This window comes from Artemia franciscana, chromosome 13, assembly GCF_032884065.1.
Source record: "Artemia franciscana chromosome 13, ASM3288406v1, whole genome shotgun sequence".
NCBI classification, from domain to species: Eukaryota; Metazoa; Arthropoda; class Branchiopoda; order Anostraca; family Artemiidae; genus Artemia; species Artemia franciscana.
Genome location: NC_088875.1, coordinates 40,657,099 through 40,729,187, shown reverse-complemented (window position 1 = coordinate 40,729,187; position 72,089 = coordinate 40,657,099). Strand labels below are relative to the sequence as shown.

The 72,089-nt window shown below is 36.3% G+C and overlaps 1 protein-coding gene across 1 annotated transcript; it reads right to left on the bottom strand.

Annotated features, from left to right (window-relative positions):
* Positions 1 to 23,422: 23,422 nt before the first annotated feature.
* LOC136034933 (uncharacterized) lies at positions 23,423 to 48,675 on the bottom strand. Its single transcript, XM_065716461.1, has 2 exons — positions 46,806 to 48,675; positions 23,423 to 23,704 (listed from the first exon to the last, which is right to left on the bottom strand). The coding sequence occupies exon 1, from the start codon at positions 48,562 to 48,564 to the stop codon at positions 47,155 to 47,157; it is 1,410 nt and encodes a 469-aa protein (XP_065572533.1). The 5' UTR covers positions 48,565 to 48,675; the 3' UTR covers positions 23,423 to 23,704; positions 46,806 to 47,154.
* Positions 48,676 to 72,089: the final 23,414 nt, after the last annotated feature.

The following is a 72,089-nucleotide window of genomic DNA, read 5'->3' as shown; positions in this document are numbered from 1 at the left end:
ACAAAGCTCAAGGTCAATCATTAGAAAAATGTTGCTTAGATCTTAATACTGATTGTATTTCCCATGGACAATTGTACGTTGCATGTTCGAGGGTCGGTAAACCTGACAATCAATTTTTATGTAGTGACAATTGGACAGCGAAGAATGTTGTATATTCGCAAGTTTTACGCAGTTAATTTGTATTGTATCTATCTATCTATCTATCTATATAAAAACGAGTTGTGTGTATGCATGTTTGTTTGTCTTTAAAAAGAGCGTTTGCATATGACGTCATTATAAGTACATAAGGCTTTGTATATGCACAGACAATGGGAAAGCCAAGAATGTTGTATATTTGCAAGTTTTATGTAGTTCAAAACACATATATAAATCTATTTATATTCATAGAAGGTACACAGGGACACAACTACAATGGCGCGTAACTAACATGGCGCGTAACGACTTACGCGCGCGGGGAGCTTGGGGGGGCTCGAAGTGCCCCCACCAACTAGGTGTTGGGGTGGCCGGAGAACAAAGTTACAGTACGAGTGATCTATTGTTGTATGTACAAAATAACATTTCCAAGTTAACATCGGAACAAAAGGACATTTATGATATGATAATGCATTGTGACGATAACAACGTTTGGAGAAATTTTCTTTTTGGATACGCCAGGAGGTACTGGTAAAACGTTTGTGATAAAACTGATTCTGGCGTTGCGGGAGATTTCAGGCAAACATTACCTATAATACCTAGATCAACCCCTGCAGACGAAATGAATGCTTGCCTTCCCAATTCGATTAGCATTTGCAATCACCATCAACAAAGCTCAAGGTCAATCATTAGAAAAATGTGGTATAGGTCTTAATACTGATTGTTTTTCCCATGGACAATTGTACGTTGCATGTTCGAGGGTCGGTAAACTTGACAATCTATTTATATGCAGCGACAATTGGACAGCGAAGAATGTTGTATATTCGCAAGTTTTACGCAGTTAATTTGTATTGTATCTATCTATCTGTCTATCTATATAAAAAACGAGTTGTGTGTATGCATGTTTGTTTGTTTTTAAAAAAAGCTTTTGCATATGACGTCATTATAAGTATATAAGGCTTTGTATATGCACAGACAATGGGAAAGCCAAGAATGTTGTATATTCGCAAGTTTTACGTAGTTCAAAACACATATATAAATCTATCTATATTCATAGGTGGTACACAGGGACACAACTACAATGGCGCGTAACTAATATGGCACGTAACGACCTAAGCGCGCGGGGGGGGGGGGCTTGGGGGGGGGGCGCGAAGCGCCCCCATCAACTAGGTGTTGGGGTGGCGTGAAGAGCCACCCCAACAGCTAGTTCGATCAAAAAATGACTTAGCGTTGGCAATGGCTTCGTCCAGAATAGCCGCAACGTTGCTGCCTGGTGGAAGAACTGCTCATTCCGATTTGAAATTGCCTCTGAATTTGCATTCTACAGAAACTCTCACGTTTAATATTTCCAAATCATCTGGGATGGGTAAAGTATTGCAGCAACGCAAACTTATTATTTGGGACGAGTGCAAAATGTCACACAAAAAATCGCTCGAGGCTCTGGAGCGATCATTGCGAGATTTGCGATGAAATTTGAAACCCTTTGGCAGCACATTAATATTGCTTGCGGGAGATTCCAGGCAAACATTACCTATAATACCTAGATCAACCCCTGTGGACGAAATGAATGCTTGCCTGAAAAATTCTAATTTATGGGCACACGTAAAGACATTAAAATTAACTATAAATATGCGTTTCCGATTGCAAAACGATGACTCTGGTGAAATATTTTCAGATCAATTGCTGGCAATTGGAAACGGGAAGCTACAAGTAGACTCAATTTCAGGACGTATACAACTGCCTGCTGAACTCTGTAATTTAGTGTCGTCCAAAAATGAATTGGTTGAAAAGGTATTTCCGAATATTCTGACCAATTATAAAAATCATAAATGGCTAAGTGAACGAGCGATTCTGGCAGCCAAGAATAAAGACGTCCACGAAATTAACAATATTATTTTGACCAAGATTCGAGACCAAGCAGCCATTCACAAGTCAGTCGACACAGCTCTAGAACCTTATGAAGCAGTTAATTATCCATCTGGATTTTTAAATTCCCTGGATCTCCCTGGGTTTCCATCACACGTGCTGCAACTAAAAATAGGCGTACCAATAATACTGTTACGAAATATTAACCCACCAAAGCTTTGCAATGGTACGCGACTTGCCGTAAAAAAACAATGGAAAACGTAATAGAGGCAACAATCTTGACAGGGCCTTTCGAGGATGAGGCTGTCCTTATTCCTCGCATTCCCATGATTCCAACGGATCTGCTTTTTCAATTTAAAACATTGCAATTCCCAATTCGATTAGCATTTGCAATCACCATCAACAAAGCTCAAGGGCAATCATTTGAAAAATACAGTATAGATCTTAATACAGATGTTTTTTCCCATGGACAAATGTATGTTGCATGTCCGAGGGTCGGTAAACATGACAATCTATTTATATGCGAAGACAATGGGACAACGAAGAATGTTGTATATTCGAAAGTTTTACATAGTTAAATTATAGTGCATATGTATATCTATCTATCTGTCTATCTATATAAAAATAAGTTGTATGTATGCATGTTTGTTTGTTTGTAAAAAGAGGGTTTGCATATGACGTCATTATAAGTATATAAGGCTTTGTATATGCACAGACAATGGGACAGCGAAAAAATGTTGTATATTCGCAAGTTTTACGTAGTTAAAAATATATATATATATATATATATATATATATATATATATATATATATATATATAATATAATATATATATATATATATATATATATACTAGCTGTTGGGGTGGCGCTTCGCGCCACCCCAACACCCAGTTGGAGGGGGCGCTTCGCGCCCCCCCCCAAGCTCCCCCGCGCGCGTAAATCGTACGCGCCATATTAGTTACGCGCCATTGTAGTTGTGTCCCTATGTCCCACCTGTGAATATAGATATATATATATATATGTTTTTAACTACGTAAAACTTGCGAATATACAACATTCTTTGCTGTCCCATCGTCTGTGCATATAAATAGATTGTCAGGTTTACCGACTCTTGAACATGCAACGCATAATGGTCCATGGGAAAACAATCCGTATTCAGATCTATACCTCATGATTCTATTGATTGCCCTTGAGCTTTGTTGATGGTGATTGCTAATCGACCATTTCCTTTGTTGCCGTCGTCATTTATATATCCCCCTGTGCCCCCCGGCGTCCCCGTTGTAGTTGTGTCCCTGTGTCCGGGTCGTCATTTATATTCCCTGTGTCCCCGTCGTCATTTGTGTCCCGGTGTCCCAGTCTTTGATTTCTATTTGAGTGTCCCGGGCGTCATTTATATTCGTCAGGATATTGTAGGGCATCGTAGCATCGATGAGTTTAAGCAATTCTTGTCAACTGATTGTTTCGCCTATAAAGAATATTATCTCGAGGTAAGAACTGATCACCGATCACAACGATTGCCACTTTGTTGATAGTTGCGTATCAGGAGGCATCAATTCGATTGCTGTTTTTAAGCAGAAGCACTAAATTATTATTTTTGTGGAAAAGATGATATATATAAATATATATATATATATATTTTCTTTTTAGTTTTTTTGTAGTTTTTACCAATTTTTAGTTTTTTTCTTCTTTTGTATTAATGCTAAAGCCAAGGTTCAAACCTGGAGCCTCTCGGACCTAGAACCTGAAACATAACGCTTTACCAACTCAGCTACTTCGGCGTGAATACATTCGTTTTGAGCAGCTTCCTCGGGTGTTGCCATTGTAGGTTCTTCAGTCATTTTACAATTAGAAATTTCTCTTTCAACGTGTCTTCTTACAATTAAAAATTTGTCTTTGAACGATATTCTTAAATACCTGTGTCCTGGTCGTCATTTATATTGCCTGTGTCCCGGTCGTCATTTGTGTCCCGGTATCCCAGTCTGTAATTTCTCCTTGAGTGTCCCGGTCGTTATTTATATTCCCTCTGTCCCGGTCGTCATTTGTGTCCCGGTCTGTAATTTCTCTTTGAGTGTTTTTTCTTTTTAGTATTTTTTAGTTTTTTACATTTTTTCTTTTTTCAGTTTTCTTTTTCTTCTTTATTTTTCAGCTTCACTATGAAATACATATCGCCGAACCTTTGTTTTTTTAACTAAAATCTGGTAGGCATTGATGACCTTATCCAAGTCAAGATCCCAAACCCAATCATCATCGCTATCATTTTCATTTTTGATATGTTTTGACTCTCGCTGTCCAGGTGGATCTTCATCTAACTGCGCGGTTTTGCGTTCTTTAGCCTCAAGCCTGTTTCCTTGCTGTTCTTTTGATTCCTCGGCACGCTTTCTTTTCTGACTTTCTCTATCAGCAGCAAGTTTTTTGGCATAGACTCTTTGAGCATCTTCATCGGCTTTTGCCATTGTAAGTTCATAAGTCATTTTAAACATAAACATTAATAGATTTCTACGTGAACATATATGTCTTAAATATCTTTAATGACGTCACCTGATCCACAGACAGACAACTTATTTTTATATATATAGATAGATATAATTCAAAAATTTTCAGGTAATTTTCTACTTTGAAATAAAAACTAAAAATTATTGCTCAGACAACATAAATATTTTTGATATTTACATAATAGCTTTAGTGGTTCTGGACTGAAAACTAAATATGCTAATCAAATTGGGAATTGCAATCTTTTAGGTTGAAAAGCAGATCCATTGGAATCATGAGAATGCGTGGAATAAGAAAAGCCTCACCCTCAAAAGGCCCTGTCAAGATTGTTGCCTCTATTACGTTATAACAGACATAACACGTCATTTGTGTCCCGGTGTCCCGGTCTGTAGTTTCGTTAGTCGACAAACATGACGTCAGACGACAAACAACTTCATGACGACATACAGCTCAATCCTTATAATGACGTCAGTCGACAAACATGACGTCAGTCGACACACAAACATGACGTCAGTCGACAGACAGACAAACAACTTATTTATATATAGATATATATATATTATATATATATATATATATATATATATATATATATATATATATATATATATATATAACTATCTATATTCACAGGTGGGACACAGGGACACAACTACAATGACGCGTAACTAATATGGCGCGTAACGACTTAAGCGCGCTGGGAGCTATGGGGGGGCGCGAACCGCCCCCACCAACAGCTAGTCTATCTATCTATCTAAAAATAAGCTGTTTGTCTGTTGACTGACGTCATGTTTGTCTGTTGACTGACGTCATGTTTGTGTGTCGACTGACGTCATGTTTGTTGACTGACGTCATTATAAGGATTGAGCTGTACGTCGTCATGAAGTTGTTTGTCGACTGACATCATGTTTGTCGACTGACGAAATTAGAGACCGGGACACCCTGACACAAATGACGACCGGGACACTCAAAGAGAAATTACAGACTGGGACACCGGGACACAAATAACGACCGGAACACAGGGAATATAAATGACGACCGGGACACAGGGACACAATTACAACGAGGACGCCAGGGGGCACCGGGGGGATATATAAATGACGACCGAGACACAGGGAATGTTCGATTAGCAATCACCATCAACAAAGCTCAAGGGCAATCATTATAATAATTAGGTATAGATCTGAATACGGATTGTTTTTCCCATGGACAATTATATGTTGCACGTTCAAGAGTCGGTAAACCTGACAATCTATTTAAATGCACAGACAATTCGACAGCGAAGAATGTTGTATATTCGGAAGTTTTACAAACATATATATATATATATATATCTATCTATATTCACAGGTGGGACACAGGGACACAACTACAATGGCGCGTAGCTAATATGGCGCGAAAAAAGCTAAAGAAAGAAAAAACCTAAAAAGAAAAAAACTTTAAAAAAAGGAAAGAAAAGGTAAAAAACTAAAAAGAAAAAACACCGGGACAGAAATGACGACCGGGACACAGGGAATATAAATGAAGACCGGGACACAGAGACGCAACTACAATGGGGACGCCGGGGGGCCAGGGAGATATATAAATGACGACGGGGACACAGGGAATGTTCGATTAGTAATCACCATCAACAAAGCTCAAGGGCAATCATTAGAATTATGAGGTATAGATGTGAGTACGGATTGTTTTTCCCATGGACAATAATATATTGCATGTTCAAGTGTCGGTAAACCCGACAATCTATTTATATGCACAGACAATGGGACAGCGAAGAATGTTGTATTTTCGCAAGTTTTACTTAGTTAAAAACATATATATATATATCTATCTATATTCACAGTTGGGATACAGGGACACAACTACAATGGCGCGTAACTAATATGGCGCGTAACGACTTAAGCGCGCGGGGGGGCTTGGTTGGGGCGCGATGCGCCCCCACCAACTAGGTGTTGGGGTGGCGCGAACCGCCACCCCAACAGCTAGTATAATATAAGATCTACAACGTTCAGTCAATATTTTTTTAAACTTATAATATTTTCACAGACCTCCTGTAGGATTTTGGTAACTTAAGTAAAACAATCGGTTTTCTTAAAAGCTCAGTCGAGAAAGGTGTTAAACTGCTTTGTATCATTGAGTAACATATTTGAGCTGGGAGTAAATTTCAACTATTTAAGAACTGTAAAGCGAAGTACAGCTGGATAAGTGCAGTTTAAGTATAATTGGATAAGTGTAACTGAAAATGATTTTTTGGCGCAATTTTTATGCAGATTTCGGAAAACAATGGCTATCTATTCTTTTGCTTTAGGTAGAAGGATGTAGTTTCCTAAAAATAAATGGTATTTTGCCCTTTTTAAAATTTCAATTATGGCTAAATAAAGCATGGAACCAGATCTTTTAAGGTTTTTTACTATTTCTCATTGCAATTTCTCCTCCCTGCACTTTTTCCAGCGTTGCGATTCTTTCTTCTAGCGTTACTATATGTGTTTCAAGTTCCTCGATTTTAATCTTCTTTATCCTTGCATTCCTTCTGCTGGCTATTCCAGTATCTTCCTTCGGTATAGCATCTTTTTTTCTTTTATTAAGGCAATTATTTATATCTTCATGTCTTTCAAAACACCCATCATTTTTTCTTTCATCGTTTTTCGCTCTCATAATCCCAAAATTCTTCGTTGATTGTTTTAAAGCACTTATAGAGTTTTGTTCGGCAATATTTGTCTTTACTTTTTCAAAAGGTAGAGTGTTGGATAAAGATGAGCCACCAGCTTGTGACTTGGTTGACAAATTTAAAGGCTCTTGAATCTCACCTCCTGAATTCTTTTCTGACTGAAAAGACTCCCTTTTCCTTAACATGTCAATTGTGTTACCTCTAGCTAATTTTGTTCTAAGATATTTGGCTGGAAGACCGACGTTTGATGTGACTAGGCGCTCAAGTCCAAGAATGTAATCTTTTATTCTCTTTCTGTAAGCTCTAGCAGCTTCTTTATTACGCTCTCTTTTCCCTTTTGTTTCTGATAAAAGAGCTTGAATATTTTTTGATTGATTTCGCTTTTCAACTTTTAGAGCATTTTTTGTTCGCCAAGTCCTTTGTTGTCCAAGTCCTTTATTTTTTTTAGGTGTATGTGATTCGATGCTTGCTGTAGAATCTGTACTGAACGAATGACAAGCCTCTGGACTTTGGAAATTATTGACGTTTGAAAATGTTTCTGAACCTCCATTATCTTCAGCGTTTTCTTGGCTGGTACATAAACCATAACCAACAACATTATTTTTTACTTTTTTCCCTTCATTATCTTCCATTGGTTGATGCCTTTGATGTTTTTGATGGGTTTTTTCCAGTAAAAGCGTTTCACTACTAATCTCATCAGTATCCCCCTCCACCTTAGAAGCAAAGTTTTGTATCCCACTGCTTAACATATTATCAGCCATTGTCCTTGCAGGTTCCTTATCTTCATCTCTTTGTTTTACTTTGAGCTTAGTATCTGGTTCATAGTCTTCGTTTTTCATTGTTCGCTTCTCTTTGTCTTCAAACATTTCTCCTGTGACTTGTGAAATTTTAGCTTTTCGAGATTGTTTTCTTAAGGATGATCTAGAAGCATCGTTGTTATCCAAACTTTCTAAACTAATCATATTTTTGTCTCGAGATCTAGAGTTTACTTTTCCTCTTAATGATTCTTTTTCACTTTCCTGGACATCTACTTGAGAATAGCTTGTTTCTGTCTGAACTTCAGTCGCGGACTGGCTATCAAATGGTTCTCTTCTGATCAACGGTTTACATCCCTTGCTATTGACTATTTTAAGATCCTTGCATGTGATGGTCTTAGAAGTTGAATCTGCACCTGCCTGAAAATCAGTGTCATAATGAACGGTTGAATATAACTCTGCCTTGGCCTCCAAATCCATGGCGGCTTGTGAACTGTAACGTTTTTGACTTTTTGCTCTGTTCATGTCGTACTCGTTTCCCCTCTTTATAGACGAACGAAGCTTGCAATCCACCAGCAAATCATCAAAGCCTGTTTTTGCTTTCTGACTTGATACTTTAAAATCTGATGTTATGTCCATTTTGTTTTAAAGTGTTTCGCATCATTAATAACAAAACATTTGTTTTACTATTTGACAACCTCAACTATTCTAACAAAAATATTTGTTGTAAGAGCTAAATTTTGCCACCTATAAATAAACTAAACTATCAGTGAGATATTTTCCCTATTTGCTTTTCAAAGTTAAAATAGAGTTACAAAATAAACCGCAACTCAATTGTTTAGTAGTTGAGTATTGCGTCATCTTCTCTTTTTTTTCTTATAGAAATACGTCATGCTCAAAGTGACAGTAGGCTATATTTTCGTTTACGTCAATAGAATCAGTCTAAATCGAAAAAAAAAACATCCATTTAAACAATAAGATCCACTTCCTTCAAGATCTCTTGAAGCAGGGGCCAGTTTTCAATGGCATTGATATAAAGAGTGTACCATGAATCCTGAATTGACACTAGTATAACAGAGTGATCTGATTACAGCTGGGGAACCCTTATAATTCGGGCTTTCTCATAATCAGATGATTTGTCAAGTAGCAAGTCAATACCACTACTACTAACAACTCATTGTAGCACCAGACCGACACAGCTATGCAAGCTCCTTCTCCGTCCACATCTATTCGAAACCTCCCTCTTTAAACCTTCCCGAAGAGTTCTAATTTTGCTTAAATCCTTTCTTGCGACCTCTTTCTATCTAGTTCTGGAAAACCACGCTTATCATTTGGTCCTAAATAGTTGGTCTGAAAGTACAATCTCGACAATCCAATTTCGGCTGTCATGATCGCAATGGTCACATAAAAATGCATTATTTCTCTCCCAAAGAACTATATCTATTAACCTTCATTTAATACTGTGCAATATCTTATTCCACACGACGTAAAAACTGAACAGCTGCAAACGGGATAACCAGCAGCTTTGCAGCTTTTTAGTTTTTACATCGTATGGAACAAGATATTGCACAGTATTAAATAAACATTAATAGATATCGTTTTTTCCAGAGAGAAATAATACGTTTTATATTATCGTTTAACTGATTTGTTATTTATCTTTCCGCAAAAGACTTTAGATTGGTTAGAACTACAGGTTAAAAGACCAAAAATATGTCTAAATTGCAGAAATTTCTGCCTAGTAGTAGTAGTAGTAGTAGAACAATTTTATTAGAAATAAACACTTCTTAATCAATAGCACAACATAAGCGAAGCTTGCGAGGCTGTGCTAAATTCAAAGAAAATAAAGAGACAATATGGAGAATAAGAAAATATGGAGAATGAGACCATATACCGAAATCAACAAAAAAAAAACAAAAAAACATAAACAATACACTCCCTTGCGTGACCCCAAGACAATAACAAAAAAATATATAAATATTACAAATGAATAAGCTATGTAAAATTTATTTTATTTAATCTGTTTCAAAAGCATACCTACCGAGCAACTCCACACGTAAATCAGACTTAAACTGGTCAAGGCTACCTATTTCCTTAATATCTATACTCAGTTTATTCCAAAGTTTTGAAGCTCTGTAAATAAGTGAAAAAGAAGACCTACTTGAAACTAATCGAGGAACCTCAGTACTACCTCGTATCCGAGTAATGTGGTGGTAAACATCAGACCTCTCACAAAATATTCCTGTAAAACAATCAGGAAGGCTACCTCTGTAATACCTATATATAAAAATCAACGTATAAAAATCACGTAATCCAGCTGCAGGCATTATATTTAAATCTCTATACATAGACCTCAAAGACTCCTGATTCCCAACACCACAAAAAACTCGGATAGCATTATTCTGGATCACACGGATTTGACGAAATATCGAAGGGAAAGTACCAAGCCAAATCGACGAGCAATATAAAATGTAAGGGTGAGTCAGGGAAAAATATAACAATCGTAGAACATTTGGGGGGGAAATATGTTTTAATTTGCGCAGGATACCTAAGTTACGTGACAATATTTTCGGAACTGACTTCACATGATCTTTAAATGATAGGGTTTCATCAACATTGATTCCGAGGTATTTGGTGAATCTTGTTCGTTGAATAATTCCCCGCTCCGAAATTATTTCCGTAAACCAAGGGTAAAAATTCGGAGATCGAGAGAAAATAACAAAATTTGACTTATCTATATTCAGGTCAAGGTGGTTTATTTTAAGCCATGTACATATCCTGCTCATTGCTGCATTTATCGTTGACACGAGCAGTTCTTCTGTAGGGGCAACACACACCAAGGTTGTATCATCAGCAAATAAGGGCATAGTAAGCTGGGTCTTACTCGGACCATTGTCAACAAAGTCGTCAATTCTGGGCAGAGCTTTCACAACATGCGGTAGATCATTAATAAAAATTAAAAACAGATTCGGACCCAGTACGGATCCTTGGGGAACCCCCCAATTAAATCCTTGTAAATTGACATACTGCTGTCTATTTTGAAGATAACTGCAAAGCAAACCCAATGTAGCACCCCTTAATCCATAAAATTTACATTTTTTTAATAATATTCGATGGTCAACAGTGTCAAACGCCTTAATTAAGTCCAAAAAAACACCAACTACCCTAAGCTTTTTATCAAGAGCATCATTAATTATAGTAGTAATAAATGAAATCGTCATTTCTGTTGTTCTGCCCTTCCTGAAACCAAACTGATTTGTATGTAGAAGTTTATGACGCTCCAAATGCTCATAAATTCTAATATTAATACATTTTTCTAAAACTCGTGAAACAACAGGTAATAATGAAATTGGTCTATAATTCCCCAGATCATTCTTATTACCACCCTTAAACACAGGAGTTATTCTTGCAATTTTAAAACAATTGGGGAATTTCCCTTGCTTAAAGCAAAAGCATTAATAAGGGACGTTGATATATGTGAAATGCTTGGAAACACGGCTTTTAAAACAAGAAGGTTAATGGAATCACTCCCAGCCGAAGAACTTTTCATCTCAAAGATAATCTTACGAACTTCATCATGAGTGACAGGTCTTAAATACATTGATACATCGACAGAAGTACCCATAAAAGTCTCAAGCGGAGGATCATTATCAGAAGCTACTGTAGTACGAAAAAATCGAGCCCTAACAGTTGCAAAATGTTCCGAAAGGGCATTACAAATTACAGCAGGCTCATTCGATTTTAACCCATCACTTGTAGTAACTTATCAGGCAGAACCGGATCTGTTGAAGATATAACACTTTTAATAATTTTCCAAGTTTTAGCTGGGTTACCACAAGCATCTTTAAATTTAAACTCAAAATATTTTTTCTTCGCGTTTTTCAAAAGTTTATTAAGAGCATTTCTATAATTTTTATAAACTCTTGTGCAAACTGGATCATTTTCATTCCTTATTGAATCCCTATATAACTGGTCTTTCTTATTTATGCACCGCAGAAGACTAGGTGACACCCACGGCTTTATGGGCATCTTTTTCCTTGACCTTGTTCGATTCACTACACAAGTTTTACTCAAAATAGAGATCAATGTATCATAAAATCTTTGAAAACTTATATTTATATCATCTAGATTTTCAACTTTATTATTCCAATCAACATTAGAAATCTCTTGTTTAAACTTTTCTAAGTTACCCTGGTTGAGCACAGGTAACATACTCATTTTCAGTCAAGGACCTTGCTGCCTCGGGAAACAAACTTTAAAACTTGCCGAAATCCCAAAATGGTCAAAAACATCAGTAACAATAACCCCTGGATCTGAAAATTTAGAATTAGAAAGAATATTATCAAGTAGCTTTGCCGTTAAAGTGGTAATACGCGTACAAATATTGATAGTGGGAAATAAACTATATGACATGCAAAGCTGTAGGAAATCCATAGGAGTATTCGAATTCATATCATTAAGGTCAATATTAAAGTCCCCAAGCATGAAGAAAGGGTGCGAACAGTAGGTAGTTTATCCAGCTGTTCCTCCAAAATATCCAAAAAGGCCGGTATAGACCAAGATGGTGATCTATATAGTACAACAACATAAACATCTTTTGGCTTAAGCCTGAGCTGAAGGATAAGTTGCTCAAATAACATCTCGTGAAACAGCACTAGATCACTTCTTACCAAAACCTCGATATCGCTCCGTATATAAGCTCCAATACCTCCATGTTGACGAAATTGACGATTCTTATGATAAAATGTATACCCTGGAATATCCAAGAGAACAGAGTTATGATCATTTAGCAATGTTTCTGTGAGACCAATAACCTGAAAAATGGAAAGTTCACATATCTCGCTTATAAAATTAAAAGATGAATTCAAACCCTGGCAGTTAAGATGGAAAACTCTGAGATCTTCAGAATCACCACCACCATTCCCGGACCTTGAACCATCTTTAAATAGGTACTTTGAATTACAAGAAACATATTGACCAGCAATCCCAATATCATAATTCCGGTGGAGCCGTTCCGTAAACATACTACCAAAATCCACAAATGAAGCTTCCAAAATTTTAAGACGGCTGTTGCCTGGGGTGCCACGATCACCATCAACCATATTCATACAGTTTTACAACAAAGTAATATGGCCTCATCTCCACAACAAAACAAAAAAGAAAAGAAAAAGAACTAAACAAGAACAAAATAGAATATAACAAACAACAAAAGAATGACACTTTCCATCTGAGAAAAAAACAAACACAAAGAGAAACAGGCCGTATTTCGTTAACCCGTAACGAATCCATGTACAAGTTACCAAATACAACGGCTACTAATTCCCACAATCACACAACCATAATTATTGCGACAAAATAGCAAGTTTTATTTTTTATTAAATTTTGTTATTATTTTTTTTTAATTGATCTTTTCAATAACAAATAAACACTCACTAATTCTAACAACTGCAACAAAAAAAAATAAGAATCCAACAAACACTTAGCATTGTACCAAGGCACTTTAATAACACGGTTGTCCTTTTTAACAGAGATGCTGGGTGGTAGGGTAGGAGGTACCCAGCATTCCACATCTTTATCTGCCAAACGCTTACGTAACCCAAGTAATTCTTTACGCAAAACCCGCACACGCGGTGAGACATCATCACTAATAAAAACAGACTTGTAAACGCCGAACTCTTTCCCTCTTAATTTTTTCGCATTACTTAGAATCAAAAAACTTGCCTGGACACTGTCCACCCTAATTTTAACAAAATTCTTGGAACAGTGAACCACAGTGAATGGTGGCAACTTGTCAGGTGGGAGTGACAAACCAGCTACAATCACCTCAGAAACCCGAGATGCAGCCTCATTCAAGGGTACATCATTAAGGCCCCAGAACAGCAAATTATGCAACTTGTCCCGATTTTCATCAACAAGAGACTGGGACACAACCATATTCATTTCCTCATTGCATTTCTTAATCAGCTGTGACTGGGCTTTTACAATACTTTGCAGAGTTAGAAATTCCGATTTCACTGTTGCAATTTCATTGTCCGTTGCATTACTTCTATTTTCAAGCACCATAACACGACTTTTAACTGTACCCAAATCATTCTGAATTTCAAGTACACTCTGCTTTAGGGTTTCCATGTTCACATTAATAGATTGGACCATTTCCAAAATTTTAATGATATTCTCTGCATTCGTTTTCTGGCAGTCCGCATTAACACTCGTATCCGAATTACTAGTAGAATTCATAACCGGATCCGATAACTCAGCTTCTGTCCGGTTGCGTTTGGGTCTGGCTTTCTTTCCCATCCTGACTTTATCAAAATAATATGTCACCTACCTTTGCAAAAACTTATTTTTTACCCACGCTAGTTTACAGCGTGCAATTTGCATAAACCGTTAAAAGGGCACGGCTAACACCACATCAGGATTCCTCAGGATCTAGCTCGAACGCAGAAATCATTCCTTTATATCCAAGATTATATTGTAACAATTAATTTAAGCAATTATCCCGCTATTATTCACATAAGTCTACAACATGCCATAGCATCCGTTGTATCCGGGCAAAAGCAGTCAGACAAGTTTATCCATTGACTGCTGAATGCGAATTACTGAGATACGAAAGGATACGTAAAGGATACGAAACAATTTTAGCAAACTCTCTTTCTGGAAAGTAATTTTTGTATCATTATTACCCCTTAACTTTTGGCAAAGCCGAAGATCTTACAAACTTTTAATGAGGTCTCGTTTCAGGAGGTGTGTATATGTTAAAAGTATTCTTTCTATTATTGAGGAACCACTATTTTATTGTAAATACAAGGAAGTAGAAGAGATACCATTTCCAAAAAATTGATTTAAAGCTACTCAATGTTAAGAAGCACTGGAACATACAATAAACAGTGTAAAAAAATTCTTTAGAGGATTGTTTACGAATAAGAACTACTAGATTTTGCAAAGAAGATCTGTTAAAAAATTCCCGCTTTAAATGTTATTAACCTTCACATACACTTACAAAAATAGAGGAGGAGATGGGGACTCTTCAAGAAACTCAAAACCAGTATGCCTTATCGTTCTTTTGGCGTAATACCTTAAACTAGTTTTTTTTTTCCAAGACCACACTGCCTTCCTATGACGAACAAATAAACGTTCAAATGGGGATAAGTCTATTTATTAGACAGTGATAACAAATACAAAAGTATGATATCTCGATCACAAAATCACCATGCATGGCAAAAGGAAGGTGCACAAAGCAATATCCTCGACTTTTAGTACCCAACACAATTACTGGCAATGATGGTTACCCACAATATAGAAGAAGATCTACTGAAGATGGCGGTAAAACAGCAATAATAAAGAAGCATAACGGTACCACCATCGAAGTAGATAACCATTGGGTTGTTCCATATTCACGTTTATTATCAAAAACATTTAATGCACACATAAACGTTGAATACTGTAACTCCGTAAAGGCAATCAAATACATATGTAAATACGTCAACAAAGGCAGCGACATGGTATTATTTTGCTTGCAGTCCGAAATCAGGGATATCGATGAAATCGTACAATATCAGGCTGGATGATACATAAGCAGTAATGAAGGTGTTTGGTGAATTCTTTCATTTCTGATGCATGAACGAAGTCCAGCTGTTGTTCACTTAGCGGTACATATATAGAATGGTCAACGTGTTTATTTTTTCGGAATCCAACGTGCATCAAAGAGCCCTGAATCCACCGGATACAACGTTAACTGCTTTCTTTTCGTTATGTCAAAATGATTCTTTTGCAAAAAAACTGCTGTATACTGAACTGCCTTCGTATTACACGTGGAATGGTAAAAAAATCATTTGAACGTCGAAAACAGGGTAAGTCAGTTTGACGGCCAGCCTACCATCTTCAAATATACCACGAAAGGAAGACTCTACACCATTCACCCAATCAACATGAATGCTTCTTTCTCCGCCTGCTTTTGGTGAATGTACCCGATCCGAGTATTTGAGAACTGTAAACGGTACTGTACATGACACTTACCATAGTGCATGCAAAGCTCTGAATTTATTGGAGAATGACCAACATTGGGATAACTGCAGCAATGACGCGTGCAAAACGTCAACTCCAAGTCAAATTCGTGCATTGTTTGGAATCATACTAACAACTGGCTCTCCTTCAACTCATACAGAGTTATGGGAAAAATATAAATCGAAAATAGCCGAGGATATACTCCATCGAAAACGGTTAGAGACGTCAGATATGACATGTGATTTTACATCAGAAATTTATAACTACACTTTAGTTATTATTGAAGATTTGTGCTTATGTGTGGCAAACAAACCTCTTCAGGAATTGGGAATGCCTTCACCTAATCGTAAAATTGCTTTTTCGACATGTGTAGAATTGGATCGTGAACAAAGTTACAACACGAGTGATCTATTGTCGTATGTACAAAATAATATTTCTAAGTTAACGTCTGAGCAAAAAGACATTTATGATAAGATAATGCATTGTGTCGGTAACAACGGTGGAGAAATCTTCTTTTTGGATGTGCCAGGAGGTACTGGTAGAACGTGTGTGATAAAATTGATTCTGGCATCAATCGATATATATAAAAATAAGTTGTTTCTGTGTTATGTCTGTTACACTATGTCTGTTACACCAGAATATATCTTCTATATCTATATATATATAAAAATAAGTTGTCTGTTTGTCTTTCGAGTGACGTCATGTTTGTCGACTGACGAAATTACTGACCGGGACATCGGGACACAAATCACGACCGGGACACTGGGACATCTATATATATAAAAATAAGTTGTTTGTCTGTATGGCTGTCTACTGACGTCATTTTTGTGTGTCGACTGACGTCATGTTTGTCAACTGACGTATCTATATATATAAAAATAAGTTGTCTGTGTTTCTGTCGAGTGAAATGTCATGTCATCATGTCATGTCGTCATGAAGTTAGTTATTGTCATGTTTGTTATGACGATGACGTCATTAAAGGTATTTAAGACATTCGTTCAAGGAAAAATGTTTAATTGTAAAATGTCTGACGAACCTGCAATGGCAACAGCCAAGGAAGCTGCTCAAAGAGTCTATGCCAAAATACTTGCTGCTGATAGAGAAAGTAAGAAAAGAAAGCGTGCCGAGGAATCACAAGAAGAGCAAGAAAACAGGCTTGCGGCTGATAGAGAAAGTAAGAACAAAAGCGTGCCAAGGAACTACCAGAGCAACGCGAAACCAGACTTGCTGCTAAAAGAGATAGTGAAAAAAGAAGGCTTGCCGAGGAATCACAAGAATAGCAAGAAAACAGGCTTGCGGCTGATAGAGAAAGTAAAAAAAAAGCGTGCCGAGGAATCACAACAACAGCGTGAAATTAGGCTTGCGTCTCAAAGAGAAATCATAACCAGTGGGTTGTTCCACATTCCTCATTATTATCAAAAACATTTAATGCACACATAAACGTTGAATACTATAACTCCGTAAAGGCAATCAAATACATATGTAAATACGTCAACAAATGCAGTGACATGGCAGTTTTTGGCTTGCAGTCCGAAATCAAAGATATTGACGAAATTGTAAAATATCAGGCTGGAAGATACATAAGCAGTAATGAAGTTGTTTGGCGGATTCTTTCATTTCCGATACATGAACGTCGTTCAGCTGTTGTTCATTTAGCGGTACATTTACAGAATGGTCAACGTATTTATTTTTCGGAATCCAACGTGCAGCAAAGAGCCCTGAATCCACCGGATACAAAGTTAACTGCTTTCTTTTCGCTATGCAAAAATGATTCTTTTGCAAAAAGACTGCTGTATACTGAAGTGCCTTCGTATTACACGTGGAACACTAAAAATAAAGTATTTGAACGTCGAAAATAGGGTAAGTTAGTCGACGGCCAACCTACCCTCTTCAAAGATACCACGATAGGAAGACTCAACACCGTTCTCCCCAATCAACATGAATGCTTCTTTCTGGGCCTGCTTTTGGTGAATGTACCCGGTCCGACGTCCTTTGAGTATTTGAGAACTGTAAACGGTACTATACATGGCACTTACCGTAGTGCATGCCAAGCTCTGAATTTATTGGAGAACTAGCTGTTGGGGTGGCGCTTCGCGCCACTCCAACACCTAGTTGGTGGGGGCACTTCGCGCCCTCCCAAGCCCCCCGTGCGCGTAAGTCGTTACGCGCCATATTAGTTACGCGTCACTGTAGTTGTGTCCCTGTGTTCCACCTGTGAATATAGATAGATTTATATATGTGTTTCAAACTACGTAAAAATTGCGAATAAACAACTCGTTTTATATGAGCTTTGTTAATGGTGATTGCAAATGCTAATCGAATTGGGACAACAATCTAAGATAGATAGATTTATATATGTGTTTCAAACTACGTAAAAATTGCGAATAAACAACATTCTTGGCTTTCCCATTGTCTGTGCATATACAAAGCCGTATGTACTAATAATGAAGTCATATGCAAACGCTCTTTTTACAAACAAACAAACATGCATCCACACAACTCGTTTTTATATAGATAGATAGATAGATAGATACAATACAAATTAACTGCGTAAAACTTGCGAATATACAACATTCTTCGCTGTCCAATTGTCGCTGCATATAAATACATTGTCAGGTTTACCGACCCTCGAACATGCAACGTACAATTGTCCATGGGAAAAACAATCAGTACTAAGATCTATACCACATTTTTCTAATGATTGACCTTGAGCTTTGTTAATGGTGATTGCAAATGCTAATCAAATTGGGAATTGCAATCTTTTAAATTGAAAAGGCAGATCCGTTGGAATCATGGGAATGCGAGGAATAAGAACAGCCTCACCCTCAAAAGGCCCTGTCAAGATTGTGGCCTCTATTAGGTTTTCCATTGTTTTTTTTTACGGCAAGTCGAGTGCCATTGCAAAGCTTTGGTGGGTTTATATTTCTTAAAAGTATTATTGGTACGCCTATTTTTAGTTTTAGCACGTGTGGTGGAAACCCTGAAAGATCTATGGAATTTAAAAATTCAGATGGATAATTAACCGCTTCATTTGGTTCCAAAACTGTGTCGACTGACTTGTAAAGGACTGCCTGGTCTCGAATCTTGGTCAAAACAATATTGTTGATTTCGTGGACGTCTATATTTTTGGGTGCGAGAATCGCTCTTTCACTTAGCCATTTATTATTTTTATAATTTTTTAGAATATTCGGAAATACTTTTTCAATCAATTCATTTTTGGACGTCACTAAATTATAGAAATCAGCAGGTAGTTGTATACGTCCTGAAATTGAGTCTACTGAGAGCTTTCCGTTTCCAATTGTCAGCAATTGATCTGAAAATGTTTGACCAGAGTCATCGTTTTGCAATCGGACACGCATATTTGTAGTTAATTTTAATATTTTTACGTGTGCCCATAAATTAGAATTTTTCAGGCAAGTATTCATTTCGTCTGCAGGAGTTGATCTAGGTATTATAGGTAATGTTTGCCTGAAATCTCCCACAAGCAATATTAATGTGCTGCCAAAGGGTTTCGACTTCCCTCTCAAATCTTTCAAGCATTGATCCAGAGCCTCGAGCGATTTTTTGTGTGCCATTGTGCACTCATCCCAAATAATAAGTTTGCATTGCTGCAATACTTTACCCATCCCAGATGATTTGGAAATATTGCACGTGGGATTTTCTGTAGAATGCAAATTCAGAGGCCATTTCAAAGCGGAATGAGCAGTTCTTCCACCAGGCAGCAATGTTGCAAAGGATGTCGGACCGGGTACATTCACCAAAAGCAGGCGTAGAAAGAAGCATTCATGTTGATTGGGTTGAACGGTGTAGAGTCTTCCTATCGTGGTATCTTTGAAGATGGTAGGTTGGCCGTCGACTGACTTACCCTGTTTTCGACGTTCAAATACTTTATTTTTAGTATTCCACATGTAATACGAAGGCACTTCAGTAGACAGCAGTTTTTTTGCAAAAGAATCATTTTTGCAAAGCGAAACAAAAGCTGTTAATGTTGTATCACCGTCAAAGCAAAAATGACAATAATATATATATATATATATATATATATATATATATATATATATATATATATATATATATATATATATATACTAGCTGTTGGGGTGGCGCCTCGCGCCACCCCAACACCTAGTTGGTGGGGGCGCTTCGTGCCTACCCCAAGCCCCCCGCGCGCGTAAGTCGTTACACGCCATATTAGTTACGCGCCATTGTAGTTGTGTCCCTATGTCCCACCTACTTAAAACTTGCGAATATACAACATTCTTTGCTGTCCCATCGTCTGTGCATATAAATAGATTGTCAGGTTTACCGACTCTTGAACATGCAACGCATAATGGTCCATGGGAAAACAATCCGTATTCAGATCTATACCTCATGATTCTATTGATTGCCCTTGAGCTTTGTTGATGGTGAATGCTAATCGACCATTTCCTTTGTTGCCGTCGTCATTTATATATCCCCCTTTGCCCCCCGGCGTCCCCGTTGTAGTTGTGTCCCTGTGTCCGGGTCGTCATTTATATTCCCTGTGTCCCCGTCGTCATTTGTGTCCCTGTGTCCCAGTCTGTGATTTCTATTTGAGTGTCCCGGGCGTCATTTATATTCGTCAGGATATTGTAGGGCATCGTAGCATCGATGAGTTTAAGCAATTCTTGTCAACTGATTATTTCGCCTATAAAGAATATTATCTCGAGGTAAGAACTGATCACCGACCACAACGATTGCCACTTTGTTGATAGTTGCGTATCAGGAGGCATCAATTCGATTGCTGTTTTTAAGCAGAAGCACTAAATTATTATTTTTGTGGAAAAGATGATATATATAAATATATATATATATTTTCTTTTTAGTTTTTTTGTAGTTTTTACCTTTTTTAGTTTTTTTCTTCTTTTGTATTAATGCTAAGGCCAAGGTTCAAACCTGGAGCCTCTCGGACCTAGAACCTGAAACATAACGCTTTACCAACTCAGCTACTTCGGCGTGAATACATTCGTTTTGAGCAGCTTCCTCGGGTGTTGCCATTGTAGATTCTTCAGTCATTTTACAATTAGAAATTTCTCTTTCAACGGTCTTCTTACAATTAAAAATTTGTCTTTGAACGATATTCTTAAATACCTGTGTCCTGGTCGTCATTTATATTGCCTGTGTCCCGGTCGTCATTTGTGTCCCGGTATCCCAGTCTGTAATTTCTCCTTGAGTGTCCCGGTCGTTATTTATATTCCCTCTGTCCCGGTCGTCATTTGTGTCCCGGTCTGTAATGTCTCTTTGAGTGTTTTTTCTTTTTAGAATTTTTTAGTTTTTCACATTTTTTCTTTTTTCAGTTTTCTTTTTCTTCTTTATTTTTCAGCTTCACTATGAAATACATATCGCCGAACCTTTGTTTTTTTTTTAACTAAAATCTGGTAGGCATTGATGACCTTATCCGAGTCAAGATCCCAAACCCAATCATCATCGCTATCATTTTCAGTTTTGATATGTTTTGACTCTCGCTGTCCAGGTGGATCTTCATCTAACTGCGCGGTTTTGCGTTCTTTAGCCTCAAGCCTGTTTCCTTGCTGTTCTTTTGATTCCTCGGCACGCTTTCTTTTCTGACTTTCTCTATCAGCAGCAATTTTTTTGGCATAGACTCTTTGAGCATCTTCATCGGCTTTTGCCATTGTAAGTTCATCAGTCATTTTAAACTTAAACATTAATAGATTTCTACGTGAACATATATGTCTTAAATATCTTTAATGACGTCACCGTCATAGCAAAAATGACGACAACTAACTTCATGACGCCAGTCGACACAGAAACATGACGTCACCTGATCCACAGACAGACAACTTATTTTTATATATATAGATAGATATAATTCTAAAATTGTCAGGTAATTTTCTATTTTGAAATAAAAACTAAAAATTATTGCTCAGACAACATAAATATTTTTGATATTTACATAATAGCTTTAGTGGTTCTGGACTGAAAACTAAATATGCTAATCAAATTGGGAATTGCAATCTTTTAGGTTGAAAAGGCAGATCCATTGGAATCAAGAGAATGCGTGGAATAAGAAAATCCTCACCCTCAAAAGGCCCTGTCAAGATTGTAGCCTCTATTACGTTATAACAGACATAACACGTCATTTGTGTCCCGGTGTCCCGGTCTGTAGTTTCGTTAGTCGACAAAAATGACGTCAGACGACAAAAAACTTCATGACGACATACAGCTCAATCCTTATAATGACGTCAGTCGACAAACATGACGTCAGTCGACACACAAACATGACGTCAGTCGACAGACAGACAAACAACTTATTTACATATATATATATATATATATATATATATATATATATATATATATATATATATATATATATATATATATATATATATATATATATATATATATAACTATCTATATTCACAGGTGGGACACAGGGACACAACTACAATGACGCGTAACTAATATGGCGCGTAACGACTTAAGCGCGCTGGGAGCTTTGGGGGGCGCGAACCGCCCCCACCAACAGCTAGTCTATCTATCTATCTATATAAAAATAAGCTGTTTGTCTGTTGACTGACGTCATGTTTGTGTGTCGACTGACGTCATGTTTGTTGACTGACGTCATTATAAGGATTGAGCTGTATGTCGTCATGAAGTTGTTTGTCGACTGACATCATGTTTGTCGACTGACGAAATTAGAGACTGGGACACCCTGACACAAATGACGACCGGGACACTCAAAGAGAAATTATAGACTGGGACACCGGGACACAAATAACGACCGGAACACAGGGAATATAAATAACGACCGGGACACAGGGACACAATTACAACGAGGACGCCAGGGGGCACCGGGGGGATATATAAATGACGACCGAGACACAGGGAATGTTCGATTAGCAATCACCATCAACAAAGCTCAAGGGCAATCATTATAATAATTATATATAGATCTGAATACGGATTGTTTTTCCCATGGACAATTATATGTTGCACGTTCAAGAGTCGGTAAACCTGACAATCTATTTAAATGCACAGACAATTCGACAGCGAAGAATGTTGTATATTCGGAAGTTTTACAAACATATATATATATATATCTATCTATATTCACAGGTGGGACACAGGGACACAACTACAATGGCGCGTAGCTAATATGGCACGAAAAAAGCTAAAGAAAGAAAAAACCTAAAAAGAAAAAAACTTTTAAAAAAGGAAAGGAAAAACTACTAAAAAGAAAAAAACACCGGGACAGAAATGACGACCGGGACACAGGGAATATAAATGAAGACCTGGACACAGAGACGCAACTACAATGGGGACGCCGGGGGGCCAGGGAGATATATAAATGATGACGGGGACACAGGGAATGTTCGATTAGTAATCACCTTCAACAAAGCTCAAGGGCAATCATTAGAATTATGAAGTATAGATGTGAGTACGGATTGTTTTTCCCATGGACAATAATATATTGCATGTTCAAGTGTCGGTAAACCCGACAATCTATTTATATGCACAGACAATGGGACAGCGAAGAATGTTGTATATTCGCAAGTTTTACTTAGTTAAAAACATATATATATATATATCTATCTATATTCACAGTTGGGATACAGGGACACAACTACAATGGCGCGTAACTAATATGGCGCGTAACGACTTAAGCGCGCGGGGGGGCTTGGTTGGGGCGCGACGCGCCCCCACCAACTAGGTGTTGGGGTGGCGCGAACCGCCACCCCAACAGCTAGTATAATATAAGATCTACAACGTTCAGTCAATATTTTTGTAAACTTATAATATTTTCACAGACCTCCTGCAGGATTTTGGTAACTTAAGTAAAACAATCGGTTTTCTTAAAAGCTCTCTTCGAGAAAGGTGTTAAACTGCTTTGTATCATTGAGTAACATATTTGAGCTGGGAGTAAATTTCAACTATTTAAGAACTGTAAAGCGAAGTACAGCTGGATAAGTGCAGTTTAAGTATAATTGGATAAGTGTAACTGAAAATGATTTTTTGGCGCAATTTTTATGCAGATTTCGGAAAACAATGGCTATCTATTCTTTTGCTTTAGGTAGAAGGGTGTAGTTTCCTAAAAATAAATGGTATTTTGCCCTTTTTAAAATTTCAATTATGGCTAAATAAAGCATGGAACCAGATCTTTTAAGGTTTTTTACTATTTCTCATTGCAATTTCTCCTCCCTGCACTTTTTCCAGCGTTGCGATTCTTTCTTCTAGCGTTACTATATGTGTTTCAAGTTCCTCGATTTTAATCTTCTTTATCCTTGCATTCCTTCTGCTGGCTATTCCAGTATCTTCCTTCGGTATAACATCTTTTTTTCTTTTATTAAGGCAATTATTTATATCTTCATATCTTTCAAAACACCCATCATTTTTTCTTTCATCGTTTTTCGCTCTCATAATTCCAAAATTCTTCGTTGATTGTTTTAAAGCACTTATAGAGTTTTGTTCGGCAATATTTGTCTTTACTTTTTCAAAAGGTAGAGTGTTGGATAAAGATGAGCCACCAGCTTGTGACTTGGTTGACAAATTTAAAGGCTCTTGAATCTCACCTCCTGAATTCTTTTCTGACTGAAAAGACTCCCTTTTCCTTAATATGTCAATTGTGTTACCTCTAGCTAATTTTGTTCTAAGATATTTGGCTGGAAGACCGACGTTTGATGTGACTAGGCGCTCAAGTCCAAGAATGTAATCTTTTATTTTCTTTCTGTAAGCTCTAGCAGCTTCTTTATTACGCTCTCTTTTCCCTTTTGTTTCTGATAAAAGAGCTTGAATATTTTTTGGTTGATTTCGCTTTTCAACTTTTAGAGCATTTTTTGTTCGCCAAGTCCTTTGTTGTCCAAGTCCTTTATTTTTTTTAGGTGTATGTGATTCGATGCTTGCTGTAGAATCTGTACTGAACGAATGACAAGCCTCTGGACTTCGGAAATTATTGACGTTTGAAAATGTTTCTGAACCTCCATTATCTTCAGCGTTTTCTTGGCTGGTACATAAACCATAACCAACAACATTATTTTTTACTTTTTTCCCTTCATTATCTTCCATTGGTTGATGCCTTTGATGTTTTTGATGGGTTTTTTCCAGTAAAAGCGTTTCACTACTAATCTCATCAGTATCCTCTACCACCTTAGAAGCAAAGTTTTGTATCCCACTGCTTAACATATTATCAGCCATTGTCCTTGCAGGTTCCTTATCTTCATCTCTTTGTTTTACTTCGAGCTTAGTATCTGGTTCATAGTCTTCGTTTTTCATTGTTCGCTTCTTTTTGTCTTCAAACATTTCTCCTGTGACTTGTGAAATTTTAGCTTTTCGAGATTGTTTTCTTAAGGATGATCTAGAAGCATCGCTGTTATCCAAAATTTCTAAACTAAAAATGTTTTTATCTCGAGATCTAGAGTTTACTTTTCCTCTTAATGATTCTTTTTTACTTTCCTGGACATCTACTTGAGAATAGCTTGTTTCTGTCTGAATTTCAGTCGCGCACTGGCTATTGGCCTCCAAATCCATGGCGGCTTGTGTACTGTAACGTTTTTGACTTTCTGTTCTGTTCATTTCGTACTCGTTTCCCCTCTTTATAGACGAACGAAGCTTGCAATCAACCAGCAAATTATCAAAGCCCGTTTTTGTTTTCTGACTTGATACTTTCAAATCTGATGTTATTTCCATTCTGTTCTAAAGTGTTTCGCATCATTAATAACAAAACATTTGTTTTACTATTTGACAACCTCAACTATTCTAACAAAATTATTTTTTGTAAGAGCTAAATTTTGACACCTATAAATAAACTAAACTATCAGTGAGATATTTTCGCTATTTGCTTTTCAAAGTTAAAATAGAGACAAAAGAAACCGCAATTCAATTGTTTAGTAGCTTAGTATTGCGTCATCTTCTGTTTTTTTTCTTATAGAAATACGTCACACTCAAAGTGACAGTAGGCTATATTATCGTTTACACCAATAGAATTAGTGTGAATCGAAAAAAAAACATCCATTTAAACGATAAGATCAACTTCCTTCAAGATCTTTTGAAGCAGGGGTAAGTTTTCAATGGCATTGATATAGAATTTGTACAGGGTTTAAGAGTGTACCATGAATCCTGAATGGACACTAGTATAACAGAGTGATCTGATTATAGCTGGGGAACCCTTATAATTTGGGCTTTCTCATAATCAGATGATGCGTCAAGTTGCAAGTCAATACCACTACTACTAACAACTCATTGTAGCACCAGACCGACACAGCAATGCAAGCTCCTTCTCCGTCCACATCTATTCGAAACCTCCCTCTTTACACCTTCCCAAAGAGTTCTAATTTTGCTTAAATCCTTTCTTGCGACCTCTTTTCATCTAGTTCTGGGAAAACACGCTTATCATTTGGCCCTAAATAGTTGGTCTGAAAGTACAATCTTGACAATCTACCATCTTTCATCTGCAGAACATTTCCCAGCTATCAAAACCTTTCCCTCATTAGAGCTCAAGAAAGGAAGATAGAACCACATTTTCTTATACAACTTACTTTTTGAAATTTAGTCAGTCAGATGCATACCCAAAAGAATCCATAGGCAAGTCGTCTTTAAAATATCTCCTCCATCAATTCCTCCAACAAATCATCCTCCATCTTTTAAAGCGCCCATGTTTCAAAACCCCACTTGACGACTACCATCACTTTAACCTCCAATATTCTTATCTTATTTTGCTGATTTATCTTCCTATTCTTCCAAACTTTCTCAGCTGAAATAAAAATACCCTGGCCTTGGCTATTCTACTTTTAACATCTCCACTGTTTCCACCGTCTTTACTAATAATTAAATAAAAAAAAACAAGTTTTTTTTAATGAAAGTAAGGAGCGACATTAAAACTTAAAACGAACAGAAATTACTCCGTATATGAAAGGGGCTTTTCCTCCTCGACACCCCGCTCCTTACGCTAAAGTTTTTTATTGTTTTAAAAAGTAGAGTTGCGAGAAAGAATCAAACTTTAGCGCAAGGAGCGGGGTGTCGAGGAGGAAAAGCCCCTTTCATATACGGAGTAATTTCTGTTCGTTTTAAGTTTTAATGTCGCTCCTTACTTTCATTAAAAAAAACTTGTTTTTTTTATTTAATTTCTGAAAGTTTTTGAATTAATGCATGTCTGGTTTTGGCTCTCCGTACATAAATTACTAAAATGAAATTTGCATATTAATTCTTTTTTTGGCTAAATGGCTTTCTCTTAGTTTTGATCAGACGATTTTGAGAAACAAGGGGTGGGGAAGGAGGTCTAGTTGGCCTCCAATTTTTCGGTTACTCAAAAGGGCAACTAGATCTTTTAATTTTTAACGAACGTTTTTATTAGTAAAAAAAAACGTAACTTAAGAATTAACTTGCGTAACAAACGTACATAACTTACGTAACTTACGTTACGTTTTATCCCAATTCTTTAAGAATGACCCCTGAATCAGAAAGGCCGTAGAATAAATAGTTGAAATTATTTAAAAAATTTTTAGCATAAAGAGCGAAGTAGTTATCTTCTCCTAAATACCTCGCTCTTTATGCTAAAGTATTTTTAGAACCCTTCATATGCGTAATAATCTCTGTTCGTTTTAAGTTTTAATGCTGCTCCTTACTTTCAATTGAAAAACCTTTTTCATGTTTATATTTTCCTTGTTTTTTTTTATAGTAATGCTAGAAACTCCTGCGCCCTTTTCATTGAATGTAACATTGTATGTAAACATTGGTCAAAGTTTGTAACTTGCAGCACCTCCCCCAGGGACTGTGGGGGATAAGTCATCCCCAAAGACATAGTTATTATGGTTTTCAACTATTCGGAACAAAATGGCTATCTCAAAATTTTGATCCGTTGACTTTGGGAAAAAAATGAGCGTGGGATGGGGCCTAGGTGCCCTCCAATTTTTTTGGTCACTTAAAAAGGGCACTAGAACTTTTCATTTCCGTTAGAATGAGCCCTCTTGCAACACTCTAGGACCACTTGGTCGATACGATGACCCCTGGGAAAAAAAAAAAAACAAACAAAAAAAAACAAATAAACACGCACCCGTGATTTGTCTTCTGGCAAAAAATACGAAATTCCACATTTTTGTAGATTGGACCTTGGAATTTTTTCTATAGGGTTCTCTGATACGCTGAATGCGATGGTGTAATTTTCGTTAAGATCCTATGACTTTTAGGGGGTGTTACCCCCTATTTTCCAAAATAAGGCAAATTTTCTCGGGCTCGTAACTTTTGATGACAAAGACTAAATTTGATGAAACTTATATATTTAAAATCAGCATAAAAATCCGATTCTTTTGATATATCTTTTAGTATCGAAATTCCGTTTTTTAGAGTTTCGTTTAGTATTGAGCTGGGTCGCTCCTTACTACAGTTCGTTACCACGAACTGTTTGATACTACCTAGGTAAGTGAAGGTGTAAATATTTTTGATAATATCATCTTTCCATCATATCACAGCATTAACTCGTAAATACGTTACAAAACTCGTAACGTTTTGATAAGCAGTTTCGATATTAATGTTGATTCATGTTTAGAATTAAAAAAAAAATAATAGATTTTGTACTTTGCGCATATTATCATCAAAAGTTTCGTTTATTATGTTTTATTTTCTATTAGCAGGAGTTGCTGTAAACTTACAGCTTAATACTAGAAACTGTTTGATGTAAGGTTCCATTTAATATGAAAGACTCCCTCCTTCAACCTGGTTCTTTCACACTGCGCCAAGTATAGCCCTATACAAAGAGCTTCAATGTTTGTATAATAGTGTGTCGAAAATGACAAATATCCCTGGAGAGGTCCAACATCCTTCTAAATATTCCGTGAAATTTTCTACTTAATACTTTTACACGTTTCTGACATATTACACGGGCGCTCTTTTGATGACATGGATGCACATAATGTCTTTTGATTCAATTGAGCATCCCCCTCAAAACTCTCTTCAAGTTTCAACTTAATAGCCTTAATCGTTCCTGATATATTGCACAACCTTTCTTTTGAAAACCCTTAGCCGTTTCTGAGATAATGCACATTAGCTCTTGTGACAAACGTGACACATATGGTGTATTTGAATTTTTAGTATTCTCCTCTATATTCCTCGAAAGTTTCAACTTGACACACTTAGTCATTATTAAATGAGTACAGACAAGCTCTTGTGACAACCAAGATGCATATAATCTTTTTTGATTCAGTTTAACGTTTCCTCATCATTCCCTGACGGTTTTTACTTGAAATCTTTGACTGTTCCTCATATATTGCAGATATTACATACTTTTGGCAACGTTGACCAATTGAGTGTCTTTTGATTTAGTCCAATATCCCTCTCTATATTCCCTGAAAATTTCAATTTAACATCCGTAGCCGTCTTTGATATATTAAAGGTGTACACTTTTTATAACATGAATGCATATAGAGACTTTTGATTTAGTTCTACCCTTAACGTTCACTTGAAGTTCCAACTTGTACCCTTAGCAGTTCTGGAGTTATTGCACATACGCCCTCTTGACAACCTCTTTTGATTTAGTTAAAATTCCCTTCTCAACACGCCTTGAAATTTTCAGCTTGAAATCTTTGGCCGTTCCTGAGATTTTGCATGTACTTCATTTTGACAACGTGAATACACAGTTTCTTTTGATTCAGCTGAACATCTTCTGAGAATGCCCTGAAAATTCTAACTTGATACCCTTACCATTCTTTAGATCTTGCAGATACATCCTTCTGACAACTTGAAAGCCGATTGTGCAGACAGATAGATCTTTTTATTCTAACCAGGAATGGCTAAGAAGAATAATCTTAACCATTCCTGAGATAATGCTAATGCGTTGTTTTGACAACCTGAATAAGCGTAGCGTCTTTTATTTAGTTCCACATCCCGCTCAACGTTTTCTGAAATATTCAACTTAATCCTTTTGCCAGTTCCTGTGATATTGCAAATAATCCTTTTTGACAACTTGGATGCACGTTATGGATTTTGATTCAGTTCGATATCCCCCTTAACATTGTCTAAAAGCTGTATTTAATGCTCTTTGCCACAAATGATTCATTTCAAATATGCCCTTTTGATATCATTGATTAAAATGAGTGTCCTTAGGTTTTGTTTGGCATCCCCCTTAGCTTTCCTTGTAAGTATCAACCACGTGACTTCTGCTATTCCACGTGACTTCTGCTATTTTGATCGAACTAGCTGTTGGGGTGGCTCTTCGCGCCACCCCAACACCTAGTTGGTGGGGGTGCTTCACGCCCCCCCAGGCCCCCCGCGCGCGTAAGTCGTTACGCGCCATATTAGTTACGCGCCATTGTAGTTGTGTCCCTGTGTCCCACCTGTGAATATAGATAGATTTATATATGTGTTTCAAACTACGTAAAAATTGCGAATATACAACATTTTTGGCTTTCCCACTACTGGGAGCTTTCTGTTTCCAATTGCCAGCAATTGATCTGAAAGGTTTGACCAGAGTCATCGTTTTGCAATCGGACACGCATATTTGTAGTTAATTTTAATATTTTACGTGTGCCCATAAATTAGAATTTTTCTGGCAAGCATTCATTTCGTCTGCAGGAGTTAAACTACGTAAAAATTGCGAATATACAACATTCTTGGCTTTCCCATTGTCTGTGCATATACAAAGCCGTATGTACTAATAATGACGTCATATGCAAACGCTCTTTTTACAAACAAACAAACATGCATACACACAACTCGTTTTTATATAGATAGATAGATAGATAGATACAATGCAAATTAACTGCGTAAAACTTGCGAATATACAACATTCTTCGCTGTCCAATTGTCGCTGCATATAAATAGATTGTCAGGTTTACCGACCCTCGAACATGCAACGTACAATTGTCCATGGGAAAAACAATCAGTATTAAGATCTATACCACATTTTTCTAATGATTAACCTTGAGCTTTTTTAATGGTGATTGCAAATGCTAATCGAATTGGGAATTGCAATCTTTTAAATTGAAAAGGCAGATCCGTTGGAATCGTGGGAATGCGAGGAATAAGAACAGCCTCACCCTCAAAAGGCCCTGTCAAGATTGTGGCCTCTATTAGGTTTTCCATTGTTTTTTTTTACGGCAAGTCGCGTGCCATTGCAAAGCTTTGTTGGGTTGATATTTCTTAAAAGTATTATTGGTACGCCTATTTATAGTTGTAGCACGTGTGGTGGAAACCCTGAAAGATCTATGGAATTTAAAAATTCAGATGGATAATTAACCGCTTCATTTGGTTCCAAAACTGTGTCGACTGACTTGTAAAGGACTGCCTGGTCTCGAATCTTGGTCAAAACAATATTGTTGATTTCGTGGACGTCTATATTTTTGGGTGCGAGAATCGCTCTTTCACTTAGCCATTTATTATTTTTATAATTTTTTAGAATATTCGGAAATACTTTTTCAATCAATTCATTTTTGGACGTCACTAAATTACAGAAATCAGCAGGTAGTTGTATACGTCCTGAAATTGAGTCTATCATATCATAAATGTCTTTTTGTTCCGACGTTAACTTGGAAATGTTATTTTGTATATACGACAATGGATCACTCGTACTGTAACTTTGTTCACGATCCAATTCTACACATGTCGAAACAGCAGCGATACGGTTAGGTGAAGGCATTCCCAAATATTGAAGAGGTTTGTTTGCCATACGTACGCACAAATCTTCTATAATAACTAAAGTGTAGTTATAAATATCTGATGTAAAATCAAAAGTCATATATGACGTCTCTAACTGTTTTCGATGGAGTATATCTTCGGACATTTTTGACTTATATTTTCCCCATAACTCTGTAGTAGCTGATGGAGAGCAAGTTGTTAAAATGATGCCAAACAATGCATGAATTTGACTTGGGGTTGACGTTTCGCACGCGTCATTGATGCAGTTATCCCAGTGTTGGTCATTCTCCAATAAATTCAGAGCTTGGCATGCACTACGGTAAGTGTCATGTATAGTACCGTTTACAGTTCTCAAATACTCAAAGGATGTCGGACCGGGTACATTCACCAAAAGCAGGCGTAGAAAGAAGCATTCATGTTGATTGGGGTGAACGGTATAGAGTCTTCCTATCGTGGTATCTTTGAAGATGGTAGGTTGGCCGTCGACTGACTTACCCTGCTTTTGACGTTCAAATACTTTATTTTTAGTATTCCACGTGTAATACGAAGGCACTTCAGTATACAGCAGTTTTTTTGCAAAAGAATCATTTTTGCAAAGCGAAAAAAAAAGCTGTTAATTTTGTATCCGGTGGATTCAGGGATCTTTGTTGCACGTTGGTTTCCGAGAAATAAACACGTTGACCATTCTGTAAATGTACCGCTAAGTGAACAACATCTGGACTACGTTCATGTATCGGAAATGAAAGAATTCGCCAAACAGCTTCATTACTGCTTATGTATCTTCCAGCCTGATATTGTACGATTTCGTCGAAATCTTTGATTTCGGGCTGCAAGCCAAAAACTGCCATGTCACTGCCTTTGTTGACGTATTTACATATGTATTTGATTGCCTTTACGGAGTTACAGTATTCAACGTTTATGTGTGCATTAAATGTTTTTGATAATAATGGGGAATATGGAAACACCCACTGGTTATCTACTTCGATGGCGGTACCGTTGCCATTGTAGGTTCTTCAGTCATTTTACAATCAGAAATTTCTCTTTCAACGGTCTTCTTACAATTAAAAATTTGTCTTTGAACGATATTCTTAAATACCTGTGTCCTGGTCGTCATTTATATTCCCTGTGTCCCGGTCGTCATCTGTGTCCCGGTATCCCAGTCTGTAATTTCTCTTTGAGTGTCCCGGTCGTTATTTATATTCCCTCTGTCCCGGTCGTCATTTGTGTCCCGGTCTGTAATTTCTCTTTGAGTGTTTTTTCTTTTTAGTATTTTTTAGTTTTTTACATTTTTTCTTTTTTCAGTTTTCTTTTTCTTCTTTATTTTTCAGCTTCACTATGAAATACATATCGCCGAACCATTGTTTTTTTAACTAAAATCTGGTAGGCATTGATGACCTTATCCAAGTCAAAATCCCAAACCCAATCATCATCGCTATCATTTTCAGTTTTGATATGTTTTGACTCTCGCTGTCCAGGTGAATCTTCATCTAACTGCGCGGTTTTGCGTTCTTTAGCCTCAAGCCTGTTTCCTTGCTGTTCTTTTGATTCCTCGGCACGCTTTCTTTTCTGACTTTCTCTATCAGCAGCAAGTTTTTTGGCATATGCTCTTTGAGCATCTTCATCGGCTTTTGCCATTGTAAGTTCATCAGTCATTTTAAACTTAAACATTAATAGATTTCTACGTGAACATATATGTCTTAAATATCTTTAATGACGTCACCGTCATAGCAAAAATGACGACAACTAACTTCATGACGTTCGTCGATCCACAGACAGACAACTTATTTATATATATATATACTAGCTGTTGGGGTGGTGCTTCGCGCCACCCCAACACCTAGTTGGTGGGGCGCTTCGCGCCCCCCCAAGCCCCCCCGCGCGCGTAAGTCGTTACGCACCATATTAGTTACGCGCCATTGTAGTTGTGTCCCTGTGTCCCACCTGTGAATATAGATAGATTTATATATGTGTTTCAAACTACGTAAAAATTGCGAATATACAACATTCTTGGCTTTCCCATTGTCTGTCTATATACAAAGCCGTATGTACTAATAATGACGTCATATGCAAACGCTGTTTTTACAAACAAACAAACATGCATACACACAACTCGTTTTTATATAGATAGATAGATAGATAGATACAATACAAATAAACTACGTAAAACTTGTGAATATACAACAGTCTTCACTGTCCCATTGTCTGTGCGCATAAATAGATTGTCAGGTTTACCGACCCTCAAAGATGCAACATACAATTGTACATTGGTAAAGCAATCTGTATTTAGATCTATACCGCATTTTTCTAGTGATTGCCCTTGAGCTTTGTTGATGGTGGTTGCAAATGCTAATCGAATTGGGAATTGCAATCTTTTAAATTGAAAAAGCAGATCCGTTGGAATCATGGGAATGCGAGGAATAAGAACAGCCTCACCCTCATAAGGCCCTGTCAAGATTGTGGCCTCTATTAGGTTTTCCATTGTTTTTTTACGGCAAGTCGCGTGCCATTGCAAAGCTTTGGTGGGTTGATATTTCTTAAAAGTATTATTGGTACGCCTATTTTTAGTTGTAGCACGTGTGGTGGAAACCCTGAAGGATCTATGGAATTTAAAAATTCAGATGGATAATTAACCGCTTCATTTGGTTCCAAAATACAAATTAACTGCGTAAAACTTGCGAATATACAACATTCTTCGCTGTCCAATTGTCGCTGCATATAAATAGATTGTCAGGTTTACCGACCCTCGAACATGCAACGTACAATTGTCCATGGGAAAAACAATCAGTATTAAGATCTATACCACATTTTTCTAATGATTGACCTTGAGCTTTGTTAATGGTGATTGCAAATGCTAATCGAATTGGGAATTGCAATCTTTCAAATTGAAAAGGCAGATCCGTTGGAATCATGGGAATGCGAGGAATAAGAACAGCCTCACCCTCAAAAGGCCCTGTCAAGATTGTGGCCTCTATTAGGTTTTCCATTGTTTTTTTTTTTTACGGCAAGTCGAGTGCCATTGCAAAGCTTTGGTGGGTTTATATTTCTTAAAAGTATTAAAACAATATTGTTGATTTCGTGGACGTCTATATTTTTGGGTGCGAGAATCGCTCTTTCACTTAGCCATTTATTATTTTTATAATTTTTTAGAATATTCGGAAATACTTTTTCAATCAATTCATTTTTGGACGTCACTAAATTACAGAAATCAGCAGGTAGTTGTATACGTCCTGAAATTGAGTCTACTGGGAGCTTTCCGTTTCCCATTGCCAGCAATTGATCTGAAAATGTTTGACCAGAGTCATCGTTTTGCAATCGGACACGCATATTTGTAGTTAATTTTAATGTTTTTACGTGTGCCCATAAATTAGAATTTTTCAGGCAAGCATTCATTTCGTCTGCAGGAGTCGATTTAGGTATTATAGGTAATGTTTGCCTGAAATCTCCCGCAAGCAATATTAATGTGCTGCCAAAGGGTTTCGACTTCCCTCGCAAATCTTTCAAGCATTGATCCAGAGCCTCGAGCGATTTTTTGTGTGCCATTGTGCACTCATCCCAAATAATAAGTTTGCATTGCTGCAATACTTTACCCATCCCAGATGATTTGGAAATATTGCACGTGGGAGTTTCTGTAGAATGCAAGTTCAGAGGCAATTTCAAAGCGGAATGAGCAGTTCTTCCACCAGGCAGCAATTATGCGGCTATTCCGGACGACGCAATTGCCAACGCTATATCATTTTTTGATCGAATTGATGCCAGAATCAGTTTTATCACAAACGTTTTACCAGTACCTCCTGGCGCATCCAAAAAGAAAATTTCTCCAACGTTGTTATCGACACAATGCATTATCGTATCATAAATGTCTTTTTGTTCCGACGTTAACTTGGAAATGTTATTTTGTACATACGAGAATAGATCACTCGTACTGTAACTTTGTTCACGATCCAATTCTACACATGTCGAAACAGCAGCGATACGGTTAGGTGAAGGCATTCCCAAATCCTGAAGAGGTTTGTTTGCCATACGTACGCACAAATCTTCTATAACAACTAAAGTGTAGTTATAAATTTCTGATGTAAAATCAAAAGTCATATCTGACGTCTCTAACTGTTTTCGATGGAGTATATCTTCGGACATGACGTCAGTCAACACAGAAACATGACGTCACCTGATCCACAGACAGACACACAGACAGACAACTTATTTTTATATATATAGATAGATAGATAGATAGATATAGATTTGTGCGTATGTATGGCAAACAAACTTCTTCAGGATTTGGGAATGCCTTCACCTAATCGTACCGCTGCTGTTTCGACATGTGTAGAATTGGATCGTGAACAAAGTTACAGTACAAGTGATCTATTGTCGTATATACAAAATAACATTTCCAAGTTAACGTCGGAACAAAAAGACATTTATGATACGATAATGCATTGTGTCGATAACAACGTTGGAGAAACTTTCTTTTTGGATGCGCCAGGAGGTACTGGTAAAACGATTGTGATAAAACTGATTCTGGCATTGCGGGAGATTTCAGGCAAACATTACCTATAATACCTAGATCAACCCCTGCAGACGAAATGAATGCTTGACTTCCCAATTCGATTAGCATTTGCATTCACCATCAACAAAGCTCAAGGTCAATCATTAGAAAAATGTTGCTTAGATCTTAATACTGATTGTATTTCCCATGGACAATTGTACGTTGCATGTTCGAGGGTCGGTAAACCTGACAATCAATTTTTATGCAGTGACAATTGGACAGCGAAGAATGTTGTATATTCGCAAGTTTTACGCAGTTAATTTGTATTGTATCTATCTATCTATCTATCTATATAAAAACGAGTTGTGTGTATGCATGTTTGTTTGTCTTTAAAAAGAGCGTTGGCATATAACGTCATTATAAGTACATAAGGCTTTGTATATGCACAGACAATGGGAAAGCCAAGAATGTTGTATATTTGCAAGTTTTATGTAGTTCAAAACACATATATAAATCTATTTATATTCATAGGTGGTACACAGGGACACAACTACAATGGCGCGTAACTAACATGGCGCGTAACGACTTACGCGCGCGGGGGGCTTGGGGGGGCGCGAAGTGCCCCCACCAACTAGGTGTTGGGGTGGCTGGAGAACAAAGTTACAGTACGAGTGATCTATTGTTGTATGTACAAAATAACATTTCCAAGTTAACATCGGAACAAAAGGACATTTTTGATATGGTAATGCATTGTGTCGATAACAACGTTGGAGAAATTTTCTTTTTGGATGCGCCAGGAGGTACTGGTAAAACGTTTGTGATAAAACTGATTCTGGCATTGCGGGAGATTTCAGGCAAACATTACCTATAATACCTAGATCAACCCCTGCAGACGAAATGAATGCTTGCCTTCCCAATTCGATTAGCATTTGCAATCACCATCAACAAAGCTCAAGGTCAATCATTAGAAAAATGTGGTATAGGTCTTAATACTGATTGTTTTTCCCATGGACAATTGTACGTTGCATGTTCGAGGGTCGGTAAACCTGACAATCTATTTATATGCAGCGACAATTGGACAGCGAAGAATGTTGTATATTCGCAAGTTTTTCGCAGTTAATTTGTATTGTATCTATCTATCTGTCTATCTATATAAAAACGAGTTGTGTGTATGCATGTTTGTTTGTTTTTAAGAAAAGCGTTTGCATATGACGTCATTATAAGTATATAAGGCTTTGTATATGCACAGACAATGGGAAAGCCAAGAATATTGTATATTCGCAAGTTTTACGTAGTTCAAAACACATATATAAATCTATCTATATTCATAGGTGGTACAAAGGGACACAACTACAATGGCGCGTAACTAATATGGCACGTAGCGACCTACGCGCGCGGGGGGGGGCTTGGGGGGGCGCGAAGTGCCCCCACCAACTAGGTGTTGGGGTGGCGCGAAGAGCCACCCCAACAGCTAGTTCGATCAAAAAATGACTTAGCGTTGGCAATGGCTTCGTCCAGAATAGCCGCAACGTTGCTGCCTGGTGGAAGAACTGCTCATTCCAATTTGAAATTGCCTCTGAATTTGCATTCTACAGAAACTCTCACGTTTAATATTCCCAAATCATATGGGATGGGTAAAGTATTGCAGCAACGCAAACTTATTATTTGGGACGAGTGCAAAATGGCACACAAAACATCGCTCGAGGCTCTGGAGCGATCATTGCGAGATTTGCGATGAAATTTGAAACCCTTTGGCAGCACATTAATATTGCTTGCGGGATATTCCAGGCAAACATTACCTATAATACCTAGATCAACCCCTGTGGACGAAATGAATGCTTGCCTGAAAAATTTTAATTTATGGGCACACGTAAAGACATTAAAATTAACTATAAATATGCGTGTCCGATTGCAAAACGATGACTCTGGTGAAATATTTTCAGATCAATTGCTGGCAATTGGAAACGGGAAGCTACAAGTAGACTCAATTTCAGGACGTATACAACTGCCTGCTGAATTCTGTAATTTAGTGACGTCCAAAAATGAATTGGTTGAAAAGGTATTTCCGAATATTCTGACCAATTATAAAAATCATAAATGGCTAAGTGAACAAGCGATTCTGGCAGCCAAGAATAAAGACGTCCACGAAATCAACAATATTATTTTGACCAAGATTCGAGACCAAGCAGCCATTCACAAGTCAGTCGACACAGCTCTGGAACCTTATGAAGCAGTTAATTATCCATCTGGATTTTTAAATTCCCTGGATCTCCCTGGGTTCCCATCACACCTGCTACAACTAAAAATAGGCGTACCAAAAATACTGTTACGAAATATTAACCCACCAAAGCTTTGCAACGGTACGCGACTTGCCGTAAAAAAAACAATGGAAAACGTAATAGAGGCAACAATCTTGACAGGGCCTTTCGAGGATGAGGCTGTCCTTATTCCTCGCATTCCATGATTCCAACGGATCTGCTTTTTCAATTTAAAACATTGCAATTCCCAATTCGATTAGCATTTGCAATCACCATCAACAAAGCTCAAGGGCAATCATTTGAAAAATACAGTATAGATCTTAATACAGATGTTTTTTCCCATGGACAAATGTATGTTGCATGTCCGAGGGTCGGTAAACATGACAATCTATTTATATGCGAAGACAATGGGACAACGAAGAATGTTGTATATTCGCAAGTTTTACATAGTTAATTTATAGTGCATATGTATATCTATCTATCTGTCTATCTATATAAAAATAAGTTGTATGTATGCATGTTTGTTTGTTTGTAAAAAGAGGGTTTGCATATGACGTCATTATAAGTATATAAGGCTTTGTATATGCACAGACAATGGATAGCGAAAAATGTTGTATATTCGCAAGTTTTACGTAGTTAAAAATATATATATATATATATATATATATATATATATATATATATATATATATATATATATATATATATATATATATATATATATATATATATATATATATATATATATATATATATATATATATACTAGCTGTTGGGGTGGCGCCTCGCGCCACCCCAACACCTAGTTGGTGAGGGCGCTTCACGCCCCCCCCCCCCCCCAAAGCCCCCCCACGCGCGTAAGTCGTTACGCGCCATTGTAGTTGTGTCCCTATGTCCCACCTGTGAATATAGATATATATATATATATATATATATATATATATATATATATATATATATATATATATATATATATATATTTTTAACTACGTAAAACTTGCGAATATACAACATTCTTTGCTGTCCCATCGTCTGTGCATATAAATAGATTGTCAGGTTTACCGACTCTTGAACATGCAACGCATAATGATCCATGGGAAAACAATCCGTATTCAGATCTATACCTCATGATTCTATTGATTGCCCTTGAGCTTTGTTGATGGTGATTGGTAATCGACCATTTCCTTTGTTGCCGTCGTCATTTATATATCCCCCTGTGCCCCCCGCCGTCCCCGTTGTAGTTGTGTCCCTGTGTCCGGGTCGTCATTTATATTCCCTGTGTCCCCGTCGTCATTTGTGTCCCGGTGTCCCAGTCTGTGATTTCTATTTGAGTGTCCCGGGCGTCATTTATATTCGTCAGGATATTGTAGGGCATCGTAGAATCGATGAGTTTAAGCAATTCTTGTCAACTGATTGTTTCGCCTATAAAGAATATTATCTCGAGGTAAGAACTGATCACCGACCACAACGATTGCCACTTTGTTGATAGTTGCGTATCAGGAGGCATCAATTCGATTGCTGTTTTTAAGCAGAAGCACTAAATTATTATTTTTATGGAAAAGATGATATATATAAATATATATATAAATTTTCTTTTTAGTTTTTTTGTAGTTTTTACCTTTTTTAGTTTTTTTCTTCTTTTGTATTAATGCTAAAGCCAAGGTTCAAACCTGGAGCCTCTCGGACCTAGAACCTGAAACATAACGCTTTACCAACTCAGCTACTTCGGCGTGAATACATTCGTTTTGAGCAGCTTCCTCGGGTGTTGCCATTGTAGGTTCTTCAGTCATTTTACAATTAGAAATTTCTCTTTCAACGGTCTTCTTACAATTAAAAATTTGTCTTTGAACGATATTCTTAAATACCTGTGTCCTGGTCGTCATTTATATTGCCTGTGTCCCAGTCGTCATTTGTGTCCCGATATCCCATTCTGTAATTTCTCCTTGAGTGTCCCGGTCGTTATTTATATTCCCTCTGTCCCGGTCGTCATTTGTGTCCCGGTCTGTAATTTCTCTTTGAGTGTTTTTTCTTTTTAGTATTTTTAGGTTTTTCACATTTTTTCTTTTTTCAGTTTTCTTTTTCTTCTTTATTTTTCAGCTTCACTATGAAATACATATCGCCGAACCTTTGTTTTTTTTAACTAAATCTGGTAGGCATTGATGACCTTATCCAAGTCAAGATCCAAAACCCAATCATCATCGCTATCATTTTCAGTTTTGATATGTTTTGACTCTCGCTGTCAAGGTGGATCTTCATCTAACTGCGCGGTTTTGCGTTCTTTAGCCTCAAGCCTGTTTCCTTGCTGTTCTTTTGATTCCTCGGCACGCTTTCTTTTCTGACTTTCTCTATCAGCAGCAAGTTTTTTGGCATAGGCTCTTTGAGCATCTTCATCGGCTTTTGCCATTGTAAGTTCATCAGTCATTTTAAACTTAAACATTAATAGATTTCTACGTGAACATATATGTCTTAAATATCTTTAATGACGTCACCGTCATAGCAAAAATGACGACAACTAACTTCATGACGTCAGTCGACACAGAAACATGACGTCACCTGATCCACAGACAGACAACTTATTTTTATATATATAGATAGATATCATTCTAAAATTGTCAGGTAATTTTCTATTTTGAAATAAAAACTAAAAATTATTGCTCGGACAACATGAATATTTTTGATATTTACATAATAGCTTTAGTGGTTTTGGACTGAAAACTAAATATGCTAATCAAATTGGGAATTGCAATCTTTTAGGTTGAAAAGGCAGATCCATTGGAATCATGAGAATGCGTGGAATAAGAAAAACCTCACCCTCAAAAGGCCCTGTCAAGATTGTTGCCTCTATTACGTTATAACAGACATAACACGTCATTTGTGTCCCGGTGTCCCGGTCTGTAGTTTCGTTAGTCGACAAACATGACGTCAGACGACAAACAACTTCATGACGACATACAGCTCAATCCTTATAATGACGTCAGTCGACAAACATGACGTCAGTCGACAGACAGACAAACAACTTATTTATATATATATATATATATATATATATATATATATATATATATATATATATATATATATATATATATATATATATATATATATATATATATATATATATATATATATAACTATCTATATTCACAGGTGGGACACAGGGACACAACTACAATGACGCGTAACTAATATGGCGCGTAACGACTTAAGCGCGCTGGGAGCTTTGGGGGGCGCGAACCGCCCCCACCAACAGCTAGTCTATCTATCTATCTATATAAAAATAAGCTGTTTGTCTGTTGACTGACGTCATGTTTGTGTGTCGACTGACGTCATGTTTGTTGACTGACGTCATTATAAGGATTGAGCTGAATGTCGTCATGAAGTTGTTTGTCTACTGACATCATGTTTGTCGACTGACGAAATTAGAGACCGGGACACCCTGACACAAATGACGACCGGGACACTCAAAGAGAAATTACAGACTGGGACACCGGGACACAAATAACGACCGGAACACAGGGAATATAAATGACAACCGGGACACAGGGACACAATTACAACGAGGACGCCAGGGGGCACCGGGGGGATATATAAATGACGACCGAGACACAGGGAATGTTCGATTAGCAATCACCATCAACAAAGCTCAAGGGCAATCATTATAATAATTAGGTATAGATCTGAATACGGATTGTTTTTCCCATGGACAATTATATGTTGCACGTTCAAGAGTCGCTAAACCTGACAATCTATTTAAATGCACAGACAATTCGACAGCGAAGAATGTTGTATATTCGGAAGTTTTACAAACATATATATATATATATATATATATATATATATATATATATATATATATATATATATATATATATATATATATATATATATATCTATATATATAAAAATAAGTTGTCTGTCTGTGGATGTGTGGATGGATGTGTGGATGGATGTGTCAGGTGACGTCACCTGAAAAAACTGGATTAAGTGACGTCAAAACTGAAAAAACTAAAAAAAGGCAAAAACTACAAAAAAAAACTAAAAACTAATAAAAAAAATAAAAAAGCTAAAAAACTAAAAAAACTATAAAGGTAAAAACCAATAAAAAACTAAAAAAAAAACTGAAAAAACTAAAAAAAGGCAAAAACTACAAAAAAAAACTAAAAACTAATAAAAAAAGTAAAAAAGCTAAAAAACTAAAAAAACTAAAAAAACTAAAAAAAGGTAAAAAACTAAAAAAAATAAAAAATAAAAAAAAACTAAAAAAAAGGAAAAAACTGAAAAATAAGCTAAAATAAAGGTAAAAACCAATAAAAAACTAAAAAAAAAAGGAAAAAACTAATAAATGACGACACTCAAAGAGAAAGCGACCAGGACAAAAAACTAAAAAAAAAGGCAAAAACTACAAAAAAACTAAAAACTAATAAAAAAAATAAAAAAGCTAAAAAACTAAAAAAACTAAAAAAAGGTAAAAAACTAAAAAAACTAAAAACTAAAAAAAAACTAAAAAAGGTAAAAACTAAAAGAACTAAAAAAGAAAAAAATAAATGACGACACTCAAAGAGAAAGCGACCAGGACAAAAGGAATGTTCGATTAGCAATCAACAAAGCACCGGGACACAGGGAGTATAAATGACGACCAGGACACAAGTAAAAAAAAAAATTAACAAAACTAAAAAGAAGGTAAAAACTACAAAAAAACTAAAAAGAAAAAAAAAACTAAAAACTAATAAAAAAACTAAAAAATCTAAAAATCTAAATAAACTAAAAAAGAAAAAAAAAGGAAAAAAATAAAGGAGAAAAACAAAACTAAAAAACGAATGTATATACAGACCGGTACACCGGGATACAAATGACGACCGGGACACAGGGAATATAAATAACGACCGGGACACAGGGACACAACTACAACGGGGACACCGGGGGAAACAGGGGGATATAAATGACGACCGGGACAAAAAAACTAAAAAGAAATAAAAACTAAAAACTAATAAAAAAAACTAAAAAATCTAAAAATCTAAATAAGCTAAAAAAGAAAAAAAAATGAAAAAAATAAAGGAGAAAAACAAAACTAAAAAACGAATGTATATACAGACCGGGACACCGGGATACAAATGATGACCGGGACCCGGGACACAGGGAATATAAATGACGACACACAACTACAATGGCGCGTAACTATTATGGCGCGTAACGACTTACGCGCGCGGGGGGGCTTGGGGGGGGCGCGAAGCGCCCCCACCAACTAGGTGTTGGGGTGGCGCGAAGCGCCACCCCAACAGCTAGTATATATATATATATATATATATCTATATTCACAGGTGGGACACAGGGACACAACTACAATGGCGCGTAGCTAATATGGCGCGAAAAAAGCTAAAGAAAGAAAAAACCTGAAAAGAAAAAAATCTTTAAAAAAAGGAAAGAAAAGGTAAAAAACTAAAAAGAAAAAAAACACCGGGACAGAAATGACGACCGGGACACAGGGAATATAAATGAAGACCGGGACACAGAGACGCAACTACAATGGGGACGCCGGGGGGCCAGGGAGATATATAAATGACGACGGGGACACAGGGAATGTTCGATTAGTAATCACCATCAACAAAGCTCAAGGGCAATCATTAAAATTATGAGGTATAGATGTGAGTACGGATTGTTTTTCCCATGGACAATAATATATTGCATGTTCAAGTGTCGGTAAACCTGACAATCTATTTATATGCACAGACAATGGGACAGCGAAGAATGTTGTATTTTCGCAAGTTTTACTTAGTTAAAAACATATATCTATATATATAAAAATAAGTTGTCTGTCTGTGGATGTGTGGATGGATCAGGTGACGTCACCTGAAAAAACTGGATCAGGTGACGTCAAAACTGAAAAAACTAAAAAAAGGCAAAAACTACAAAAAAAACTAAAAACTAATAAAAAAAATAAAAAAGCTAAAAAACTAAAAAAACTATAAAGGTAAAAACCAATAAAAAACTAAAAAAAAAACTGAAAAAACTAAAAAAAGGCAAAAACTACAAAAAAAAACTAAAAACTAATAAAAAAAGTAAAAAAGCTAAAAAACTAAAAAAACTAAAAAAACTAAAAAAAGGTAAAAAACTAAAAAAAATAAAAAATAAAAAAAAAATAAAAAAAAGGAAAAAACTGAAAAATAAGCTAAAATAAAGGTAAAAACCAATAAAAAACTAAAAAAAAAAGGAAAAAACTAATAAATGACGACACTCAAAGAGAAAGCGACCAGGACAAAAGGAATGTTCGATTAGCAATCAACAAAGCACCGGGACACAGGGAGTATAAATGACGACCAGGACATAAGTAAAAAAAAAAAACTATCTATATATATAAAAATAAGTTGTCTGTGGATCTGTGGATCGTGGATCAGGTGACGTCACCTGAAAAAACTGGATCAGGTGACGTCAAAACTGAAAAAACTAAAAAAAGGCAAAAACTATCGATTAGCAATCAACAAAGCACCGGGACACAGGGAGTATAAATGACGACCAGGACACAAGTAAAAAAAAAAATTAACAAAACTAAAAAGAAGGTAAAAACTACAAAAAAACTAAAAAGAAAAAAAAACTAAAAACTAATAAAAAAACTAAAAAATCTAAAAATCTAAATAAACTAAAAAAGAAAAAAAAGGAAAAAAATAAAGGAGAAAAACAAAACTAAAAAACGAATGTATATACAGACCGGTACACCGGGATACAAATGACGACCGGGACACAGGGAATATAAATGACGACCGGGACACAGGGACACAACTACAACGGGGACACCGGGGGAAACAGGGGGATATAAATGACGACCGGGACAAAAAAACTAAAAAGAAAAAAAAACTAAAAACTAATAAAAAAACTAAAAAATCTAAAAATCTAAATAAGCTAAAAAAGAAAAAAAAAGGAAAAAAATAAAGGAGAAAAACAAAACTAAAAAACGAATGTATATACAGACCGGGACACCGGGATACAAATGACGACCGGGACCCGGGACACAGGGAATATAAATGACGACCGGGACACAGGGACACAACTACAACGGGGACACCGGGGGAAACAGGGGGATGTAAATGACGACCGGGACACCGGGACAGGGAATGGTCGATTAGCAATCACCATCAACAAAGCTCAAGGGCAATCATTAGAATCATGAGGTATAGATCTGAATACAGATTGTTTTCCCATGGACCATTATATGTTGCATGTTCAAGAGTCGGTAAACCTGACAATCTATTTATATGCAAAGACAATGGGACAGCAAAGAATGTTGTATATTCGTAAGTTTTACGTAGTTAAAACCATATATATATATCTATCTATATTCACAGGTGGGACGACCAGGACACAAGTAAAAAAAAAAATTAACAAAACTAAAAAGAAGGTAAAAACTACAAAAAAACTAAAAAGAAAAAAAACTAAAAACTAATAAAAAAACTAAAAAATCTAAAAATCTAAATAAACTAAAAAAGAAAAAAAAGGAAAAAAATAAAGGAGAAAAACAAAACTAAAAAACGAATGTATATACAGACCGGTACACCGGGATACAAATGACGACCGGGACACAGGGAATATAAATGACGACCGGGACACAGGGACACAACTACAACGGGGACACCGGGGGAAACAGGGGGATATAAATGACGACCGGGACAAAAAAACTAAAAAGAAAAAAAAACTAAAAACTAATAAAAAAACTAAAAAATCTAAAAATCTAAATAAGCTAAAAAAGAAAAAAAAAGGAAAAAAATAAAGGAGAAAAACAAAACTAAAAAACGAATGTATATACAGACCGGGACACCGGGATACAAATGACGACCGGGACCCGGGACACAGGGAATATAAATGACGACCGGGACACAGGGACACAACTACAACGGGGACACCGGGGGAAACAGGGGGATGTAAATGACGACCGGGACACCGGGACAGGGAATGGTCGATTAGCAATCACCATCAACAAAGCTCAAGGGCAATCATTAGAATCATGAGGTATAGATCTGAATACAGATTGTTTTCCCATGGACCATTATATGTTGCATGTTCAAGAGTCGGTAAACCTGACAATCTATTTATATGCAAAGACAATGGGACAGCAAAGAATGTTGTATATTCGTAAGTTTTACGTAGTTAAAACCATATATATATATCTATCTATATTCACAGGTGGGACATAGGGACACAACTACAATGGCGCGTAACTGTTATGGCGCGTAACGACTTACGCGCGCGGGGGGGCTTGGGGGGGGGCGCGAAGCGCCCCCACCAACTAGGTGTTGGGGTGGCGCGAAGCGCCACCCCAACAGCTAGTATATATATATCTATCTATATTCACAGTTGGGATACAGGGACACAACTACAATGGCGCGTAACTAATATGGCGCGTAACGACTTAAGCGCGCGGGGGGGCTTGGTTGGGGCGCGATGCGCCCCCACCAACTAGGTGTTGGGGTGGCGCGAGGCGCCACCCCAACAGCTAGTATAATATAAGATCTACAACGGTCAGTCAATATTTTTTTTAAACTTATAATATTTTCACAGACCTCCTGTAGGATTTTGGTAACTTAAGTAAAACAATCGGTTTTCTTAAAAGCTCAGTCGAGAAAGGTGTTAAACTGCTTTGTATCATTGAGTAACATATTTGAGCTGGGAGTAAATTTCAACTATTTAAGAACTGTAAAGCGAAGTACAGCTGGATAAGTGCAGTTTAAGTATAATTGGATAAGCGTAACTGAAAATGATTTTTTGGCGCAATTTTTATGCAGATTTCGGAAAACAATGGCTATCTATTCTTTTGCTTTAGGTAGAAGGATGTAGTTTCCTAAAAATAAATGGTATTTTGCCCTTTTTAAAATTTCGATTATGGCTAAATAAAGCATGGAACCAGATCTTTTAAGGTTTTTTACTATTTCTCATTGCAATTTCTCCTCCCTGCACTTTTTCCAGCGTTGCGATTCTTTCTTCTAGCGTTACTATATGTGTTTCAAGTTCCTCGATTTTAATCTTCTTTATCCTTGCATTCCTTCTGCTGGCTATTCCAGTATCTTCCTTCGGTATAGCATCTTTTTTTCTTTTATTAAGGCAATTATTTATATCTTCATGTCTTTCAAAACACCCATCATTTTTTCTTTCATCGTTTTTCGCTCTCATAATCCCAAAATTCTTCGTTGATTGTTTTAAAGCACTTATAGAGTTTTGTTCGGCAATATTTGTCTTTACTTTTTCAAAAGGTAGAGTGTTGGATTTAGATAAGCCACCAGCTTGTGACTTGGTTGACAAATTTAAAGGCTCTTGAATCTCACCTCCTGAATTCTTTTCTGACTGAAAAGACTCCCTTTTCCTTAATATGTCAATTGTGTTACCTCTAGCTAATTTTGTTCTAAGATATTTGGCTGGAAGACCGACGTTTGATGTGACTAGGCGCTCAAGTCCAAGAATGTAATCTTTTATTCTCTTTCTGTAAGCTCTAGCAGCTTCTTTATTACGCTCTCTTTTCCCTTTTGTTTCTGATAAAAGAGCTTGAATATTTTTTGGTTGATTTCGCTTTTCAACTTTTAGAGCATTTTTAGTTCGCCAAGTCCTTTGTTGTCCAAGTCCTTTATTTTTTTTAGGTGTATGTGATTCGATGCTTGCTGTAGAATCTGTACTGAACGAATGACAAGCCTCTGGACTTCGGAAATTATTGACGTTTGAAAATGTTTCTGAACCTCCATTATCTTCAGCGTTTTCTTGGCTGGTACATAGACCATAACCAACAACATTATTTTTTACTTTTTTCCCTTCATTATCTTCCATTGGTTGATGCCTTTGATGTTTTTGATGGGTTTTTTCCAGTAAAAGCGTTTCACTACTAATCTCATCAGTATCCTCCACCACCTTAGAAGCAAAGTTTTGTATCCCACTGCTTAACATATTATCAGCCATTGTCCTTGCAGGTTCCTTATCTTCATCTCTTTGTTTTACTTTGAGCTTAGTATCTGGTTCATAGTCTTCGTTTTTCATTGTTCGCTTCTTTTTGTCTTCAAACATTTCTCCTGTGACTTGTGAAATTTTAGCTTTTCGAGATTGTTTTCTTAAGGATGATCTAGAAGCATCGCTGTTATCCAAAATTTCTAAACTAAAAATGTTTTTATCTCGAGATCTAGAGTTTACTTTTCCTCTTAATGATTCTTTTTTACTTTCCTGGACATCTACTTGAGAATAGCTTGTTTCTGTCTGAATTTCAGTCGCGCACTGGCTATTGGCCTCCAAATCCATGGCGGCTTGTGTACTGTAACGTTTTTGACTTTCTGTTCTGTTCATTTCGTACTCGTTTCCCCTCTTTATAGACGAACGAAGCTTGCAATCAACCAGCAAATTATCAAAGCCCGTTTTTGTTTTCTGACTTGATACTTTCAAATCTGATGTTATTTCCATTCTGTTCTAAAGTGTTTCGCATCATTATTAACAAAACATTTGTTTTACTATTTGACAACCTCAACTATTCTAACAAAACTATTTTTTGTAAGAGCTAAATTTTGACACCTATAAATAAACTAAACTGTCAGTGAGATATTTTCGCTATTTGCTTTTCAAAGTTAAAATAGAGACAAAAGAAACCGCAACTCAATTGTTTAGTAGCTTAGTATTGCGTCATCTTCTGTTTTTTTTTTCTTATAGAAATACGTCACACTCAAAGTGACAGTAGGCTATATTATCGTTTACACCAATAGAATTAGTGTGAATCGAAAAAAAAAACATCCATTTAAACGATAAGATCAACTTCCTTCAAGATCTTTTGAAGCAGGGGTAAGTTTTCAATGGCATTGATATAGAATTTGTACAGGGTTTAAGAGTGTACCATGAATCCTGAATGGACACTAGTATAACAGAGTGATCTGATTATAGCTGGGGAACCCTTATAATTTGGGCTTTCTCATAATCAGATGATGCGTCAAGTTGCATGTCAATACCACTACTACTAACAACTCATTGTAGCACCAGACCGACACAGCTATGCAAGCTCCTTCTCAGTCCACATCTATTCGCAACCTCCCTCTTTACACCTTCCCAAAGAGTTCTAATTTTGCTTAAATCCTTTCTTGCGAACTCTTTTCATCTAGTTCTGGGAAAACACGCTTATCATTTGGCCCTAGTTGGTCTGAAAGTACAATCTTGACAATCTACCATCTTTCATCTGCAGAACATTTCCCAGCTATCAAAACCTTTCCCTCATTAGAGCTCAAGAAAGGAAGATGGAACCACATTTTCTTATACAACTTACTTTTTGAAATTTAGTCAGTCAGAAGCATACCCAAAATAATCCATAGCCAAGTCGTCTTTAAAATATCTCCTCCACTAATTCCTCCAACAAATCATCCTCCATCTTTTAAAGCGTCCATGTTTCAAAACCCCACTTGACGACTACCATCACTTTAACCTCCAATATTCTTATCTTATTTTGCTGATTTATCTTCCTATTCTTCCAAACTTTCTCAGCTGAAATAAAAATACCCTGGCCTTGGCTATTCTACTTTTAACATCTCCACTGTTTCCTCCGTCTTTACTAATAATTAAATAAAAAAAACAAGTTTTTTTTAATGAAAGTAAGGAGCGACATTAAAACTTAAAACGAACAGAAATTACTCCGTATATGAAAGGGGCTTTTCCTCCTCGACACCCCGCTCCTTACGCTAAAGTTTTTTATTGTTTTAAAAAGTAGAGTTGCGAGAAAGAATCAAACTTTAGCGCAAGGAGCGGGGTGTCGAGCAGGAAAAGCCCCTTTCATATACGGAGTAATTTCTGTTCGTTTTAAGTTTTAATGTCGCTCCTTACTTTCATTAAAAAAAACTTGTTTTTTTTATTTAATTTCTGAAAGTTTTTGAATTAATGCATGTCTGGTTTTGGCTCTCCGTACATAAATTACTAAAATGAAATTTGCATATTAATTCTTTTTTTGGCTAAATGGCTTTCTCTTAGTTTTGATCAGACGATTTTGAGAAATAAGGGGTGGGGAAGGAGGTCTAGTTGCCCTCCAATTTTTCGGTTACTCAAAAGGGCAACTAGATCTTTTAATTTTTAACGAACGTTTTTATTAGTAAAAAAAACGTAACTTAAGAATTAACTTGCGTAAAAAACGTACATAACTTACCTTACGTTTTATCCCAATTCTTTAAGAATGACCCCTGAATCAGAAAGGCCGTAGAATAAATAGTTGAAATTATTTAAAAAATTTTTAGCATAAAGAGCGAAGTATTTATCTTCTCCTAAATACCTCGCTCTTTATGCTAAAGTATTTTTAGAACCCTTCATATGCGTAATAATCTCTGTTCGTTTTAAGTTTTAATGCTTCTCCTTACTTTCAATTGAAAAACCTTTTTCATGTTTATATTTTCCTTGTTTTTTTTTATAGTAATGCTAGAAACTCCTGCGCCCTTTTCATTGAATTTCTCTTCCCCCATGAAATACTCCTCCAAGGAAAGATCCTCCCATACAGCCCCCTCCCCTGAACCCCAAACCCAAACCAAAAAAATACCCCTGATAACGTCGGTACACTTCCCAGTAACCATTACTGTATGTAAACATTGGTCAAAGTTTGTAGCTTGCAGCACCTCCCCCAGGGACTGTGGGGGATAAGTCATCCCCAAAGACATAGTTATTATGGTTTTCGACTATTCCAAACAAAATGGCTATCTCAAAATTTTGATCCGTTGACTTTGGGAAAAAAATGAGCGTGAGAGGGGGCCTAGGTGCCCTCCAATTTTTTGGTCACTTAAAAAGGGCACTAGAACTTTTCATTTCCGTTAGAATGAGCCCTCTTGCAACACTCTAGGACCACTTGGTCGATACGATGACCCCTGGGAAAAAAAAAAAAAAAAAAAAAAAAAAAAAAAACAAATAAACACGCACCCGTGATTTGTCTTCTGGCAAAAAATGCGAAATTCCACATTTTTGTAGATTGGACCTTGGAATTTTTTCTATAGGGTTCTCTGATACGCTGAATGCGATGGTGTAATTTTCGTTAAGATCCTATGACTTTTAGGGGGTGTTACCCCCTATTTTCCAAAATAAGGCAAATTTTCTCGGGCTCGTAACTTTTGATGACAAAGACTAAATTTGATGAAACTTATATATTTAAAATCAGCATAAAAATCCGATTCTTTTGATATATCTTTTAGTATCGAAATTCCGTTTTTTAGACTTTCGTTTAGTATTGAGCTGGGTCGCTCCTTACTACAGTTCGTTACCACGAACTGTTTGATACTACCTAGGTAAGTGAAGGTGTAAATATTTTTAATAATATCATCTCTCCATCATATCACAGCATTAACTCGTAAATACGTTACAAAACTCGTAACGTTTTGATAAGCAGTTTCGATATTAATGTTGATTCATGTTTAGAATTAAAAAAAAATAATAGATTTTGTACTTTGCGCATATTATCATCAAAAGTTTCGTTTATTATGTTTTATTTTCTATTAGCAAGAGTTGCTGTAAACTTACAGCTTAGTACTAGAAACTGTTTGATGTAAGGTTCCATTTAATATGAAAGACTCCCTCCTTCAACCTGGTTCTTTCACACTGCGCCAAGTATAGCCCTATACAAAGAGCTTCAATGTTTGTATAATAGTGTGTCGAAAATGACAAATATCCCTGGAGAGGTCCAACATCCTTCTAAATATTCCGTGAAATTTTCTACTTAATACTTTTACACGTTTCTGACATATTACACGGGCGCTCTTTTGATGACATGGATGCACATAATGTCTTTTGATTCAGTTCGATATCCCCCTTAACATTGTCTAAAAGCTGTATTTAATGCTCTTTGCCACAAATGATTCATTTCAAATATGCCCTTTTGATATCATTGATTAAAATGAGTGTCCTTAGGTTTTGTTTGGCATCCCCCTTAGCTTTCCTTGTAAGTATCAACCACGTGACTTCTGCTATTCCACGTGACTTCTGCTATTTTGATCGAACTAGCTGTTGGGGTGGCTCTTCGCGCCACCCCAACACCTAGTTGGTGGGGGCGCTTCACGTCCCCCCAAGCCCCCCCGCGCGCGTAAGTCGTTACGCGCCATATTAGTTACGCGCCATTGTAGTTGTGTCCCTGTGTCCCACCTGTGAATATAGATAGATTTATATATGTGTTTCAAACTACGTAAAAATTGCGAATATACAACATTTTTGGCTTTCCCACTACTGGGAGCTTTCCGTTTCCAATTGCCAGCAATTGATCTGAAAATGTTTGACCAGAGTCATCGTTTTGCAATCGGACACGCATATTTGTAGTTAATTTTAATATTTTAAGTGTGCCCATAAATTAGAATTTTTCAGGCAAGCATTCATTTCGTCTGCAGGAGTTAAACTACGTAAAAATTGCGAATATACAACATTCTTGGCTTTCTCATTGTCTGTGCATATACAAAGCCGTATGTACTAATAATGAAGTCATATGCAAACGCTCTTTTTACAAACAAACAAACATGCATCCACACAACTCGTTTTTATATAGATAGATAGATAGATAGATACAATACAAATTAACTGCGTAAAACTTGCGAATATACAACATTCTTCGCTGTCCAATTGTCGCTGCATATAAATACATTGTCAGGTTTACCGACCCTCGAACATGCAACGTACAATTGTCCATGGGAAAAAAATCAGTATTAAGATCTATACCACATTTTTCTAATGATTGACCTTGAGCTTTGTTAATGGTGATTGCAAATACTAATCGAATTGGGAATTGCAATCTTTTAAATTGAAAAAGCAGAACCGTTGGAATCATGGGAATGCGAGGAATAAGAACAGCCTCACCCTCATAAGGCCCTGTCAAGATTGTGGCCTCTATTAGGTTTTCCATTGTTTTTTTTTACGGCAAGTCGCGTGCCATTGCAAAGCTTTGGTGGGTTGATATTTCTTAAAAGTATTATTGGTACGCCTATTTTTAGTTGTAGCACGTGGGGTGGAGACCCTGAAGGATCTATGGAATTTAAAAATTCAGATGGATAATTAACCGCTTCATTTGGTTCCAAAACTGTGTCGACTGACTTGTAAAGGACTGCCTGGTCTCGAATCTTGGTCAAAACAATATTGTTGATTTCGTGGACGTCTATATTTTTGGGTGCGAGAATCGCTCTTTCACTTAGCCATTTATTATTTTTATAATTTTTTAGAATATTCGGAAATACTTTTTCAATCAATTCATTTTTGGACGTCACTAAATTACAGAAATCAGCAGGTAGTTGTATACGTCCTGAAATTGAGTCTATCGTATCATAAATGTCTTTTTGTTCCGACGTTAACTTGGAAATTTTATTTTGTACATACGACAATGGATCACACGTACTGTAACTTTGTTCACGATCCAATTCTACACATGTCGAAACAGCAGCGATACGGTTAGGTGAAGGCATTCCCAAATCCTGAAGAGGTTTGTTTGCCATACGTACGCACAAATCTTCTATAATAACTAAAGTGTAGTTATAAATTTCTGATGTAAAATCAAAAGTCATATCTTACGTCTCTAACTGTTTTCGATGGAGTATATCTTCGGACATTTTTGACTTATATTTTCCCCATAACTCTGTAGGAGCTGATGGAGAGCAAGTTGTTAAAATGATGCCAAACAATGCACGAATTTGACTTGGGGTTGACGTTTCGCACGCGTCATTGATGCAGTTATCCCAGTGTTGGTCATTCTCCAATAAATTCAGAGCTTGGCATGCACTACGGTAAGTGTCATGTATAGTACTGTTTACAGTTCTCAAATACTCAAAGGATGTCGGACCGGGTACATTCACCAAAAGCAGGCGTAGAAAGAAGCATTCATGTTGATTGGGGTGAACGGTGTAGAGTCTTCCTATCGTGGTATCTTTGAAGATGGTAGGTTGGCCGGTTGACTGACTTACCCTATTTTTGACGTTCAAATACTTTATTTTTAGTATTCCACGTGTAATACGAAGGCACTTCAGTATACAGCAGTTTTTTTTTGCAAAAGAATAATTTTTGCAAAGCGAAAAAAAAGCTGTTAATTTTGTATCCGGTGGATTCAGGGCTCTTTGTTGCACGTTGGTTTCCGAGAAATAAACACGTTGACCATTCTGTAAATGTACCGCTAAGTGAACAACATCTGGACTACGTTCATGTATCGGAAATAAAAGAATTCGCCAAACAGCTTCATTACTGCTTATGTATCTTCCAGCCTGATATTGTACGATTTCATCGAAATCTTTGATTTCGGGCTGCAAGCCAAAAGCTGCCATGTCACTGCCTTTGTTGACGTATTTACATATGTATTTGATTGCCTTTACGGAGTTACAGTATTCAACGTTTATGTGTGCATTAAATGTTTTTGATAATAATGGGGAATATGGAAACACCCACTGGTTATCTACTTCGATGGCGGTACCGTTGCCATTGCAGAGTTTTTAACTAGTTTTCTTATTCATTTAAATTGTCAAAGGTGTTTTTCTATAGGGTGTCGGCTTGTGAGATGCTTCAAACAGGCTAAATTGGCTACTTAGGTCTACTTTTGCAGTATTAGCAGAGTTTTTAACTAGTTTTCTTATTCATTTAAATTGTCAAAGGTGTTTTCTATAGGGTGTTGGCTTGTGAGATGTTTCAAACAGGCTAAATTGGATACTTAGGTCTACTTTTGCAGTATTAGCAGAGTTTTTAACTAGTTTTCTTATTCATTTAAATTGTCAAAGGTGTTTTTCTATAGGGTGTCGGCTTGTGAGATGCTTCAAACAGGCTAAATTGGCTACTTAGGTCTACTTTTGCAGTATTAGCAGAGTTTTTTTTTTAACTAGTTTTCTTATTCATTTAAATTGTCAAAGGTGTTTTCTATAGGGTGTTGGCTAGTGAGATGTTTCAAACAGGCTAAATTGGCTACTTAGGTCTACTTTTGCAGTATTAGCAGAGTTTTTAACTAGTTTTCTTATTCATTTAAATTGTCAAACGTGTTTTCTATAGGGTGTTGGCTTGTGAGATGTTTCAAACAGGCTAAATTGGATACTTAGGTCTACTTTTGCAGTATTAGCAGAGTTTTTAACTAGTTTTCTTATTCATTTAAATTGTCAAAGGTGTTTTCTATAGGGTGTTGGCTTGTGAGATGTTTCAAACAGGCTAAATTGGCTACTTAGGTCTACTTTTGCAGTATTAGCAGAGTTTTTAACTAGTTTTCTTATTCATTTAAATTGTCAAAGGTGTTTTCTATTGGGTGTTGGCTTGTGAGATGTTTCAAACAGGCTAAATTGGATACTTAGGTCTACTTTTGCAGTATTAGCAGAGTTTTTAACTAGTTTTCTTATTCATTTAAATTGTCAAAGGTGTTTTTCTATAGGGTGTCGGCTTGTGAGATGCTTCAAACAGGCTAAATTGGCTACTTAGGTCTACTTTTGCAGTATTAGCAGAGTTTTTAACTAGTTTTCTTATTCATTTAAATTGTCAAAGGTGTTTTCTATAGGGTGTTGGCTTGTGAGATGTTTCAAACAGGCTAAATTGGATACTTAGGTCTACTTTTGCAGTATTAGCAGAGTTTTTAACTAGTTTTCTTATTCATTTAAATTGTCAAAGGTGTTTTCTATAGGGTGTTGGCTTGTGAGATGTTTCAAACAGGCTAAATTGGATACTTAGGTCTACTTTTGCAGTATTAGCAGAGTTTTTAACTAGTTTTCTTATTCATTTAAATTGTCAAAGGTGTTTTCTATAGGGTGTTGGCTTGTGAGATGTTTCAAACAGGCTAAATTGGCTACTTAGGTCTACTTTTGCAGTATTAGCAGAGTTTTTAGCTAGTTTTCTTATTCATTTAAATTGTCAAAGGTGTTTTTCTATAGGGTGTTGGCTTGTGAGATGTTTCAAACAGGCTAAATTGGATACTTAGGTCTACTTTTGCAGTATTAGCAGAGTTTTTAACTAGTTTTCTTATTCATTTAAATTGTCAAAGGTGTTTTCTATAGGGTGTTGGCTTGTGAGATGTTTCAAACAGGCTAAATTGGCTACTTAGGTCTACTTTTGCAGTATTAGCAGAGTTTTTAACTAGTTTTCTTATTCATTTAAATTGTCAAAGGTGTTTTCTATAGGGTGTTGGCTTGTGAGATGTTTCAATCAGGCTAAATTGGATACTTAGGTCTACTTTTGCAGTATTAGCAGAGTTTTTAACTAGTTTTCTTATTCATTTAAATTGTCAAAGGTGTTTTTTATAGGGTGTTGGCTTGTGAGATGTTTCAAACAGGCTAAATTGGATACTTAGGTCTACTTTTGCAGTATTAGCAGAGTTTTTAACTAGTTTTCTTATTCATTTAAATTGTCAAAGGTGTTTTTCTATAGGGTGTCGGCTTGTGAGATGCTTCAAACAGGCTAAATTGGCTACTTAGGTCTACTTTTGCAGTATTAGCAGAGTTTTTAACTAGTTTTCTTATTCATTTAAATTGTCAAAGGTGTTTTCTATAGGGTGTTGGCTTGTGAGATGTTTCAAACAGGCTAAATTGGATACTTAGGTCTACTTTTGCAGTATTAGCAGAGTCTCTAATAAGTTTTCTTCTTCATTTAAATTCTCAAAGGTGTTTTCTATAGGGTGTTGGCTTGTGAGATGTTTCAAACAGGCTAAATTGGCTACTTAGGTCTACTTTTGCAGTATCAGCAGAATTTCTAATAAGTTTTCTTATTCATTTAAATTATCAAAGGTGTTTTTTTTTTTTTTTTATAAGGTGTTGGCTTGTGAGATGTTTCAGATAGGCTAAATTGGCTACTTAGGTCTACTTTTGTAGTACCAACAGAATTTCTAATTCTGCACATACACTTCAAGTAAGAAAAATACTTATCTCTATAGTCAGAATTGCATCCTGAATCCAAAGTTATTGTGCATTTGCATCAGAAAGGAAATTAATATTCACCATATACAGACCTAGCCTATACCAATTCAGGGTATATATTTGCACGTTAGTGAGTATATGTGTATGTATGTGTATATGTGTGTATGTGTATATGTATGTGTGTATGTATATGTATGTATATGTATGTGTATATATATATATATATATATATATATATATATATATATATATATATATATATGTATATATATAAGCCCTATAGATAGGTAGAGTAGCTCCATAGGAGGCTTAGGCCAAGTAGGACCTTGTCCCAGTGGGGCCCATAATAGAAACTGGGAAACCCTCCCCTGGGGGTCATAATTTCAGGTGGAGGAGGAAGAAGTTCCCTCAAATGTACACTCAGCAGGGCCAACTGCCGTGTTCACGCGTCAGATGAGTTACAAACCTTCTCCCAGTAATGGGTTAAATTGCATGGTGAAGCAGAACACCATCGTGGGAGGATCCTCTATAGGAGGACAACTGCGGCAGGGCGTAAGATCCAGATTTATGGACAACGGCCTCTGTAAAGGGCTGCCTCGACCCTTTCGGGGTACCTGCAAGACTGGGAAACTTGCGGTCAATTTTTCCCACTTGAGGAGTGGCGCCCCTCGAGGAAATTATAGCCTAGTAAACAACACAGCACTCGTACGGGATTCTGATTATTGGATAATTTTCTGGGCTTGGTTTGTTTTGATGGGCGTTTTCGGGCTGAAAAACCTCTTCCTAGCTAATTTATCTACTATGGGCTGCCTCCCCGTAGTAGCATAATATTTGTAGGCATGAATATATAATGAGTCGGAGGTAATAGGCTTGGGACTGTCTGTGCAGGATTTCGACTCTTGTTGATAGAAGAGCATCGCCAAGTGCTGAAAACCATGTTGTGACCAAGATGGGCCCAGGATTGCACAAAGCCTCCAACTTACTGGAGGTCCCAGGGACTTCTTGCTGTCCGGTTCTAAGCCGGCTTAAGCGCTTCGGTGTAGACTTGAGAAGATATGTTGGTCCCCATCCTGCACTGGTATCCGGGATCACTGCTTTTCTTGAGGCCAAAATAATTTCAAAGATTTAAAGAACATGAAAATTGGAACTTGGAATGTTACGACGTTAAAAAATGACTATCGCATCGACATTTTAACTGACGAATTCAGACGGTTTGAACTGGATTTATTAGGAGTTTCAGAAACTCATATCCCAGGGGTAGGAAGCATGAAATTAGGTGACATAGAATTTGTTTACTCAGGAAGGAAGGATGGGGTACATAGACAGGGAGTAGGGCTCATGATGAATAAGGAAGCTGCTAAGTCTTGTTTAGGCTGGGAAGGTATTAATAATAGAATACTAATTGCTCATTTTATGACTAAAAAGTTTAGGGTATCAGTTATAGTAGTATATGCCCCCATTGAACCAACTGATGGAGATACTAGTGACTCAGATGAATTTTACTTACAGTTACAGGAGCAAATAGACAGGGTACCAGGTAGAAATATGGTGTTTTTGCTAGGAGATTTTAATGCCCAGGTTGGTAGAAATAGGGATAGATGGTATCCTAGCCTAGGTAATTTTGGTATAGGAAAAGAAAACAGTAATGGCTATAGGCTTTTGCAATTTTGTAGGTATAACAACCTAGTTATAACCAATACGGTGTTTGGTCACAAAATGGCCCATAAGTTGACATGGTATTCACGTGATGGTAAGACAGCAAACCTTATTGATTATGTTATTGTAAACAGAAGACTAGCAGGATCAATACAAGATACTAGGGTGTATAGGAGTGCCATTATTGATGTTAAAAGTAAAGATCACCATCTAGTAGTGTCTAAGGTTAATTTAAAGCTGAAATTTCGGAAGAGTAACTCCCTCCCGGGAAGTTATGATGCTGGTAGACTTCAGGATGAAAATTTGAGAAAAAAATTCCAGGAACAGTTGAGTACTAAACTTGAGGGTTTAAAATTTGACAATGTGGAAGATGGATGGAAAAATTTCAGAAAAACAATTTGTGAAGTTGCTGATGGTGTCCTAGGGAAGAGTGCTAAGACAGCAACTAGGAATATTAGTGAAAAAGCTTTAGGTTTAATAGAGAGTAGAAGGGGTTTGTATAAGAATTATCTGAGCGATAGGTCGTATGAAAACAAAAGGAATGTAAAGAAAGTGGAGAAAGCATTAAAATATGAACTAAGGAGATGTGAAATGGAGGCGATGGATAAAATTGCTGAGGATCTGGAAGATGCGGCTAGACGGCATAATAGTAAAATATTATACTGGCATGTTAATAAATTGAAAGGGAGTAGCCGATCCGGACTAGTCCCAGTTAAAGATAGAAATGGGGTCACAATTAGTGATAAGGAAAAAGTTAAAGAAAGATGGGTGGAACATTTTGAGAATGTGCTAAACCGAGATACAGTTGCAGGAAAAGATATAGATGAAAATGAAAAAGTTTGTGATACCTTGGATGTGAAGGAAGATTTGTTTAGTGAGGAAGAATTAGCGACAGTACTAGAAGGATTAAAAAATAATAAGGCCCCAGGTGCTGATAGTATGATTAATGAGTTCCTTAAATATGGTGGCTCTGAGGTTAGGAATAAGCTACTGAAGATTATGAACATGATTTTTGAAAAAGGGGAAGTACCCAATGATTTTAGGAAAACCTTAATTAAACCACTGTATAAGAAAGGTGACAAGAGTGAATGTCGGAATTATCGAGGCATTAGTCTGGTCTCTGTAGGTAGCAAATTACTGAGTAATATGATACTTTTTAGACTGAGACATGCTGTAGATAAAGTTTTAAGGGAAGAACAATGCGGTTTTAGAAAAGGTAGAGGATGTGTCGACCATGTTTTCACTCTTAGGTTAATAATTGAGAAGTCCCTTCGTTGTCAAACACCTTTGGTCCTTAGTTTTATCGATTATGAGCAAGCTTTCGATTCTGTTGATAGAACAGCGTTAACAAAGGTCTTATCGTTATATGGTATACCAGAAAAATACATTAAAGTGATTTGCGCTATGTACGAGAATAATACTGCTGCGGTTAAGGTAGGAAATGAGGTTAGCAACTGGTTTTTATTAAATTAGGAGTTAAGCAGGGTTGTGTTCTATCCCCCTTTATATGGATCATTTTGATGGACTTCGTCTTAAGGAGCACAGGAAAGGCAATTGGAGACCATGGAATCAAATGGGGAGGAAGAACGCTCCTGGACTTAGATTATGCTGATGATTTAAGCATATTAGATGAAAGTGTGAGCAAAATGAATGAATTTTTAGAGGTTTTACGAGTTCAGGGTGCTAAAATAGGCTTGAAAATTAATGTTAAGAAGACTAAGTCACTAAGGTTAGGAATAAGTGAAGATGAACAGGTGACCTTAGGTAACGAAAAGATTGATCAGGTTGGGAGCTTCAGTTACCTTGGTAGTATTATTAGTAAAGATGGTGGGAGCACTGAAGATGTTAAAAGTAGAATAGCTAAAGCTCAGGGTGTTTTTTCACAGTTAAAAAAAGTTTGGAAGAATAGAAAGATAAGCCTACAAACCAAGATTAGAATATTGGAAGCTACAGTGATGACAGTGGTCAAATATGGCTCTGAAGCATGGACACTCCGAAAAGCAGATGAAAATTTACTAGATGTTTTCCAGAGAAATTGCCTACGGATTGTTCTGGGTACCCGGCTGACTGACCGTATTTCAAACAGTAGGTTGTACGAAAAGTGTGGTTCAATCCCGCTTTCTGGGGCTATAATGAAAGAAAGGTTGAGATGGCTAGGCCACGTTCTACGGATGAAGGATGACAGATTACCGAAGATTGTCCTTTTCGGCCAACCGTCTGGGGCTACACGGAAAGCAGGTCGTCCTTGTCTGGGTTGGGAGCATGTCATAAATAAGGATTTAAAGGAAATGGGAACTTCCTGGGAGGGTGTAAAGAGGGAGGCTTTAAATAGATTAGGTTGGAGGAGGAGCGTGCGTAGCTGTGTTGGCCTCAGGCGGCTTGGTGCTGCAGTGAGTTATTAGTAGTAGTAGTAGTAGTTTTTTCTTTTTAGTATTTTTTAGTTTTTTACATTTTTTCTTTTTTCAGTTTTCTTTTTCTTCTTTATTTTTCAGCTTCACTATGAAATACATATCGCCAAACCTTTGTTTTTTTTAACTAAAATCTGGTAGGCATTGATGACCTTATCCAAGTCAAAATCCCAAACCCAATCATCAACCAAACCCTGTTTCCTTGCTGTTCTTTTGATTCCTCGGCACGCTTTCTTTTCTGACTTTCTCTATCAGCAGCAAGTTTTTTGGCATAGACTCTTTGAGCATCTTCATCGGCTTTTGCAATTGTAAGTTCATCAGTCATGTTAAACTTAAACATTAATAGATTTCTACGTGAACATATATGTCTTAAATATCTTTAATGACGTCACCGTCATAGCAAAAATGACGACAACTAACTTCATGACGTCAGTCGATCCACAGACAGACAACTTATTTATATATATATATAGATTTGTGCGTATGTATGGCAAACAAACCTCTTCAGGATTTGGGAATGCCTTCACCTAATCGTACCGCTGCTGTTTCGACATGTGTAGAATTGGATCGTGAACAAAGTTACAGTACAAGTGATCTATTGCCGTATGTACAAAAAAACATTTCCAAGTTAACGTCGGAACAAAAAGACATTTATGATACGATAATGCATTGTGTCGATAACAACGTTGGAGAAATTTTCTTTTTGGATGCGCCAGGAGGTACTGGTAAAACGATTGTGATAAAACTGATTCTGGCATTGCGGGAGATTTCAGGCAAACATTACCTATAATACCTAGATCAACCCCTGCAGACGAAATGAATGCTTGACTTCCCAATTCGATTAGCATTTGCATTCACCATCAACAGAGCTCAAGGTCAATCATTAGAAAAATGTTGCTTAGATCTTAATACTGATTGTATTTCCCATGGACAATTGTACGTTGCATGTTCGAGGGTCGGTAAACCTGACAATCAATTTTTATGCAGTGACAATTGGACAGCGAAGAATGTTGTATATTCGCAAGTTTTACGCAGTTAATTTGTATTGTATCTATCTATCTATCTATCTATATAAAAACGAGTTGTGTGTATGCATGTTTGTTTGTCTTTAAAAAGAGCGTTTGCATATGACGTCATTATAAGTACATAAGGCTTTGCATATGCACAGACAATGGGAAAGCCAAGAATGTTGTATATTTGCAAGTTTTACGTAGTTCAAAACACATACATAAATCTATTTATATTCATAGGTGGTACACAGGGACACAACTACAATGGCGCGTAACTAACATGGCGCGTAAAGACTTACGCGCGCGGGGGGCTTGGGGGGGGGGGGCGCGAAGTGCCCCCACCAACTAGGTGTTGGGGTGGCTGGAGAACAAAGTTACAGTACGAGTGATCTATTGTTGTATGTACAAAATAACATTTCCAAGTTAACATCGGAACAAAAGGACATTTATGATATGGTAATGCATTGTGTCGATAACAACGTTGGAGAAATTTTCTTTTTGGATGCGCCAGGAGGTACTGGTAAAACGTTTGTGATAAAACTGACTCTGGCATTGTGGCAGATTTCAGGCAAACATTACCTATAATACCTAGATCAACCCCTGCAGACGAAATGAATGCTTGCCTTCCCAATTCGATTAGCATTTGCAATCACCATCAACAAAGCTCAAGGTCAATCATTAGAAAAATTTGGTATAGGTCTTAATACTGATTGTTTTTCCCATGGACAATTGTACGTTGCATGTTCGAGGGTCGGTAAACCTGACAATCTATTTATATGCAGCGACAATTGGACAGCGAAGAATGTTGTATATTCGCAAGTTTTACGCAGTTAATTTGTATTGTATCTATCTATCCGTCTATCTATATAAAAACGAGTTGTGTGTATGCATGTTTGTTTGTTTTTAAGAAAAGCGTTTGCATATGACGTCATTATAAGTATATAAGGCTTTGTATATGCACAGACAATGGGAAAGCCAAGAATGTTGTATATTCGCAAGTTTTACGTAGTTCAAAACACATATATAAATCTTTCTATATTCATAGGTGGTACACAGGGACACAACTACAATGGCGCGTAACTAATATGGCACGTAGCGACCTAAGCGCGCGGGGGGGGGGCTTGGGGGGCGCGAAGTGCCCCCACCAACTAGGTGTTGGGGTGGCGCGAAGAGCCACCCCAACAGCTAGTTCGATCAAAAAATGACTTAGCGTTGGCAATGGCTTCGTCCAGAATAGCCGCAACGTTGCTGCCTGGTGGAAGAACTGCTCATTCCGATTTGAAATTGCCTCTGAATTTGCATTCTACAGAAACTCTCACGTTTAATATTTCCAAATCATATGGGATGGGTAAAGTATTGCAGCAACGCAAACTTATTATTTGGTACGAGTGCAAAATGGCACACAAAAAATTGCTCGAGGCTCTGGAGCGATCATTGCGAGATTTGCGATGAAATTTGAAACCCTTTGACAGCACATTAATATTGCTTGCGGGAGATTCCAGGCAAACATTACTTACAATACCTAGATCAACCCCTGTGGACGAAATGAATGCTTGCCTGAAAAATTCTAATTTATGGGCACACGTAAAGACATTAAAATTAACTATAAATATGCGTGTCCGATTGCAAAACGATGACTCTGGTGAAATATTTTCAGATCAATTGCTGGCAATTGGAAACGGGAAGCTACAAGTAGACTCAATTTCAGGACGTATACAACTGCCTGCTGAATTCTGTAATTTAGTGACGTCCAAAAATGAATTGGTTGAAAAGGTATTTCCGAATATTCTGACCAATTATAAGAATCATAAATGGCTAAGTGAACGAGCGATTCTGGCAGCCAAGAATAAAGACGTCCACGAAATCAACAATATTATTTTGACCAAGGTTCGAGACCAAGCAGCCATTCACAAGTCAGTCGACACAGCTCTGGAACCTTATGAAGCAGTTAATTATCCATCTGGATTTTTAAATTCCCTGGATCTCCCTGGGTTCCCATCACACCTGCTACAACTAAAAATAGGCGTACCAAAAATACTGTTACGAAATATTAACCCACCAAAGCTTTGCAATGGTACGCGACTTGCCGTAAAAAAAACAATGGAAAACGTAATAGAGGCAACAATCTTGACAGGGCCTTTCGAGGATGAGGCTGTCCTTATTCCTCGCATTCCCATGATTCCAACGGATCTGCTTTTTCAATTTAAAACATTGCAATTCCCAATTCGATTAGCATTTGCAATCACCATCAACAAAGCTCAAGGGCAATCATTTGAAAAATACAGTATAGATCTTAATACAGATGTTTTTTCCCATGGACAAATGTATGTTGCATGTCCGAGGGTCGGTAAACATGACAATCTATTTATATGGGAAGACAATGGGACAACGAAGAATGTTGTATATTCGCAAGTTTTACATAGTTAATTTATAGTGCATATGTATATCTATCTATCTGTCTATCTATATAAAAATAAGTTGTATGTATGCATGTTTGTTTGTTTGTAAAAAGAGGGTTTGCATATGACGTCATTATAAGTATATAAGGCTTTGTATATGCACAGACAATGGGACAGCGAAAAATGTTGTATATTCGCAAGTTTTACGTAGTTAAAAATATATATATATATATATATATATATATATATATATATATATATATATATATATATATATATATATATATATACAAGCTGTTGGGGTGGCGCTTCGCGCCAACCCAACACCTAGTTGGTGGGGGCGCTTCGCGCCCCCCCCAAGCCCCCCCGCGCGCGTAAGTCGTTACGTGCCATAATAGTTACGCGCCATTGTAGTTGTGTCCCTATGTCCCACCTGTGAATATAGATATATATATATATATATATATATATATATATATATATATATATATATATATATATATATATATATATATATGGTTTTAACTACGTAAAACATATAATGGTCCATGGGAAAACAATCTGTATTCAGATCTATACCTCATGATTCTAATGATTTATATGCAAAGACAATGGGACAGCAAAGAATGTTGTATATTCGCAAGTTTTACGTAGTTAAAACCATATATATATATATATATATATATATATATATATATATATATATATATATATATATATATATATATATATATATATATATATATATATATATATATATATATATGGTTTTAACTACGTAAAACTTGCGAATATACAACATTCTTTGCTGTCCCATTGTCTTTGCATATAAATAGATTGTCAGGTTTACAGACTCTTGAACATGCAACATATAATGGTCCATGGGAAAACAATCTGTATTCAGATCTATACCTCATGATTCTAATGATTTATATGCAAAGACAACGGAACAGCAAAGAATGTTGTATATTCGCAAGTTTTACGTAGTTAAAACCATATATATATATATATATATATATATATATATATATATATATATATATATATATATATATCCCGGTGTCCCGGTCGTCATTTATATCCCCCTGTTTCCCCCGGTGTCCCCGTTGTAGTTGTGTCCCTGTGTCCCGGTCGTCATTTATATTCCCTGTGTCCCGGTCGTCATTTGTATCCCGGTGTCCCGGTCTGTATATACATTCGTTTTTTAGTTTTGTTTTTCTCCTTTATTTTTTTCCTTTTTTTTCTTTTTTAGTTTATTTAGATTTTTAGATTTTTTAGTTTTTTTATTAGTTTTTAGTTTTTTTTTCTTGCTAGTTTTTTTGTAGTTTTTACCTTCTTTTTAGTTTTGTTAATTTTTTTTTTACTTATGTCCTGGTCGTCATTTATACTCCCTGTGTCCCGGTGCTTTGTTGATTGCTAATCGAACATTCCTTTTGTCCTGGTCGCTTTCTCTTTGAGTGTCGTCATTTATTTTTTTCTTTTTTAGTTCTTTTAGTTTTTACCTTTTTTAGTTTTTTTTAGTTTTTTAGATGAAAATTTTTTTTAGTTTTTTCCTTTTTTTCTTTTTAGTTTTTTATTGGTTTTTACCTTTATTTTAGCTTATTTTTCAGTTTTTTCCTTTTTTTTAGTTTTTTTATTTTTTATTTTTTTTTAGTTTTTTACCTTTTTTTAGTTTTTTTTAGTTTTTTTAGTTTTTAGCTTTTTTACTTTTTTTATTAGTTTTTAGTTTTTTTTGTAGTTTTTGCCTTTTTTTAGTTTTTTCAGTTTTTTTTTTTAGTTTTTTATTGGTTTTTACCTTTATTTTAGCTTATTTTTCAGTTTTTTCCTTTTTTTTTAGTTTTTAGTTTTTTTAGTTTTTTACCTTTTTTTAGTTTTTTTAGTTTTTTTAGTTTTTTAGCTTTTTTATTTTTTTATTGGTTTTTAGTTTTTTTTTGTAGTTTTTGCCTTTTTTTAGTTTTTTTAGTTTTTTAGCTTTTTTATTAGTTTTTAGTTTTTTTTGTAGTTTTTGCCTTTTTTTAGTTTTTTTAGTTTTTTAGCTTTTTTATTTTTTTTATTAGTTTTTAGTTTTTTTTGTAGTTTTTGCCTTTTTTTAGTTTTTTCAGTTTTCAGTTTTGTCACCTGATCCAGTTTTTTCAGGTGACGTCACCTGATCCACAGATCCACAGATCCACACACAGACAACTTATTTTTATATATATATATATATATATATATATATATATATATATATATATATATATATATATATATATATATATATATATATACTAGCTGTTGGGGTGGCGCTTCGCGCCACCCCAACACCTAGTTGGTGGGGGCGCTTCGCGCCCCCCCCAAGCCCCCCCGCGCGCGTAAGTCGTTACGCGCCATAATAGTTACGCGCCATTGTAGTTGTGTCCCTATGTCCCACCTGTGAATATATATATATATATATATATATATATATATATATATATATATATATATATATATATATATATATATATATATATATATATATATATATATATATATATATATATATATATATATATATATATATATATATATATATATGGTTTTAACTACGTAAAACTTGCGAATATACAACATTCTTTGCTGTCCCATTGTCTTTGCATATAAATAGATTGTCAGGTTTACCGACTCTTGAACATGCAACATATAATGGTCCATGGGAAAACAATCTGTATTCAGATCTATACCTCATGATTCTAATGATTGCCCTTGAGCTTTGTTGATGGTGATTGCTAATCGACCATTCCCTGTCCCGGTGTCCCGGTCGTCATTTACATCCCCCTGTTTCCCCCGGTGTCCCCGTTGTAGTTGTGTCCCTGTGTCCCGGTCGTCATTTATATTCCCTGTGTCCCGGTCGTCATTTGTATCCCGGTGTCCCGGTCTGTATATACATTCGTTTTTTAGTTTTGTTTTTCTCCTTTATTTTTTTCCTTTTTTTTTCTTTTTTAGCTTATTTAGATTTTTAGATTTTTTAGTTTTTTTATTAGTTTTTAGTTTTTTTTTCTTTTTAGTTTTTTTGTCCCGGTCGTCATTTATATCCCCCTGTTTCCCCCGGTGTCCCCGTTGTAGTTGTGTCCCTGTGTCCCGGTCGTCATTTATATTCCCTGTGTCCCGGTCGTCATTTGTATCCCGGTGTACCGGTCTGTATATACATTCATTTTTTAGTTTTGTTTTTCTCCTTTATTTTTTTCCTTTTTTTTCTTTTTTAGTTTATTTAGATTTTTAGATTTTTTAGTTTTTTTATTAGTTTTTAGTTTTTTTTCTTTTTAGTTTTTTCGTAGTTTTTACCTTCTTTTTAGTTTTGTTAATTTTTTTTTTACTTATGTCCTGGTCGTCATTTATACTCCCTGTGTCCCGGTGCTTTGTTGATTGCTAATCGAACATTCCTTTTGTCCTGGTCGCTTTCTCTTTGAGTGTCGTCATTTATTTTTTTCTATTTTAGTTCTTTTAGTTTTTACCTTTTTTAGTTTTTTTTAGTTTTTTAGATGAAAATTTTTTTTAGTTTTTTCCTTTTTTTCTTTTTAGTTTTTTATTGGTTTTTACCTTTATGTTAGCTTATTTTTCAGTTTTTTCCTTTTTTTTAGTTTTTTTTATTTTATATTTTTTTTAGTTTTTTACCTTTTTTGAGTTTTTTTAGTTTTTTTAGTTTTTTAGCTTTTTTACTTTTTTTATTAGTTTTTAGTTTTTTTTGTAGTTTTTGCCTTTTTTTAGTTTTTTCAGTTTTTTTTTTAGTTTTTTATTGGTTTTTACCTTTATTTTAGCTTATTTTTCAGTTTTTTCCTATTTTTTATTTTTTTTAGTTTTTTACCTTTTTTTAGTATTTTTAGTTTTTTTAGTTTTTTAGCTTTTTTACTTTTTTTATTAGTTTTTAGTTTTTTTTTGTAGTTTTTGCCTTTTTTTAGTTTTTTCAGTTTTTTTTTTAGTTTTTTATTGGTTTTTACCTTTATTTTAGCTTATTTTTCAGTTTTTTCCTTTTTTTTTTGTTTTTTTTTTAGTTTTTTTAGTTTTTTACCTTTTTTTAGTTTTTTTAGTTTTTTTAGTTTTTTAGCTTTTTTATTTTTTTATTAGTTTTTAGTTTTTTTTGTAGTTTTTGCCTTTTTTTAGTATTTTTAGTTTTTTAGCTTTTTTATTAGTTTTTAGTTTTTTTTGTAGTTTTTGCCTTTTTTTAGTTTTTTTAGTTTTTTAGCTTTTTTATTTTTTTTATTAGTTTTTAGTTTTTTTGGTAGTTTTTGCCTTTTTTTAGTTTTTTCAGTTTTGACGTCACCTGATCCAGTTTTTTCAGGTGACGTCACCTGACACATCCACAGACAGACAACTTATTTTTATATATAGATATATATAGATAGATATATAACTATCTATATTCAAAGGTGGGACACAGGGATACAACTACAATGACGCGTGACTAATATGGCGCGTAACGACTTAAGCGCGCTGGGAGCTTTGGGGGGCGCGAACCGCCCCCACCAACAGCTAGTCTATCTATCTATCTATATAAAAATAAGCTGTTTGTCTGTTGACTGACGTCATGTTTGTCTGTTGACTGACGTCATGTTTGTGTGTCGACTGACGTCATGTTTGTTGACTGACGTCATTATAAGGATTGAGCTGTACGTCGTCATGAAGTTGTTTGTCGACTGACATCATGTTTGTCGACTGACGAAATTAGAGACCGGGACACCCTGACACAAATGACGACCGGGACACTCAAAGAGAAATTACAGACTGGGACACCGGGACACAAATAACGACCGGAACACAGGGAATATAAATGACGACCGGGAAACAGGGACACAATTACAACGAGGACGCCAGGGGGCACCGGGGGGATATATAAATGACGACCGAGACACAGGGAATGTTCGATTAGCAATCACCATCAACAAAGCTCAAGGGCAATCATTATAATAATTAGGTATAGATCTGAATACGGATTGTTTTTCCCATGGACAATTATATGTTGCACGTTCAAGAGTCGGTAAACCTGACAATCTATTTAAATGCACAGACAATTCGACAGCGAAGAATGTTGTATATTCGGAAGTTTTACAAACATATATATATATATATATCTATCTATATTCACAGGTGGGACACAGGGACACAACTACAATGGCGCGTAGCTAATATGGCGCGAAAAAAGCTAAAGAAAGAAAAAACCTAAAAAGAAAAAAACTTTAAAAAAAGGAAAGAAAAGGTAAAAAACTAAAAAGAAAAAACACCGGGACAGAAATGACGACCGGGACACAGGGAATATAAATGAAGACCGGGACACAGAGACGCAACTACAATGGGGACGCCGGGGGGCCAGGGAGATATATAAATGACGACGGGGACACAGGGAATGTTCGATTAGTAATCACCATCAACAAAGCTCAAGGGCAATCATTAGAATTATGAGGTATAGATGTGAGTACGGATTGTTTTTCCCATGGACAATAATATATTGCATGTTCAAGTGTCGGTAAACCCGACAATCTATTTATATGCACAGACAATGGGACAGCGAAGAATGTTGTATTTTCGCAAGTTTTACTTAGTTAAAAACATATATATATATATCTATCTATATTCACAGTTGGGATACAGGGACACAACTACAATGGCGCGTAACTAATATGGCGCGTAACGACTTAAGCGCGCGGGGGGGCTTGGTTGGGGCGCGATGCGCCCCCACCAACTAGGTGTTGGGGTGGCGCGAACCGCCACCCCAACAGCTAGTATAATATAAGATCTACAACGTTCAGTCAATATTTTTTTAAACTTATAATATTTTCACAGACCTCCTGTAGGATTTTGGTAACTTAAGTAAAACAATCGGTTTTCTTAAAAGCTCAGTCGAGAAAGGTGTTAAACTGCTTTGTATCATTGAGTAACATATTTGAGCTGGGAGTAAATTTCAACTATTTAAGAACTGTAAAGCGAAGTACAGCTGGATAAGTGCAGTTTAAGTATAATTGGATAAGTGTAACTGAAAATGATTTTTTGGCGCAATTTTTATGCAGATTTCGGAAAACAATGGCTATCTATTCTTTTGCTTTAGGTAGAAGGATGTAGTTTCCTAAAAATAAATGGTATTTTGCCCTTTTTAAAATTTCAATTATGGCTAAATAAAGCATGGAACCAGATCTTTTAAGGTTTTTTACTATTTCTCATTGCAATTTCTCCTCCCTGCACTTTTTCCAGCGTTGCGATTCTTTCTTCTAGCGTTACTATATGTGTTTCAAGTTCCTCGATTTTAATCTTCTTTATCCTTGCATTCCTTCTGCTGGCTATTCCAGTATCTTCCTTCGGTATAGCATCTTTTTTTCTTTTATTAAGGCAATTATTTATATCTTCATGTCTTTCAAAACACCCATCATTTTTTCTTTCATCGTTTTTCGCTCTCATAATCCCAAAATTCTTCGTTGATTGTTTTAAAGCACTTATAGAGTTTTGTTCGGCAATATTTGTCTTTACTTTTTCAAAAGGTAGAGTGTTGGATTTAGATGAGCCACCAGCTTGTGACTTGGTTGACAAATTTAAAGGCTCTTGAATCTCACCTCCTGAATTCTTTTCTGACTGAAAAGACTCCCTTTTCCTTAACATGTCAATTGTGTTACCTCTAGCTAATTTTGTTCTAAGATATTTGGCTGGAAGACCGACGTTTGATGTGACTAGGCGCTCAAGTCCAAGAATGTAATCTTTTATTCTCTTTCTGTAAGCTCTAGCAGCTTCTTTATTACGCTCTCTTTTCCCTTTTGTTTCTGATAAAAGAGCTTGAATATTTTTTGATTGATTTCGCTTTTCAACTTTTAGAGCATTTTTTGTTCGCCAAGTCCTTTGTTGTCCAAGTCCTTTATTTTTTTTAGGTGTATGTGATTCGATGCTTGCTGTAGAATCTGTACTGAACGAATGACAAGCCTCTGGACTTTGGAAATTATTGACGTTTGAAAATGTTTCTGAACCTCCATTATCTTCAGCGTTTTCTTGGCTGGTACATAAACCATAACCAACAACATTATTTTTTACTTTTTTCCCTTCATTATCTTCCATTGGTTGATGCCTTTGATGTTTTTGATGGGTTTTTTCCAGTAAAAGCGTTTCACTACTAATCTCATCAGTATCCCCCTCCACCTTAGAAGCAAAGTTTTGTATCCCACTGCTTAACATATTATCAGCCATTGTCCTTGCAGGTTCCTTATCTTCATCTCTTTGTTTTACTTTGAGCTTAGTATCTGGTTCATAGTCTTCGTTTTTCATTGTTCGCTTCTCTTTGTCTTCAAACATTTCTCCTGTGACTTGTGAAATTTTAGCTTTTCGAGATTGTTTTCTTAAGGATGATCTAGAAGCATCGTTGTTATCCAAACTTTCTAAACTAATCATATTTTTGTCTCGAGATCTAGAGTTTACTTTTCCTCTTAATGATTCTTTTTCACTTTCCTGGACATCTACTTGAGAATAGCTTGTTTCTGTCTGAACTTCAGTCGCGGACTGGCTATCAAATGGTTCTCTTCTGATCAACGGTTTACATCCCTTGCTATTGACTATTTTAAG

Coding starts and splice junctions, on each gene's coding strand:
- LOC136034933 (XM_065716461.1), bottom strand. CDS start 48,564: ATGAACAGAACAGAAAGTCAAAAACGTTACAGTACACAAGCCGCCATG.